The sequence below is a fragment of the Phalaenopsis equestris genome, unplaced genomic scaffold (assembly GCF_001263595.1).
Source record: "Phalaenopsis equestris unplaced genomic scaffold, ASM126359v1 Scaffold000422, whole genome shotgun sequence".
NCBI lineage: Eukaryota > Viridiplantae > Streptophyta > Magnoliopsida > Asparagales > Orchidaceae > Phalaenopsis > Phalaenopsis equestris.
In genome coordinates, this window is record NW_018164863.1 from 628,276 (window position 1) to 687,410 (window position 59,135).

Below are 59,135 nucleotides of genomic sequence, written 5' to 3' on the forward strand. Positions count from 1 at the left end.
TATAAATTTAGGCATGCCATATATAAGAGCACAAGGATTGTGTTCTAATTATGTAAATTTCCTTTTATTATTTGTTTAAATAAATATCAGAAGGCACTTTCTTATTTTAAAAAAGAAATTTAACTTATTTAAAAAAAAAAATCTAAAAATAATATCACCAAATATATTTTATTTCAAATTAAAATAAAAAAAAATAAAAAATAAAAAAATAAATAAATAAACAAAAGTGGATCACAGCTGGAAAATGCTTGTAGGATCAGGTAGAGGAGGCCTATATTCTGTTCTGTTTGTTGAAAGAGATCTCAGCTGCATGCTTTGCCTCTACTTCTAATCTAACATAAAATATAAACAAAATATAGCTTCAATGATTGGGAAGTTCTCTCAAAAGGTGAGAAGGAATTGTAGAATAAGACGAACTTCAACACCTGTGATGCTCTATATTCTTGTAATTCAATCAAATTAACTTGTTATCAATTTGCTTCATGTCTTCCCCATACCCACAACCTACATTTTACTCATAAATTAATTTATTCATTTAAAATCGAAGTCTTTCATTATTATATATCTGTGTGTGTGTGGGCGCGCCCGCAAGCGCACATGCGTACCGTGGCATGCTGGTAGAGCAGTATCTCTGAGAGTCGTAAGTCCCCTCGGCTCACAAGTTCGAATCTCCTACACCAGAAATTTTTATGTGGAAACCTTGAAAGAGAAAAAACTACAAGGCATGACCTAATTAAAATAATTTACAATGAGTTAACGGTTACACCCCACGAGTGAGAAAGGATTACATAGTTCCTTGAAGTGCAATGTTTGCGGGCCAAATGAATCGTTGTGCAGCACTTGGGATAGTTTGCAAGTAAGAGTAGTAGTTAGTGCCTCGGTGTGCCATATTTAAGACGTGTCGCTGCATCGTGCTCAGGACGATGTGCTGCTCTATAGGATGCCTCGTTACTTCACGATGTTGGTGGTTGCTTCGTATAGTGCCGCGCTATTTCACAACGTATGTCTTGAACTCTATAAGGAATTTTGTAGCAACGAGCAAGGGTGGCTGACAGCTTCCAACCTGACATTAGAATTCAGTTCATTCTTTATGAACCATCTCTAGGTTCAACGATTTTTTTGATTCAAATCCTAGGTCCCTCTACATGAAAGGGGTCGGGCTTTATTTATAGTGTGAGAGAAACCTCCATGTAAATAAAGAATATGAATCACTCAATCAAACGGTCTGGAGAGATTTACTTGTTCGTATGACATTTTATGGACGTTTAAAGCCTTAAAATTGTTGGAAATGACTGAGCTTAGGCTCGTTGGGACACCTCATCAAGACACTCAATTTGAGTATAAATTTGTTAGATTTTAAATCTGTTTGACTTTCTAATTGGACACTAAAAACTTCTATAAAGGATTTAATGATTTAATATGAGCTTAATTTGACTCAAATTAGGTCATTTAGATGTTATTTTTTTGCTATTAAATTTGTTTGATTTTAAAATTATACTCAAAGCTGTACAGCAAAATATTTTTTTGCATATTCAATTGATAATAATATTGATATCATAATATTATTATTACATCTAAATTCATCCGTAGAACCATAATCCTCTCTTTTCAATTCTCAATATATTATATTTTACATACACAGAATGATGTGCATGTAAAATGTATTATATCGCGAATGTTATAAAGTTGTTTGATTCAGTGTAAAATAAATACACTAATTTACATTATGCTTATTTGGAAATAAATAAATCAATCAATTTAAAGCACAGCTAGATAGGATAGATAGGAGGCCAACAGCTTGCAGGAGATGACTAACAGTAGGTGTGCAACAGAATGAAGACAATGACCATAATTTGTAGTGTACTTGAAAATGGTTCAAATCTGACAAATTTGAAGTATACCAGTTTTAAACTACTAAATGAATCTCAAATTCACAAAAAATTATATAATGCATCTCATTTTCATCCATCCAAACACCAAAATTTTGTAAACCCATACATTTCATTTACAGTACACCATAAATTCAGCCAATCAAAAAGCCATACCTCCAATGATAGAAAAGTAACTGGTAACAGATGCAGCTGTGCCTCTACTATAGCAAATATAACAGTTATCAATACAATTATATATGATATCAAAATTTCCTTTACAGAAGATCACATTCACAAAATGAATGACGAAAAACACAAATAATTTCTTTTTTATAGTATCGTACGAACTCAGCCAAGGATAAGTGAATGAAAGATGACATAAATAAAGATAAAAAGAGAGAGAATATCTAAAAAGAGAACTAAACCGAGACTTTAACAGCATTACAAAGCAACAACTAACAACAATAAGAGAAAAACCTCGACTACAACATAAAATGGTCAACTTATCAATATCAGGTGATGGTGCAGCTCCATTACCTTTCCTTCGACGACCTCTAATCACGCCAAAGTTTCCGGTCATCCTTTATGCCTCTCTGTATATACAACAACATTCCCATGCCTTAAATCTTCATGAAGATGATAATCTGCTCCTCATGACTGAACCCAATATAGTCCCTCGTTTTTTTAATGCAATGAACTGCATATTTGGTTAACCAAATGCTTACTTTAAAGAAATATTTCCGGTTGAAGGTTCAATAATTATTGATCCAGTTGATAGGTGAGGGTCGCTGAGGCTGTTGATAGTCTGTTGATATATCCCGACCGGAGGGCCGCCGATTTCGGCTGCTCCGGCGACGGCTGGGGATTGCTGGAGCAAGGGATGGAGAGATCCGGTAGGAATGGATTGGGTGGGGTGGTAAATGCCGGTGAATGCAGATGCGGCGTGGCCTGCTTGGGGTGGAGCGAAGGCAAGTGGCTGTCCCTGGGGAGGAACGTTGTAGAAGGAAGCAGGCTGAAAAGTGGAGATATCCCTGGGAGATGGAGACATCCAGACAGCTGAACCTTCGCTCTGCATTATTAAAGAAATAAATGTGAACAAAAGTTTCTTTCAACAAACCAGAAATCTCCAAATAAAAATAATAATAATAAAATAAAGTATAGAGGTCTATTTATTTTACTGGCTGTTTGGTAGCATGATTTGAATCCTACCAAATGGGTAAAAATCATAAAATTCAGATGTATAGAATTCTATGTCCCATTTCTCCCCATTTTACCTTAAATCTTGGACTTACCGAGAATTGTATGCATTTAACTTGAATCAAGAACATATCTTTCCCCGCGGGTTTCCAACAATAACTCATCTCATGAGCTCCTGTCACGATCTCTTCTTCTCTTTCAGACAACAGCAGTTTACTTGAAAGTTTACAGGGCAGGAACAAAAGGTTTGATAAGTTGATTGATTAGATATTAGTTTAAAATATGCATTTTTTTAATTAATAGTAATATATTACTTTGTGGTTTAAATATATAGACCTCAATAATTAATATCAATTAATTAAAACATATTAGTTTAAACAGATTGATACTATTTTTTATTTAATTAGCATTAATCAGCTTAGTAAATTGAAAATTAATTAAAATTAGGAATATTTCAAATCATGTGACTCCAACCCATGAACTTAGAGAAACAATGCAAACCACTCGGCCACCAATCCTTCATTAAATTATGCATGATTTCCTGATAACAGATGCCCTTGCAATAGTGAATGTGTACATTCGGAAACAGGGAGGTTCTAAATTATTTTCAAAAGTGGGCCCACAAAATCTCTAATAGAATGCAAGAAAAAAAAATGTTGTAACATTTGTGAAGTAACTCAAAGAGAAAGTCCGAAAACAGCACATAATAGTAGTTATGGATGTAAAAATTAAAAACTTAAAAAATAAAGATCAAAATAAATTATTGCCTTATAAAAGGGTGAAACTTGAAAAGAGAGAAATTATTCATCTTTCAAAATATGTAGCTAAAATAAGCAAATTAGAATTACAGTTAAGAAGACTAGCTCCATTTAGAGGTTTGCTGTAGAAGTTTTAGGATGGTCAAGAAATAAATCATGATTTATAAAGAAACTTGGAAGTAGAGCATAGAGATACAAAGAAGGTTGTGAAAGTGATTTACAAAATTACTCTTTTAAAAAGTGATAAAAGATAAATACTATTGAACAAATCAAAAGCTACATCTTTTAAAAACTTATATAATAGGCTAAAGCACATGGAAAGGGGAAATATAAAATATAAAATAACATAGATAAGACGTAATAAATCTAAAGACTTCACGAATTAGATACATTAGAGGTAACTAAGAAAAATCTTAGATAAAAATGAATACAATAAGAAAACATGAAAATGTTATTTTGAGAATTGAGAAATTAATAACTAAGATTGAAAAAAAAAAATTATCCTAGAAAAACAATAGTTAATAAAATCATATAGCATATTATTGATTAATTGAAAATAAGGTCAGTTAACTCTAAAGAAAAGAAAAATTGTAGGGCAAGATGACATGGAGCACTGAGATATAGAGAAAAAAGAAAACATTCTGCACTAGTATTTAATAACAAGCAGGTTCAGAATTGTGATAATAATAATAAAATCAAATTTATAAATCATAAAATCAAGCCATGTGAGAGTAATTAAACATAAACTGTGTGGACATTGAAGAATAAATTTGGTCGCATGCTATTTAATATATAGAAGTGATTTTTGTTATGACAATTAATAAAAAAAATAAACAGAGTAAAGAAACGCTTTTACTATAATTTGTATTAATAATGAGAAAGGATACAATTAAGTGATATGAGAACTGATTGTGCATGCAACAAGAAAATGACGTGTCAATGATATATCGAAGTCATTAAAGAAACATGAAATGACATATTGGCTAAAAAAAGGTTTAAAGTGACCAAAATTTCATTTATTATGGCAGCATTAGTGAAGTGCCTAAAAAAAATTCAAATTACAATATGATTTGCCAAAGATTTGTTTTATGTCTGTAACTTTTAATATATGGAGATGCTCGGGATAAAAAGGATCCAATATGTATTAATTAATGCTTTTCACGGAAAATATATTTTATACAATGAGACATTATAACAGCCGAGATCAAGCTATGCAGTGTATTGCCTGCTTTCGCCCAGATTACTCCATGTCAGGTTAAGCCTTACACAATTTCATTATTTTACATGTATGTTCACGACATCACTCATCTTAGTAGTGTCCTACTACACGTACACTTAATTATATAGTTCTGAAGAGAAATTCACTCATTACAGCAAAATATGCTTCACATTTTATTGTCTTAACTCATTGCCAATATATCTCAGAATCATATTTAACTCTTCAATCTGAGATTTGGAACAGACGCAATTCTTTTTCTAAGAAGTCAATCCCAGAATTTTCTAGAAGATGCACTTTGTCTGGCCCTCAATCGTAACTAGGGGTGTAAACGAGCCAAATAAGAGTGAGCTCAGACTCAACTCGTGTTTGACTAGTTAAAAAATATCACTGTTCGTGTTCAGCTCGTTTATATTTCAAACACAAAATGTGCTCGTGTTCAGCTCATTTGCTTAGCGAGCCAAAAGAGTTGTTCACGGAAAAAGAGTTATTTTGATAACTCTAATCATGCATCTGTAGGATGTTAAGAATTGGGGCAAGATTTAAATCTTATTGTTTATATTTAAACATCATTTAAATATAATTCAATATATTTTTATTCTATTTTTTTAATTAATAACTTCACTTGATTATGAATCTTTTGTAGCCTTCTAGTCAATTAAATTTTTTTAGCTAAATCCTACGAACCATTGGATTTAACTTTGCGGGCTTGAGATTTAACTTCGCAGGCTTCCGAATGTCTGTCTATCAGGCATTGCCTCATCTTAACAGTCATAACGGCTTTTTAAATTCTAACAGAAATTGTAAAATAGTCTTGTTGGATTTACAGGATTTAGTAAATCTGTTTCCATACGGGTTACTGGATCGAACTCATTCAGGATTTCCTAATAGCTTAAATCTCTAACAGTGAGCCAAAACACAGACACCTATTTCAGAAAACAAAAAATGGATCTCATCTCTGAAACAAAACAAATTGAAATAAAAACTATACCTTTTCTGATATTTCTAAACTGAGAAGATGAAAGATTGCATTTTTTTACTCTTTGAAACTCCTGCAAATAGGAAACACTCAAAGAACAGATCTTTATTGTTTCAGCAGAATCTTAGGCGTAATAAGCTCAGGGTTCAGCGTTCACTATAACCTAGCGGAATTTGACCGTCCTCTCAGGCGAGACCTAAGTGGTGTCTAGAAAATAGTTGAATTAAAAACGATTTCTACCAAGTTTATGAATTATTTGATGACTGAAATCATGCACAATTTCAGCAATATTTATGCAGATTTGATGAAGGTTTGGACAGATTTTCTTAATGCATTCTTATGACTGTTTAATGGCTGATTTGTGCAGATTTTCTTACAGGTTTATGTGAAGACTTTGTGGCTAGAGACCCGCATGGGGCAACTTATTTGGTGCGATACGGTGCGTTTTGAAAACGCACTCAGGCCTGTTTGGATAAACTGTGTTTTGACAATTCTTCTGCTTTTTCAAACCGCTAAATCAGTGTTTTCACGCCGTTCATGACTAGATGCGGTGTTAGTTTTCTAGTTGCGGTCTAACTTTTTCCAAAGAAAAAAAAAAGTGTAATAGCCATCACAGTTTTTGAACAACAGATTATTTTTCAACAGCTTATCAGTAGTTTTTATTAATAAGTTGCAGCTGTCCCAAACATACGTATTGTGCATGCAGATATCAAATGGACTTTATAACTCATTTGAATGACGAATATATAGAGAATTTTGTGGCTAAATGTACGCGGATTTAAAACAAAATAGGAGAATTTACACATTTATGTTAAAAAATACCACCATTTTAACTTCTCTCTCTCTCTCTCTCTCTCTCTCTCTAGGAAGTACACTATTTCATGCATGATTTAAGTGGTATGTATGCAAAAGAAAATGATTTTTAGGTGCTAGATATGTAAATACATAAGAATCGGACAAGGATACAAATCTTCTTAAAACTGAACCACTCAATTGCTGTGTATTTACATATCTATGGTCTTTGAGCTTAATTATTTACATTTATACCACCCTTTTAATTTTCAAAAAATGCATATAAATGGTGGAATGTATGTACCAAAAAATGAAATTTATTTCTATTCTATTTTTTAATTAATAATTTTAATAGATTATATATATATAATTTAATTATTTTGAGCCAAAACGAGTCGAACACAAATGAATAAATCTTTATTCGTGTTCGGCTTGTTTATATATTGAGCGCAAAAAAATTGTTCGTGTTCGACTCGTCAACTTAGCGAATGAATCAAACACGAGTTTCTTGACAAGCCGAACACGAACTGTTCGTGAACAACGAGCCGTTTTAACAGCCCTAGTCGTAACTATCACTTCTCCATTTTCAGACTAACCTATTTGGATCCATGATGTCACAATCCAACTAACTTCAGTTCGTTAGTCTGAACCAAATATCATACAAAAGGACATCAAGCTCTTATACAAATGTAATGGCACAAATTATTTATTTCAACTAAGCCTGACTATTAAAAAATAGTTATGATTAAAGAGTGATCAAACTAGTAATATCAAATATCATAGTTTATGTATAAATGAGTATAATTTAGGTACTGCATAAATTTTCATATGCCCGAAGCTACCAATTTGTCTGAGTCGCATTGTCAATTTTAAAAAAATCGCTAATTAGATCAAATTTCTGTAATTAATTAACAAATTATTCCAACTTAATTATCAAGAAGATTTATGTGAATATTAAACTAAAATCATAAGCTTTGATTTAAGTATAAAACATGATAAGAAAACAAAAAATAGATGCAATGATCAAATGCTGCTTACCCTATATTATATGGACTATTGAATACTTGTCTTATATGCTTTATAAATATTGCATATTACTTGAAGATTACTTGCTTTTCCAGCTCATGATATTTTTCATAATATGGTGCTTCACTCACCTTATAATGCTAACATGTTACTCTCAATTATCTTATTATCAACATCATGCTTAATTAGCCATGGTTACATAATATGTTTTACGTGTTGGGTAATATTTTCATGCAAGTTAAATTCTATGGTGTTGCTTAATAAAAGTATGAGCATTCCAAGTGTGTTATCAGTTATATGTTTAGTCATGTGTTGCTATGCAAGTGTGGCTACGCAAGCCTTGTTTAAATATAATTAAATCTTATATCTTGTAACTTTCAGCGGAATACTTGTATGATTGCATTGAAAATCAACAATTTAAAATAGCCTTACTTGTTAGTGGAGTAGTTGAGTAAACATATAGGATTTAAATGCTCTAAGTTACTCTAGGGAATACAAATTATCATAAAATGATGTATAAACAATCAAATAAATGCTTGGAAGTGAATGTATGTTCTCATTGTCAGTCTGATGCTGCCAAAATTCTTGATAATGGGGAAACGAAAGAAAAAGATTTAAAATCTTATGATAAATAGAACAAAAAAATTGAGTATAAGACATGCAGTTTTAGTGAATGTGATGCTAACAATTATTATAAAATAGTTCTACAAAATAAAATAATACATAAAGTAATAAACGTAAGTATGTTGAACTATCATACAGATGAATGGATAGGTGCATGGGGTGTGAACATCGATTGAAATAAATGAAAAACCACAACAATATATAAAACATTAAAAAAGCTTATGATTAATAGAACAACCATCGAGTATAAAATGTGCAGATTTAGTGAATGTGATATTTACAATTATCATATGATTGTGTGAGTGTATATATATTCTAAACTTAACATGGAATGACTAAAATAGAGAAATGTCTAATTAATATTCTATGATGTGAGAATATCATATAGAATTAAAATCTATATTATTGAAGACAAACTAGGCGCCTACCAAGCAACCTAGGTGAGGCAAAGAGAAGCCATAGTGCCATAGTGCCTTCCATACCTCTCACTCAAGTGTCATTACTAAATTGTGCATAAGCAAACACCTTGCCTTAAGGCACAAGATAGCAAGGCAAGCGCCTTGTGTTGATTAAAAAAATGAGCAATAACACTTAAGCATTAACAAAATTTTGATGGACTGATATGAAAAAAGCCCCAAGCATTACAAAAAAGGTATTTGCAGTAGGAGAAACTTTGATAAAATGGCTTGTAGCAATTGTTTCAAGTTTTAAAGTTACAAACCTTGAGAATGAAGAGGTTGACTATAAAAAAAATGGATGAAATAAAGGGCTACAAATCTTGTGAGAGAGAGGACATCAGGAATGGTGATAAAAATAAAATATATTATAGTGGTTAAGTGAATATTATATTACACCTAGGATATATCGGTCATAAAATTAGTTATATTAATGATATTTATCTAAGATAAATTATTTTGAAAGAATTTTAATTTGAAAGCAATAGAGCTTGAAATGTTCATAATTATTTTACACTCATCAATGATATTCCTCAATGGTAAAAATATGTTTTTAAGTTATGTAATTATTTATTCTCGAGCTCCTCATGTCATGCAGGCAAACACTCAAGGTGGCACTTGACGCCTCGGGCATGTGGTAGAAATATCAACTTGAGAGAGTTTAATGCTTTTGACAACAATTCTTAAAGCTAGATTTTATAATGTTGCAAGAAAGCCTACTACAGCATATCCATCCAAGTTTTTCAGCTGTACAAGTTATTAATAACCAAAATAAGCATGGTCAAATGATAATGAAAAGATATATGTCTGGCAAAATTTGAAATGATAAATCGATCAATGGTTAAATTAGAAGGAAAATGAGAATAGTATCTATTAAGGATATGTTAATACAAAAAAGTTTGTGATTTGGACAGGCACAACTAAGGGTTGAAAATGCACATAACATGAGTACATAAAACTAGTGTTGGGGGATTAAGAAAGAAAGGAGGGCCATATGCATAGATGTTCAAAAAGGTGCAAAATAGGTTAACATTTCATTAAACACTCAACATAAATAACTCAAAAATAGGATTTATAAGATTAGCCTATAAAGTTGGATTAGGGCTAATAATCTTGATGATTCTAATAATAAAAATAACACAATATGTACAGCGAAAGATGCATAATTCAATAATAGTGCTACACATTAAAAAAAAAGGCTACAAGCAAATATGGACCTGTGAGTAATAAGTTATTATTTAACAAATAAAGAAGAATCAAACGATGCATATAATTCATAAACCACGGGAGTTCTCTAAGATCAGAAAACTCAATGCAATACTAACTTTAAAATTAAGTGCTACGTAAACAAAAACCACTTCAAAACAATGATTGGTGCAACGGAAACAAACTTGAAAAGTTCAATAATCTAGATTCAACAAAAAAGAAAAATCCAGCACATTCTAAAAAAAAGGATAAATTTCTCAAAGATACTAGAGTTCAACAGTAATTATTTTCTTCTAAAAAAACTGTAATTATTTTTTAATTTTGCCGATTTAAAAAAAAAAATTATTAGTCCATGTTAAAACTAAAATTTATTTTTTAGTCCTATCATTTCTTTTCTCTTTTTTCCTTTAACCTAGTTATCTTTGTGAGCATATGATTACTAAAAAATTAGATATGATTATTACAACAAATTTGCCGGATTTCCTTAATCTGATTATTTCGTAAAAACAACTAGTTATTTAAAAATTATATTATGGCTATTACCTGGCAAGCAATGGGAACCTATTCAAGAAAAAAAAAACCAGATACCTTCAAGAAAAACTAGATTCAAAGGAAGAGTGGAAAACAGATAAAGCTCAGCGAGACTAGGTAAAAAAGAAAAATAAAAGTTGATATAAAAAAATGATTATTTGATGAAATTAGAAATGATTATTTGATGAAATTAGAAAAAAAAAAATTGATTAGACTAAACAATAATACATTAAAGTCAAATAACTAAGCAAATTTGCGATCAACAATAAAATCACAAGTTAATTTAACCGTAATAGGACAAATTGCTGAGGTCTTAGACTTTAACTATAATTATTTTTTAGTCCTATCATTTTCAAAAAAATATTTATTGGTCCTTTTAGAAAATAAAATTTAATTTTCAGTCCTATAACATATTCTCTATTTTTTTCAAGCAGGTTTTTATTTTTTATTTTTGCTTAGAATAAAGTTTTAAAAAAAAAAAAAAAAAAAAAAAAAAACTAGATTTCATTATTATCAAATATTTATAGGATTCCTCAATTTGACTGTCACAAAATAACCAATAATAATCATATGTAAGCCATAATCAAATTAAAGAGGAAGGTGAAGGTTGAGAAGTAAATAAAGCTCAAAGCATTTATATGAAGTGTAAAATAAGCTGTAATTGCTAAATAAATAATTATTTAAAAAAATTTGAAAAACTAATTTAATCTAACTAAAAAAATAAATGAAAGCAAAGAGCTAAAAAAATAAATAGTATCGGACCATAAGTTAATTTCTCCAAAAAATGATAAATTGTTCTAAATTCTTCATGTAAAAATATTTAATCTATTAGTTCTATAAATTCAAATAATGCATACTAGTCCTTTTCAAAAAAAGAATTTCACACACACACAAATCATTTGGTTATTTTAAAACTATATTTAGTCAATACCAAACATGAAGTAATAACCAACAATGACTAGATAGTTCAGGTAATAACCAAATTCAAATTCAAAAAGGGGAGTAGATAGTGAAAATTAAATAAGCTGACTCATTCATATGAGGTGCAATATACAGATGTATTTGACATACAACCATAAATTCAATATGGTTGTACTTTACTAGCATATGATTACTGATAAATTAGATATTGTTATTAACAAGAGTTTGTTAGATTTCATCAACCTAACTATTGACTACTATCATCTCTTTTTGAAAAACTATTTCTTGTAATTATCAGACATCCATTTATAACCATATGTAAGAAAGCAAGAACTAGATACTCTCAGGCAATAACAAAAATCCGAGAGGGAAGCAGAGAGTGGAAAGCAAAGGAAGCTTAAAGCAATCATATGAGCTGTAAAATAAAGATGTATTTGACATAACGATAAGTATTTAATAAAAATATAAAAAAACATATATGAAAGTCAAAGAACTAAAAATTGAAAAGTGGTGAACCATAACACCCAAGTTAATTTCCCCAAATAAGATGCACTATATCAAACAGCTAATAGAAGTATCTGATAATAAATGTAAGCTAGAAGAAAACAAAAATAAAATAAGAGATGAATAATGAACCCCAAAATATTATGAGCTTGAAAACTGTTTATTGATAAATAATTGAAACTTTTATTTGGAGCAACAATGGTATAAAATGCATCTCCAATTCATCTTGCAATAAAATTCATCAAAACAAGAAAAGGCTTCATTTAAAAATTAAAAAAAAAAAACAAGCAGTGAAGTCAAAATATGTATCATACAAACCTGCTGCCCTGTCATAAACACGTTGTTGTCCTTGAACTGAGATGAAGCAAGATCCTCATTTCCAGTTGGATTCCCACCATTAACAGCAGAACTATAAACAAGCGGATTAAAACCATAGGATCCCTGACCAGTTAGACCACCATTAGTTGCAGGCTTGTACTGAGAGACAGGATACTTGGCAGGGTTGGTGCCAACAGTTGCCGTTGGAAGGGGAAATATGCCACCAGGCGGAGGCTGCTGGGGGAATGTTGCGGCATTTCCTAAAAAATGGTGAATGGCCGCTGGAGGAGGAACAAAACATGGTGAAAAATACTGACTATAGTGAACGTAGTTAGGTGGATAATGAGATATATGTACACCAGCAGGTTGTCTAAAAATGGGAACAGGCTGTTGAGCAGCAGCAATGGAAGATTGCACCACTCCAGCAGCTTGTGTTACAGGATTCGATCCAGTTGAGGAGAAAACCAATAAGCTTCCACTCTGGGGAGTAAAAATGCAGAGATCAACATTGCAGAAAGAGTATAAAAATGAATTCAAGCAATGAAATAATTACCAAGCTATTTAAAAACCATAAAGCATTATTGACAAAGTATTTCACAAGATGCACTCTAAAAACAACTCAAGAAAGGACCATTTATTTTTATAACTTCCAAATTAGCAATTTCCAAGTCCTGTTACAGGATTCGATCCAATTGAGGAAAAACCCAATAAGCTTCCACTCTGGGGAGTAAAAATACAGAGATCAACATTGCAGAAATAGTATAAAAATGAATTCAAGCGAATGAAATAATTACCAAGCTATTTAAAAACCATAAAACATTATTGACAAAATATTTCACAAGATGCACTCTAAAAACAACTCAAGAAAGGACCATTTATTTTTAGAACTTCCAAATTAGCAATTTCCAAGTCTGACATTTTAGTAGCCTGCATTGCTGGGAAATTAAATTAATGGTGTCATATATATACCGTTTTGATACGAAGTTCAAAAAAAAATATAAATTACACGTTCTAAACATATAAGACTTAATAATGTGAGTCAAGACATTCACAAAAAACATGGTCGTCTTTATGATAATTTTCAAAGTTAAAAGGCAGAGTAACAGCCAAGCAGTAAAAACAAGAAGCAAACCTCTTGTGCAGATTGGCCAGTTTGGGATGATAATACCGCACCAGTCCCACTGTACTTAGTGGCAGCACCAGAGGCAAGAAGAGGGGAGAAACGACCATCACCATCAATGGCAGGCCTATAGATGGACGCATAATAATTTGTAGAAGGATCAAAAGGTTGTGGAACCTGAGCAACAGCATTATCCAAAGTTCAGTCTAGACCAGTACAATAACAGAATTACAGAAAGCATCACTAAACCTCCAAATGCAATATATTGAAGATAACATCTGAGATATTGTATATTAGTTGAATAATTAGATATGTTCAACGGACTGCTAAACATTAATTGATCAAATTTGGAGAATATGCCAAAATACACCAAAATCTGTATTAATCAGAAACAAAAGCAAGTAAAAACCCACCGGATCTCTCCATAACAATATTTTCTAACTTTGCATGATCAGTCGCTAGAAAAACAAACTCATCCATCCACTTTAAACAAATTTAAATCTTCATCAAGATAGAACTTGTTTCTTCACCAAGCTACCTAGTGATCCCCATCAGTTCACATAATTACTCAGCATTTAAATGTTTCATGACATGGTAAAATTTCACAAAGAGAACTCAAAATGACAGCAACGTGCACGAAAAATTTTCAAAATATTATAATTCGGAAAAAAAATAAATAAATTGCTTGCAATAGTAATTGTTAAACAAAGCACAGTTTGCACTATCTTTTTTTTTTTACATAACTGAGCAGACTAAGTAAAGCGAAAGCAATGTCTAACACGTCTTTTCAGGTTTCTTTTATTGTAATACTTAGTCGAGAAAAAAAAAAACTTTGTTAAGAAAAAAAGAAACAAAGAAACAAAAAAAAAAAAACAAAAAAATAATCATATGCAACAAAAGAACATGAAAATATAGAGTAAAATCAAAATTTCCTTGTTAACAGAAGAAAATGTTGCCTGAACATACAAGGATAAGTATAACGACAGAAGATGCTAACATCAATCAATCTGTATGTGAATAGGAGTAATTGAGTACTGTCATTCAATATAAAAATAAAGATTAAGATTAAAAAAAAGGCAATAAAAGGGCTGGAAAGCTATGCATTACAGCAGAAAAAGCCATAAACACAAAGGATGCACAACAAAAAATGATTAACCATGTTTCTACCACTGATAATGACAAACTATAAACAGCATGCTAAACAAAGAATTTTTTTTCTTAACAAGAAATAGATGCTCAAAACAAATGAAAAAGCAAACATGAAAATTAATTAGTACTAGAATATAATCTAAAGGTTCAAGTCTTACAATAAAGCTTGGGAAACGGGCAGTCTCATGTGCCTGCGGATCTGCACTCTCTGATGCTGTAAAATGGCTGCCAAGCATTGCTGGTACCAATCCAAAATTTGAATAAACTGGTGCAGTATGAATAACTGAGTTTTTAAGTCCTTCCAAGGCCAAAGATGGTTCTGATTTAGATTGATCGTTTTCTGCAGCAGGAGACAAGCTAGAAGAAAAGTCAAGTGCCACGGATTCGTTTTCAGGCATGTTGGGTTGTTGATCACCCAGATAATTGTTTTCTTCAGTAACTTTGGCTGAATCTACGGTACTGCATTCAGTATAAAAAATGGTTACACAACATGAAATTTTAATGGGGGTTCAAAATAAAAAAAAAAAACTCAAAATTTAATGCATCATCCAAAAAACAGAGCTGTGTTTCTTCTTTTTTGATGTGCTTGTGCTACTGGTTGGTATGAGGCAACAAACCATGATAGTAATATCCATATGATGCAAGATATCTTGGAAGCTAATATTTGGTTGATGCAAATCTAAATCAACCAAACACGCTCAATTTCAAACCTTAAAAGCTCAAGTTAGACAACTTCCATTACTTATAAGAAAAATAAAAAAATTAAGAAACCTGTGACAATGATAACTTAATAATCACTCACTATAAACAGTTTGTAGATTAGGAATCATAAAAATCATCCAATCAATTGAAAATCATTTTTTCATAGAAATCCCAATTGTCTAAATTGAATAACTATAAAACACATACATATACAATTTAATATTTATATAACTTAAATACTGAAAGAAAATATGATGCTCAAAACAAGCCTGACACAATATCTCTTAGAAATCTTTATGATCTCACTTAGATTAAAAAAAACAAGAATAAATTATATATCCAATCAAGAATTTTATCTAGGAATAATTCATAAAGTTTGTACACAGCCTCAGGGAAAACGCAGAATGCTGAAGATGCAACCATATGCTCATTCCTAATAAAAATTGAACAGGAACGAGGCCATAACTCAATGTGAAAGAGACAAGGCTCGCAAGGTTACGCAATGAAGAGGACCAAAGCCAGTAACCCACTTGAAAACTGAAGGAACCAACACCACCAAATAGAGAAATCAAATACATAGCCTACAGCTTTCAGGTACCAGCAAATAACAATCTAATAACCTTAAACATAGATCTAACAGAACTCCAAACCACCTTCAAGTGCAGAACTACGATTTCAACCACTAAAATTAGATGATAAAACCTATTTATTGAGAAGCATCATATGCATGTCTTATTGAAACGAAAAGATGAAACAACCTTGCCAAAAAAAAAAAAAAAATCCAAACAACCAAAAAGAGAGAATGTGAATTTCTTTAGATCCATGTGTCACACATCTTGCGTTCCCTATGATTGTAGACGCTAAACTTTGCATTAATTTTACCTAAGAAAAATTATAAAATCTTGATTCCAATGAATTATTCAATTGATAGAAGAAACATAATTGTTGTATTTCTTATTAAGTAATTAATAATAAGTTTCCACGCCTAAGTCTGTCACGCCAATGGACAAGATACTTTTAGCATCCACCAATAATAAATAAAATTTCATCATTTAATACATTAGCATCTAACATAGGCTCGAAAATTATGACCGTTTCCCAGGACTCTCTGCCTTTATTTTTATTTATTTGTTTGTTTGTGTGGAAAGAGCTTTGGATGGTCAAATTTTCATAAGGTACATTGGATTTTAGATAAAACAGTAGCCATAGATTTTGCGAGGACTTCCGATGTGGGGTTCGAGGTTTTTCATAGGCTCAAGCCCCTATGGTTCGAGGTTTTCTAATAAAGGGAAAACACTTTCGATTAAGACTAGTTATTAAGAATTTAATATTCAACATACAATAACAATGAACTTGGGATTTTAAATTGTAAAATCTATCACTTGAAGCTTAAAGCGGATGGTGGGAAAATGAAGACAAAACCCAATCAAAATCTCATAGTTTCGTTGTTCCGAGTGTTTATGGACCCTAATATATTTAGTCAAAGGAGATAGTCGACCGAACATTGCTAAAAAATTCCTGTCAGCAACCATGAGTTGCATTACCCATTAGATCTTAGTAGATTTTGGGTGAATGTTTGTCTAAGGGAACAAACTTAAATCGACATTAGCTGACAGAAGGCTTTGTGCTAATCAATTATACCCCTATGATTCACAATTCAAATGGTAGAAAGTCGTTGGAGAACATTTGGGCTGCGGACGTGACCAAATGATAACATTTGGCGAAAACCCACATAGTCAGATCACTCTGGTCATAACCGCTACTTTATGGTGTCATTTCGTGCTGAAGCACGTAGGAAGAGAACTCGGGCCACGTTCTTACTGACATATAATTGCTTTGATTGTGAATATAATGATACACTTAACATAATATTAGCTCTTTGTGAGCTGAAATCAGTCTGCAATTTATCATGCTCGACAAACTGTTGTGGAGTGTAGATGTGATTTGCTTTAAGTCTTAAGTGATTCAATTTTAACTTGAGTATTGTAGTTGATTATTTTGAAAACCTTGATTTAAGAAATTAAGCCCTCCCATTGAAATATTTAATCAATACGATCATCATTGGGAATTAAACATTTTAACCTTTATATTTGAAGGGGCATTAAATTTTGTTATCTTAGAATTTTAGGGTACGAGTCACGTCGACTCTTATCCTTACAATGAGGAGGATCTGACTAGGTAAATTGAATTTATAAATTCTTACTTTAGGATTTTAACGTTTATTTCGAAATTAATAGACTTGTCAACTCCAGTCCTTGCGAGTATGAGAATCAAACTAGTTGATTGGGACTTACAAACATATCTTATAAACAAAGCAGCCCGATAGCCCACGAAGCATTCTTAAACCTAATATTTGAGCATTCAATACATTGGTTGGAGCATATGCGAACCTTAAATTTCATATGTTTGAATAGTTTAAAGGATTTGAAGATTTTGAAACCTCGTGCAACCTTTAAATTATAACTCCAATATTCAATTTTAGAATAAGAGATTTTGAAATCATGTATAGGATTCTTATCTGTATGAATCTCCTAAGGCATATACAATTCAAGGAGTATAAACTACATCTCGAAATATTTTCATGTATTTTCAATCATTGCATTTGACTTTAAAGACATTTGGAAATCTAAGATATTATATGGATATTGTCTTTTTGGAGTACAAGCAATGTTACATCTTCAAGCTTTAAGAGTACCATCTTTTGTTCTCTAGCATGTGTATTGAGAATAAGATGACGATGATGATTAATTTCAAATTTTAAGAAAACTCCATATTTCAATTATTTTACGTCCATAGAAGTCTAAGTTTGAAAATTTCAATTTTGAATTGATTTAGGAGCCTAAATCTGAAAAGCTTGATTTCAAAAAATTTTTAAATCTTATGAGATAAAATTTTAAATTCCAAATTTTAATATCTTTGAGCACTAAGAGTCTATGTTTTAAAAGCCCAAAAATTTAAAATTTTTAAAACCATATGAGCCTAAATATTAAAAGCCTAGATCCCCAATATTTTAAACCTTAAGAGCCCAAATTTTAAAAGCACGAGTTTTTAAATCATTTTAAAATTCAAATGAGTCACATTTTATTTTATTTTACATGTTCAAACTTTCAAATATCTTGAATTAATTACAAGTCCATATCACCAGAAATTTCGACAGGCTCCCGATATCAACCCTTGTTAAGAGGCACGAAAGAATGTCAATCTTCACAGCTATCTCAAAAAATTTGTTGGCCAGTATCGTAAGACAATACGACAAGAAGCAAACAAAATATTTAACTCACAATCTCAAAAGATGCAACGGGACTTCAAAATACCTGCAGAAAAAGGTTAGATTGCAAACAAAGAATTTCCTGAGCAGTACTTTACTTTCCTCGAACAATACTTAATTCCCACGGACAGAAACTTATGTTTCCTAAGACGGCTATTTTAAAATCCCAATTTAAAAAAGAGTTCTCCAAATAATTTTGTAATTTCCCTGAACGGTACTTAATTCCTGCGAACAGGTACTTGTGCTTTCTTCGAATAAGATTTTTGAAAATTACCATATTGCCCTAGTGTGTTATACCTTTCGAGCTCCAATGACGTTGAATGCGGCGGAGACAATGTCGACGAAATAAAATAAAAAATACAATGCAACATAGATATTTCTCTTTTCTTTACAATACACAATATAAAAATAAAATAAAATAAGAAAGAAAAACTAATTAAAGTGGCTCAGAAATGATTTTAAACTAGGCTCGGTTGCACAAAGAGAGAGCTTCGATTTGGACAGACAAGGAAGCGGAGGAGGTAGATTGGGCTAGGGCAAAGAGGGCCGCGTGGCTTCGGCTAGTGAGAATGAAGCGAGCAGAGGATTTTGGTGAAAAGGGCTTTGACTCTATCATGCAGGTTGCTCGAGGGAGGAAACATGAGGATGAGGCATCAAGTATAAATTTCGCGGACGGAGGAGGCGAATTTGGATTGTACGGGCTAAGGCAGAAAGAAATCGAGGGGCTTAAGAGGACCCAGGTGAGAAGGCGTCGAAGAAGAAAACTAGGACAAAGCAGGGTGAAGGAATGACGAAGCACATAGCAACAGAAAGCTCAGGCAGTGGCTACAGGTTGAATCGCAGGTGAGGAAGATGCATTTTTTGTAGAGCAGCTTTCGACAGAGGGGAATCGATGAGTGACTCGACCACACTGCTTTCGAACTGAAGAGGAAGTGAAGTGGAAGAGAGTGATACGTGGTGAGCGGTAAAGAACAAAAGAGAGGTAAGGACAGGATCGAGAATGGGAGTTTTAGGTCTTTCTATGTCATAATCTTGAAGTTGCGACTATATCGCAAAGATTTCGGGAACAAAGAAGGCATAGGGAAGGAGCTAGGACACAAGAAGATAGTGTAGGTGTGAATTAAAAGGATTACGGAGAATAACAAAGACAAAATAAAAAAGGAATAGTGCAAACCTGTGTGTGGTGAAGTGCGGCAAGGCTTCATGGTTTTGGACGAGGAGATACGCACATGATTTCTACAATAGACAAAATGAAAGAGACACGGTGCAAATGAAAAGACCTATCGCTTGGTTCATTTGCTTGTAATCTAGAGGAATGGGCATTTATTGAAGTCCACACTGGCTCTTTGACGAGAGGAGGTAAAATCTTAAGTTAATTAATTTAATTTTAATTAATATAACTAATTCCTATCTTTTTTTTTATTTATCTCCCCCTTTTTTCATTTTTATAGTCAACATGATTCTTCTAATAATAAATCATGACCTTAAATATCACAAGTAAATCAATCATTCATCTCACAAATTTATAATTTACTGATATCTATGGTATCTATAAAACAAATTATTTTAATATCTATTATAGAATACAAAGAGGAGCTGCAAATCATAGCTTGAGGTGGAGAATATGAATCCAAAAAAAAAACCATTCATGCCCAATTTTACATTATTTCAACTTCATTACCTACATCCATATTATTTAAAAAAAACTAGTTTTAAATATCTATCATACAAGAAGCCTTAAATTCATTTGTTGTGCAAGGCGAAAAGGAATCAAGAGATGGAACCTTATGAAATATGCATACAAGAAGCCTTATGAAATATGCATGATTATGTCGTCTCATCTGTAGAACCTCCCAAAGTTTTAGTGTCCAGCATCTCACGCATTCAAAAGAATTTCTTATGATTAATTGTAACCTCTTCAATAGAATTATGGTTGTCATAAGGCATAAAATGATTATGCATAGGTTATATAGGCATCGAAATCATGCATATGTTATACAAATGACTGTGCAAATATATTAGGTATAGAAACAATATAAAGTTCAATAGCATGCATAAGTTCATTCAGTTAAAATTTTATAACTATTTCATGAGAATTAAATAACATGGATCTATTACCAAATGAATTTGCATGTAAATTCAACCATATAAAATATCAAATTCTAACCGGATGCATACTAATGCATCAATTTGAGAGTGATTACAATTGAAAATTTTAACTGAGTTCTCCTCGTTTTCTAAAAATCCTCATAAATTCCTCATCCCTAGAAGACTTAACAGTTTTTAAAATAATACAAAGACATCATCATTAATAAATAATTTAATTATGCGTGCATCAACACATTTATTATATTGAATTCACAACACATTTATTATATTGAATACAAAAATATAACTTAGAAATCATTTTAACATGACAGATAAAATTGTGCTTCCTAAAATATTGTGACAATCCTAACACAAAATTCATACTAACATAATCCTAAGATTTACAATATATTATTATTTCTTTTCCTAGAGTCATTTAGTTCTATGTTGTGATACTATTTGTGCTACATTTCCTCTTAAACATGGCAAATAATAAATATATATATATGGACTCCAAATGGCGATTTCCGTCATCAATGATTCAGTTGCGCTCGAAGGAAAAGGGCTCGCACCTCATCGCCTTTGTTTCGACCTTCACCTACTGCGTTTCGTCGTCCCTCAGCTTCCGTCGTTTCGCGTCTTCAGCTTTGTTTGTTTCGACGCCGAGCTTCTGTCGGCTCGCGGCTTCGCGTCTCCCTGCTTTCCCTCTTCGAGTTTTCTGCTACGTCCGCGGCAGGTGGACTCTCTCCCGGCTTTGATGGGTGTGCTCCCTCCTTCAGTTGAACCTGACAAAGCTTCCTTCGACCATGTTGTGAGTAATCATCTGGTGGAGTCGGCTGTTGTCTTCTCCTCAAGCTATAAGAAATGTCGCGATGGTACATGTGATTGTCCTTTTGTTAAGAAGGGAAGTACGAAATGTGAGAAAACAACACTCTTTTTCTCTGATTTAGAAATTTCAACTTTGATTGAGAAATGCAAGTTCACTCTTATTGAAAAACTTCAGTGGGGGCACCCATCTATGAAAGTTATCAGAAAGAGTTTTGATGATCTCAAACTAATAGGCAAGTGGAAAGCGAAATTCTTTGATGAGAGATGTGTTGATTCAGTTAACCACGACCAAAGACTACGCTCGGATTTTCTCTAAAAAAATATTTTAACGTTGCAGGAAAGTCAATGAAGTTATTCAAGTGGTTTCCTGATTTCGACCCAAACCATTAACCTCCCACTGTCCCACTGTACCAGTATGGTTTAGTTACCTGGTCTAAAGCTGCACTTTTTTAATCATCAGGTTCTTTACTCTATTGGGGCTATACTTGGGGATCCTATGAAGCTAAATCTACCGACCTTCAATCTAATTAGGCATTTTATTTCCAGAATGCTTGTGAAAAAGCATATCACTTTACCTGATATTACAGAAGTCTAGCTGGGCACAACACAAAATGGATATTGACAATAAATTGACATGGAACATAGAATTTTTTATTGTACCAACTGTAAGATGTTTGGGTATACCCTAAACAAATTTCACAGACTTCATCCTAACATGAAATCTAAAGCTTAAGTGCATAAGAATGGGTCTAACCCCACTGCTCTGGACACATCTGCTCCACATGTGGAGGAAATTACCAATTGGTGTCTGATTAAATTGCCCCTGGGACCCCCTGACAATACTATTTCTGTTTTTGCGATTGATGTGTTGTTGGATGGCTCTTCTGGGCAACCTACACCTACACCTACACCTACACCTACACTTTATTGAAAACAATACTGAAGAATCCTTACCTACAAAGGAAAATGTTCGGACCAATAATTAGGAGAGCCTTGCAGCTCCTCATCCTCAGGAAATATTAGGTGCAAAGGCGACAATTCATACTTCACATACACTAGAACCTATTGTGGTTACAATGGTTGACAATCTTTCTACTGCGGTTCTACCACCTCATCCGAACGAGCAAATCGCTACTGCTAGTCAGGCGCAAGGAACTCATCAGCTTATACATGCCCAACAATCTATTGACCAACACACTGATTAGATGTGTCAGTTTTCGGATGAGGAATAACACGTTTACACATCCAGGAGAAAGAAGAAGAATGGAGAACTACTTGACCTCAGAAATCTAATGGATGATACATTGGTTACTTCAAGTAATGACACACAACTCACCAATTTGTTAGCTGGCTCTCTTCCTAGAACTAGAGACAAAGACATGACTAAATTGGGTCGTCCCTAACTTTTAGCCCGTTTTGGCGGTTGTGGTTTTTCGTCTTACATGTATCTTTTCTTTTTTTGTGATTTTTGTGTGTTGTACCGTGTGGGTAAGGTATCTTTTTTGGGCTCACTCATACAACCTATCTGTATCTTTCATTTCAATCTTATATATATATATATATATATATATATAGAAAAAAGCCCAAAGACAAATATATTATACTGAAAAGATACATAAATGTTGTATGAGAGGGCTTAAAAGAAAGCTCAACTCACACAATACAACGCACACAAAACTCAAATAAAACAAAGATACATAAAAGTAAAAACTAAAAAACCACAAAAGGACGCAAAAGTGTTAGGGATGTCCCACTTTAGTCCTCCCTCTGCCTCTAGTTCTTGGAAGTGAGTCGGCTAACAAATTGGAAATGTGAGTACAATTGCCCGTAGTAACTAAAGTATTATCCATCAGATTTCTAAGCTCAAGTAGGTCTCCATTTTTCTTCTTCCTCCTGGATGTGTAGACCTGTCATTCCTCATCCGATTGACTCATAAAATCAGTAGATTCCAACGTTGGTCGGACAGGAGTAGGCTTTTGCACATCACGATCCCCAGGAGTCTGAGTAACATTAACAGCTTGCTCGACCTGATGAGACGGTAGTGAAGCAGTAGAAGTATTGTCACCTGTATTATCGGTGATATATAGGGCATGTGGGCTTAGAAGACTCACCCTCTCCCCCACGAAAAGAGGTTCCAAAGACGGGGGAGCTACAACTGGGGACTGAATAGTTGTTATATTGCCTGCGAGAATAGTGATATCATCCGGGGTACTCTTTTGATGATCAATAGTGTCAATAACTTTGAGCTGATAAGGAGGCCATAAAATAACTGCCTCTGGCGGAGCAGTATGATTTTTTTGTCTGAGTTGGGGTTGTAGATGGTGACATTGAGAACTAGAGTGATCGAACATACGACAGTTTAAGCAATACGAACGAAAAAACTCAATCACTACTTTTTGCCAATATCATTGATGTTGTGTGCCCAACCATATTTCCTCAGAGGCGGGTGAAGTAATGTCTCTTTCTACAAGTACTCTAGCTTCAAATGGACGGGAAAGATTAAAAGTAAAAAATGTCTGTTTTGACTGGCTTACCATAAGCTGAGGGAATAGCGTACAACACTTTTTGAGTAAAATAATGAAATTTCAGAACAGGAAGGCGAATCCAAACCGGAATGATTGGTGGTTCTGTCTGTGGGTCAAAATCCACAGTCCATTTCAGAATCTTCATTGCTCTGTTATTGATATAGATTATCCTTCGAGCAAATAATCGCGTGTAATCTTCTTCACTATTTAGTTGTCTAAGAACGTGTCTTCCATCTAACAGTCCAATTTTTCATTCCCCAACAAGATGCATAAGCTCAAACTCCTTACGAATCAACTCCATTTTGGGATGGTCATACAAAAGTTTCCGTCCAAATTCATTCGACAGGGGAAGCAAGTTGAATACCTACAGCTTCTATAAAAAGGATGACATGTTTTTTATTCTCCCTACCAGGTTTCTTGATGTCCTCCGCCCACTCAATGAAGGAGGGAAAAAACATGATTTAGGTATGTCTGAGGCGTGGACACCCCCAAGTGCAGCAACATACGATCTTTCAAAAGCCATGAAGTTGCAGCTTAGCAGAGTAGAGAGCCGAAACCCGAAACAGGGAGCAGGAGCGGAAGCCCCTGCTATCTCAGAGCAAATAGAAAGGAGCGGAACTCGAAACGAGCAGGAGCGGCGAAGCCCCTGCGATCAGCTCGAGCCCGAGGACGACGCAGGAGCACAGACGCAGTTGACGCAACCGACGCAGCTTGACGGACGCAGAGATGCACGAGCAGCAACGAAGCCGACGACGCACGTCGACAGCGGCGAACCTCGAGAGAGTTAGATCGATGAAGAGAAACCAGGGATCACCATGGAGAAACCCAAGCAGGGATGACTGTATATATATATATATATATGGACTCCAAAAGATTTTATAAGCACAAAACTCCAACAGTTACAAATCATAAAAAAAACGAATTCACGGAAAAAAAATTATAAAATATAAACATTTTCATACTAGAGAACACTTTTACTGAAAAGTGTTCACAAAAACAACCAAGAGAAGAACACCAAAAATACTAATATAAGATAAAATGTAAACATATTTCAATCCATTCTTCTCAAAGCACATATTGTGTTTCTAAGATAGTAGACATTCAATTGGCATCAATATCAAAAGTTCCAAAATTTTGATAGAAGAAAAATGGCTATCATAAATAAATAGAACAAGTTAGCCAGTATTACATGATGGAACAAGAGTGCATGAAGCACTATTTGTTATTATGGAAACACTATATGTAGCATGAATGCTGAATAAATCAATCCCACGTGAGAGAAAAGGCATGCGGAGAAAAAGGAGAACAGAGAAAGGAGAATGAACATAAAAGAGGTAGAAAAATGATGGTGAATCAACCAAATAAAATGAGATGATGCATAACAGCAATATAAAATTGTAATATGAATAATTAGCAAACACGAGCTCCATATGCAAAAACAAAATTATTAATATTCATAATAACAGGCTAACAGGACTTCAAGCTTCCAAAAAACATAAACATTTTACTAGGAAAAAAAAAGGGTCATGAAAAAGTTATTCCAGCAAGTTTGTGTGGGAGTTGAGATCGTGTGTGTGCTGGACACCAAAAACAAAGAGCATATCAAGCAACGTATAGCCATATAATAAAAGAACTTCAAATCACAAACCACCCAATAAAACAACCATGGAAAAACCTTATTGGAAGCAACAGGAACTAATGCATCTTACCTTGATGGAAGTTCCTCGGTAGTCTCCTCAATCTCTCTTAATGACTCTGATGGTTCTGTTGGGATTTCTTCACTATCAGGTTCATTTTTAAACCCCACAGACAAAGTAAAGTTGGAATCAAAACTTCCAAAACTTAAGCCACTTCTTTCAGACTCAGATACTTGCAAATGATCTGGAATAATGACATGTTTGGTGTCACAAATGAGCAAGTTCTCCAACTTCTTCTGTATCTTCGTAGCATTGTCAAGAACAATGGGGTTAACATCTTCCCCTGGGTGAAAGTCAACAACAGGGGTACTGAGAACTCCAGATACTGTAGAAGGGTTCACAGTTGTCGCCTTAGGTTTCCACTCTTTAGCAGGACCAGCTGATGAAAGATATATAATCCAATTAAAATATCAAATAAGTTACTCAAAGAAAACAGCAAAAGCAAAAATATAAAGACCGTAAGAAAGAAAAAACAGCTTTAGAAGATGAATGGCATTTCTGAAAAAAACTTTTCAATACACAGCATTATAGATTGTTTAGACCTGTTAGAGTCCAAATAGCATTAAAGAGTAATAATCCAAAAAGTTTTCAAGTTTTCTACCAAGCTGAATCTAGATAGAAGCCGCTCACAATACAAAGATGCATAAATTTTCCCACAACTTTGGAATATACCTTGAAGTTTTAGCTGATGTAACAGCTTTTGGGTTATAATATTAAATGTTGGGGTCTATCCATAAAGGTTTAGGATTAGTCTATAAAACGGTGCAAACATTTTCAAGCAAATATGAGTGAACACACTGTTAACAAATCAAAGGTCAAATAATCACTTGTTGAATATCATAAGATTATGATTGGGAAAGAGGAAAATATTTGCTAGAGTAATCCTACACTACCAAAATATAATCCCAAAGGTTCTGGGATTTTATTGATTCTAATGCATTGTGATGTAAAATTGAAGTGGATGTTCATTGATCCGATAATAAAGTGTGAAAGTATTTCATGCATGCTGTGTGATGAGTGGGAATTGAAGAAATTAATTTATGTTGATTTCTTTTGAGGGTGAAGCATTACTCTATCAGGCTTTAGCATTGCAGTAAGTTTATCTTTCAGTATGAATAAAAAAATAATATTTATTATTGGATCCAGCATTTCATTGAATATAGAATCCTTAGCAATAACCTTAGAACATGACCATATGGTACTTGACATCTAAAATAATCATAATTTCAATTATGCGCTTCCTACAAACACAACTAATATTCACGTTTTGCTGCTCCTCCCAGCAGCTCAGTTCTCCAGCATCAATAACATGAGAATCATTAAGAATTTTTTTAAATGCCCACTAACCATCAAACTAACTGTGCTGCCCACATGTCGGTAACTTTATCTTCCCTTTTTTTCCTCCAACCTTGTTAGGGTTTCCTCCCTCTTCCTGGGCAGTTCATAGCTCCTAAGCCATCTACATCATCACCTAAGCAAGGAGAGACTACAAGAAACTACATCTATAAGTCTTGCAGTGTAAGACTATGAAGATAAATGGGCGACAAATTAATTCATGCGTGTAAGGGTGGGCAGGTGCGATACATTTAGTGTTATTAAAAGAACTAGGTTCTCCCAAGATTATATAAGTTCCTAATGCGGTTCCTAAAGCGCAAGTTGTTAGGCGCTACAATCAACTATTTTGATTATGAGAAATACTTTTAGAGAGTATACTATGGCAATCATCACATTAAAATATTAAATTACAGTAAAAGTTTTTTTTTCAAATGTTAAATCTGTATATTAAAATGAAAACTTAGTTGAACAGATGTCTGAAACAACATTCCTGTAAGGCCCCAAATAATGCTTAAATTTTAAAGAAATGTGTAAATTAAGTATGTCGTTTCTAAAGCCAAAGCTGCCACAGCACTGTATTTGAAGCACTCCAAGTCTTATGTTGTTTTCACAATCTTGTCCTCTTCATCATCAAGGTATGTTATAGTAGAAAGGAAAGCTCTTGTACCTATATTTGATTTAGCTAGCTTCCTAATCATTGTTTTTTTCATTTTGTAATTGAACTCTTGGAATTTTGTTACACCATCCCATATTAAGGAAGTAAAGCATTACTTTGTTTGGAATGGCTAGAGCTTTTTGTAAAGAAAATTGTAACGGTTTTTTAGAAAAAGCAACTTCTTCAAATGCCATTATGGGTATTTTAAATATTGTTTTCTTTAAAAAAATCAGACCGCAACTTTCCTATAGCTATCACGTTTTAATAAGTTTGGTTCTAAAAAACAACTTCACTATAGAAATTTTTTAAAAACAAAAAGAAAACAGTAGCCAAACAGAGTATGATAGTGATCTGCAAAGCAAAGTAATGAAAAAACTTCCCAAACAAACTCCAAATCTTCATCATCAAAACACCATCTTTAAAATTTGAGATATTATCAATCATCTCTCCAACAGGCCACTCATTACTATCATCAATGCCATGAAAAAAAGATCAAATCAATGGCATGCTGCATCTCATGACGAACCTTAAGGGCTTGATCATACTTCACAAAAACTAGATCATGCAATTCTTCATAACTCAATCAATGCATAGAAAAGACAATCCTCAAACAGTTTATCATAATTTATTAGTGTAATATAAATTCTTTCTCATAATAAAAAAATTGCACTACAAAGGCACATTCGTCATTGCATATCGCCATACAAGAGATGCTCACCAGAGTGGCACCTAAGCAAAAGTGCTAGCCAAGGAAAGGTGTGAGGTGCTAGAGCCTCACCTCACTTCAGCGCCTAGTTGTAATAGCATTTGATTTATGTCCATTAAGTTTTAGACTTGTTTATGTGTGTTTTAAATATGTAATAATGGACGAGCCTTGTCTCTCCTTTTCAAATAATAATTTTTTACGGCAAATGTTTAATTCTTGAGTCTATAAAAGAATAGCAGGTCTTATTTTTGGGAGTTATTACACGATGAATTAATTGGGAATTGAAAGTTCTCATAGTGGCAACTCTTATGATTCTCCCCCAATAGAGTTTCTCTTCGCATTTTCATCTCTCACTATCAAGACATTACTTTCAGTTAATTCTTCAATCTTTCTGTCTCTCAACATCATTGCTTCTCTTATTTCAAAATCTTCAACTTCCCAATAAGTTGCTGCTATCAATTTGATATAGAAGGCAAACCACAATTCATTCACCTCGTTTACATCCCCTTTGACCATATCAACAGTATAGCCATCATGGTTCCATGATCGCCTGCAAGTCTACATCACATCTTGTTCATCATGTCTAATCATCCTCTCCTTTTATTTTAGCTTGCATCTCCATTGCTCACCTATCCTAAAGCTTACCATCATGTGTCACTCTTACCTCTCGTGTCCATCCGTATGACCAATAGTCCATGCTTTGCCTCATGCAACAATTTATAAGCTTCCTTGCTCAACCATCATCATCATAAAACTTGTGCCAAGCTCATACAAACATCACAAAATTGACATTCCGACAGGTATATGCTCCACTTGCAATTGCATCTTTGCTTATTCAGCTCGTTGAACAGCATGCCCTCATTCACTTGATTATGGTTTTGAATTGCTCATTCTTACCCACTGCATTCACCTCACGATTATGTTAATACAGATCATGCATCATGCCCACCCCCTTATCTTTCGCTTGCTCAATTGCACCAGCAACACAACTCTCTTATCACATTGAGCACCTACAAGTCCCTCAGATGCCCGCAACAATTTTTACTGTAGAATTCTAGAAAAGATTTTTACTTCTTGTTCACTCTAATGCATTACATTCTATATATATAAAATAGTGAAAGGAAAAAAAAAGAATCCCTCCAAATAGAAAAGAACAGATATTAGAAAACATAAATAAAAGAAAAGACCATTAGTGGAATAATATCGGAGGAGGAAGCCCAAATCACAAAAGAAACACAAATATTATTATTGAAATTGATATCCTGTTAAAACGGCGACTCACAAAAACTCACAACAGAAAAACGAAAGAAAAACGGAATAAAACCCAAATCTTGCAATGGCAAGGAGGGAAGGTAGCGGCTGGTGTGTGTGGAAGGAGGGGAGGTGCAGCTGCAGGTTTAGGGAGGTTGGGGAAAGTGGGGCTACAGGTTTTGGAAGGACAGCAGTTGGAGTTGGGAGGCTGGGAAAGCGGGCTGCAGTTGTTGAACAGACAGCTGTAGGTGTTAGGAGGCTGGGAAAATGGACTGCAGTTGTTGGAACGGCAGCTGGGATGTTGGGAAGCTGGGAAAGCAGGCTGCAGGTGTTGGAAGCACAGCAGGTAGGTCTAGGGAGAGGCGGGAGTGGGGAGGGGGGAGGTGGGCTGCAGGTTCTTGGAAGGACAGCTGTAGGTTAGGGGGAGGATGGGAAGGCTGCAGGCGTTGAAATCAGGAGAGATCTGGTTGTGGCTGGCCTGGTGCGGGACAGACGATACGACAGCAGGGAGAAGGATAGCAGAAATCTGGCGTCACACTGGAAGCAGTCCGGCAGGTCTCGAATAGGGAACTAGACAAGGGAGCGCGCAGGGGAGAAATCGTCGAGCTTTTAAGAGGGAAATACAGGGTGGAGAAGTGCTGGAAGGTGGACGGCAGAGAGCAGATGTTGGGTTGTCGGCTGGGAGGCAGTAGAGGGCAGCAGAGAGATGCAAAGGAAGGCGGGCAGCGAGCGGGGGACGATGGCAGCAACCAACAAAAGGAAGATACAGGCCACCTCAGAGCAGGATACAATCGGAGCACCGCCTATGGTGAGATATAACCCTCCCAAGGAAAGAAAACTTCATACAAAAAATCTAGAAGGGAAAAACAACCAACAAAATCTAACCCTTCGGGGGTGGGGGAAGAGAATTCCCGCCAAATGAAAAGAGAGAGGCGGCTTATTAAAACCTATCCCTTGCTGAACTAGATTGAACCAGTTCAAACCTTAGTCCCCGCATCATGAAATATAGTTTGAGAGAAGAAAATAAATTCCTCCCTAATATGGATTTGTACTTTCCTACACTTTCCCTCAAGCTAGTTTGTATATATTGTACAAATTAAGCTTGGGCTTCAAATTATTATGACTGTACCTTGGTAATGCTTTGGTAAGAATATCTGCAATCAGAAGTGATGTGAAAACATAATTGAGTTGAACAATTTTATTGTTAACTTTTTCTAAGATGAAGTGTCTGTCAATCTCAATGATTTTTTTTCTATCATGATACACAAGATTTTTGGCTATATTATCACTAAACAACTTAATTGTATCTTTCGTCTCAATATTAACTTCCCTTAATAGCCTTCGAATCTACACTCACATATCCTTAGTGCAAGAGCACAATATTTAAATTATGCATTACTCCGAGAGACAACAACTCGCTTTTTTGCTTCTCCACATGATGAGATTGCCCCAGATGTATGATGGTATCAAATTATTAATTTCCTATCAGTTACCTCTCTTGCCCACCCAGCATACGTGTAAACCTCAATCTCACGATTTTTAGTTCTTTCGAAGAGAAAATCATATCCAGAGATAATCTTCAAGTATCTCAAGATTTTGTTAACGGCTTCCATATGATCCTTGTTTGGATTATTCATGTGTCAGCTTACCACACTAAAGTGTACAATATTAAGTCTTATGCGTGATAGGTAACATAGTTTGCCCACAAGTATTTGATATCTTTTTTTTTTTCAATCGAACTTCATTCTTTACTTTTGTTCAACCTTTTGTTAGAATCCATGAGTTTGTAGGGTTGTAATCGAGCAGAGCCGAGTCGAATATATCATGGCTCGGACTTGGCTTGGTATAATTATAAGTTGATCGTGTTCGGTTTGAGCATGTGTCATGAGTTCATATATTGTTCAAGTTTGACTTGTTTAAATTCTTTAATATTTGAACTTGATTTGTTTATGACAAGTCAACGAGTAAAATTCAAATGAGTATCAATAAATAATTTTACAAATCTGAATAAACCTACAAATTTATCGATTATAAGTTCTATAACATGAAAGATAACTCATGAATCATGATCATATTTTAGCATGATGATACTTTCAAGTTTGCACCCAACTTCCATATTCAAATGTAGATGTTGGTTTTCCTATAGTGATATGCACTTGTCATTTTTCTAACTTTTTTAGACAATTTTAAAGATATCTTTTATATTGAGTCGTTGCATCATTCTTATTCTTAATCATATATAACTTACAATGATTGCAGTGCACTTTCTCAACACCACTTTTGAATCGGGTCGAACTTATGCGAATAGTGGAAAGGGGGGATATATGAGAGACTAGAGTTTCTAAGATCATTGCACGTCGCGATCTCATCGTTGCGTTCGATTCTAACATGCCCTAGAAACTCAGGGTTTCGTATGTCTCAGGCGAAACGTGGAGACGCAAAACTGTGAGATACTAGAGAGAATGTGAGGTTTGCGAGAGTTTAAAGTTAATTTTAAGGAGCATTTCATACATACCACATAAGTTCTATATATTTTCACATCTAACACCTAAACTTTAATAAAATAAATATATAATCAATAATTAATCTAAAATATTATTGATATAATAATATATTACTATTAAATCTATAATTAAATAAATTTTATTCGATTAAATTTTATTTAAATAATATATGACGTATGATACGAGTTATCATCGAACTTAATATCAAGTATTTAATAAATTATTGAACAACAAATGAATTTGTCCGTGAACATAAATGAACAATTTTGATTATGCTCATGTTAGTTATTTTAAGTTCAGAGCTTTTAAAAATTGTTGTTGATTTATTCATTTGAACGAACATGATCGAGTCTTAATCGAGTTGACTTTGAGTTGTTCATAGAGTGCATTGGTTCATTTACAACCTTAAGCACTAGACTTATACTCAAGCATGCCAATTTTAATTAAAAAAATTAAAAAGTACTTCCTTTTTTATATGAAAATTTCCTCCTTAAATCGAGCAACCTCCATTCCCAAAAAATATTGCGGAGTCCCGATGTCTTTAAGCTCAAATTTTGTTACAAGCAACTTTTTAGTTGATAATTTCATTTAAATTATCAACTATCAAAATAATATCATCTACATATACTATGACAATAAAAATTTTGCACTATGATTAGAATTAACAAACAACGTATAATCAGCTTAACATTGACGACATCTGTTTTTAATTAGTATTTTAGCAAACCGTCATATCAAATACGAAGAGATTGCTTTAAGCCACCTAAGACCTACTTGAAAACCAACCTCTATTGACTGTATTTTCAAGCCTAGAGGTATATTCATGTAGATTTCATATAGATCTTCATTTAAGAAGACATTTTTAACTTCAACCTTTTTCCATGAGGTAATTCTGTAAATGTCAATGTGTTATTCTTTTCTAGAGCCTAAATTTCGTCCTTGAATGCCAATTTTCATGTTGGAATCTTTAAAGCTTCTTCGATAGAGTTGGGAACATGCACACTATCAAGATTTGTCACAAAAGCCCTATAAGATTGTAGAAACTTCCTATAAACAACATATTTTTCAATTGGATGACAAGTGCACACTCATAAACCATTCCTGCATGCAATTGCTTGATTATAGTGGTCAACCATGGTGTCAGAAAATCATGAGTTACAAAATTCATACCATTAAGATTATTGAGAGGACTTGGTTCTGGCTCTTGAAAGTTTTAGATCTGCATAGTTCATCTACATGCTTAGTGGTCCTCCTGGTGTAGACATGAAATTGCTGACCTATGTTGAGGTGTGAAGTAGAGACAATTGAGACAATTTCTATGACAAAGTTTGGTTCTTCAAGTGGAGCTGGTTGAGGAACATAATTTGGTTCAATTTAAGGAAAAATGGTACAAGTATCTTGAAAAAAATTTCAAATATGTTATTCACTCGAATTCTCTGCCTGAATTTATATTTGAGAAAATAAGATTGATTTTCAAAGAAGGTGGCATTCATAAAATTGTATATTTTCCTAATGATTAAAGAATAGCATTAGTACATTTTTTTAATGGTAATGGAGGAAGATGTAAGTGAGTAACTTGGGATTAAGTTTAGTGTGGTATTGTTGATGGATGTGAACAAAGGCAGAACAACCAAAAACCCATAAAGGTTAGTTAAAAAAAGAGAGGGTGTGTGGGTAGGATTCCATAAAAACATTATAGGGAATTTGAAATTTTAAAATTCTATTAAGCATCCTATTGATGAGATATGTGATTGTAAGAATGAATTTCCCCCTAAAATATTTAACAAATGATTAAACATTAGTGGCACGAACATCCTATTTTTATTGAGAAGTATTCACACAATAACTTATATGGATAATACCAAGCTTGGAAGATGAGAACTAAGGATGAAATTAAAATATTCCTTAGCTTTATCAATTTTAAGAGTTTAAATTTTACTTTGGAATTGAGTGAGGTCCATGAAATGAAAAAAATTGAAATATAATGGTTGTTTCAAAAAAATGTCCATGTTGTTCTTTTGAGATTCCATGTTGTTCTTTTGTGATCATCTATAGATGACACAAACATCATGCCCCATTTATATTGTTTATTTGTGAGGGTCTCCGGGGTCTCCGGAAATTACTATAAATTTAAATTAAAAAAAAAAAAGGATATGAAGGCTTACATTGCAAATTAGAGTATACATGTCTGATATGTTTTACAAGTTCGCAAGTTTCACATTGATAAAGATTAGAATTTTTTAGTGATAAATAAATACGAAAACATCTTATCATGTATGTAAAATTTGGATGATCAAGACTAAAATGACTCAACATGACTTGATTTTTAACTGAAATTGCATTGACAGAATTTAAACTAGACTCAGAAATATAACTTGACGGATGACATTGCATACCGATGAAGTTATTTTCCTTGAGCTAGTATACACCGTCATGCATCTCAGTATTGTCAGTCATCTTCCTTGAATCCATAACCTGAAAAAACACAATAATTAGAACAAAATTTAGTCACATATTTAAGACCAAAACCAATTTTATTGATTGAGAGTAGGTTGCAGTTTAATTTTGAAACATAAAGACAAAATAGAGATGAAGATGATTTGTCAATTCGACTGATTTAGTTGTTGCTATTGGTGAGAATGAACTATCATCTATTCAAATTGCAGTGTCTGGTCCATTGATTGTAATTTTTAAAGACAATGATGTCTCCCATAACATGATCTGAGATTTTGGAGTCAGCTATCTAAGGTTTTAATTTATTACTTTGGACACCAAAAACATGGGATAAGATAATTTGGTATGCAAAAAAGCTGATAGGTTGCTAGGTAGAGGATTGTGATGCTCGTCCAGAATTGAAACTGTTACTGGATATTTTCTACAACACCTCAATTTACTCTCAGGTGAACTGATTGAATTCTGAATTTTTATTGATTGTGACAGCAACATTTGCTCGGTTCTTCCTATCATATCTTATATTAAATGGCTTCCAATATGCATATTTACCATGCAATTTCCAACATATTTTCTTTACATGATCAAGTTTCTTACAATGATCGGACCACGATCACCCTTTCTTGGTCTTGTTATTTTGAGAGAAACTTTAAATGTACAAGACCGATCATTCAACAGATGGTGCGGTGTGATTATTTGTCATCATCAACTTCTTTCTACTCTCCTTCCTTTGAACATCTGCAAAAGCATTTTGAGTGGTAGAGATGGGTTTAATTCTCATAATTCTCCCCTTGACTTCATCTAGGTCTTCGTTGACGGCAATGAGAAATTTGATGGTTCTTTTCTATTAAGTAATTCTTCTATACAAAAGCAAAGTCATCATGGCATTTTCAGGAATGAACCTCACATATATCTAGTTGCAGCCAAATGTGATTGTTGAAATTGAGTAACACTCAATTCTTCTTGTGGTAGATTATGTAGATTGATCTCAACCTGAAATAACTTTGAAGAGTTTTCAATGCTAGAACAAGTTTTGTATGCAACCTCTCATATGTCTTTAGTGGTCCTATAGAGCAGGAAGTTTTCTCCAACCTTAGAAGTAATGGAATATATTAATCATGACAAAACCATATGGTTGTCGGTTTTCCAGACCCCTTATTTGGAATCAGCCATTTATGAGGCTGAAATTCTCTTGTGAGATGCCCATCTTTCACTCTGTTATAGATTTATATGAAAACGAACAACAACCATTGAAGAACATTATGGTCATACAGTTTATGGTTCATGATTATGTGAGAGTTCACAGTACGATAGGGATTAAAGATGTAGGCTTGGATTAGGAGGTAACTTTCGAGAAAGAGAGTTGTAAGTTCATGGCGTGTTTGACCATAATAAGAATGCGAAGCCCAAATTGCAAAAACTTGCTGCTGTGACAAAAGCAAGAGTACCCTTAGTTTGATTCCTTGGTTGGAGGGGCAAACAAGAACTAAAGAGGACCTTAGTTTGACTGCTCAACTGGACGAGTGAACAAGAACTAGACGTGGTCGGGACGTTTGTAAGCTGGCGACTAGTCGAATTGATCGCATAGTTGAATCGATTACATTGTTGAATCTATCGCAGGGCTGAATCGATCGCTGCTTCAGTGAACCATAACGAATTGAAGAGAGAAAAATTCTAAGATTTGCTTGAACTGTTTGAGCGGGTGTTCTAGTCGGGCAGAAAAGATGAATAGAAATGAGTGTTATGTCCAAGCATAAGAGTCGGACGATGAGCATGAGACGAAGCAATGATCTCGAAGAGGAGAAGCAGCAGTTACTGATGCATATGAGAGGGCTTGTGCGTCGAACAACGGTGTCAGAGATTCTATGGATCTATCGTCGTTGACGGAGTTGAGGAATTGGTTCGAAGCTTTATTGTATGGAGCCGTCGTTGAAGATGAGGAGGATGCCTTAGCACTTTCAACCTCGACAATTTCAAAGGAGAAGAGACAAAGTTGATACCATGTAGAATTCTAGAAAGAAATTTATTTCTGATTCACTCTACTATATTACACTTTATTGCATATATATATATATATATATTGATTATAATAATAATAATAATAATAATAATAATAATAATAATAATAATAATAATAATAATAATAATAATAATAATAATAATAATAATAATAATAATAATAATAATAATAATAATAATAATAATAATAATAATAATAATAATAATAATAAGAATGAAAGAAAATAAAATAGAAATCCCTCCAAAAAGGGAAGAACAAATAAATAAGAAATATAAATAAAGAAAAAGTCATCAGTGGAACATATTCTGAGAAAAAGAAATAAATTCCTTCATAATACATATTTGCACTTTCCTACTCTTACACTTATCCTACACCATTCTAGCTAGCTTTATCGTTGTGCAACATCCAAACAGCTTAATTGGTAACACAATTAATCATCTAAATCCAACCAGACCCAAATAAATCCAACCAGACCCAAATAAAATGAAATGAAAAAAAAAAAAATCTATTAGCCAACAATTAAGTCAATTTATTAGAGTGCAATAAGAGCTTCAGCTGTCAAAGATCTTTCCAAAACTCAACATTTTCTCGTGTCTGAATAAGAGAATCATCTGTTGATGTTAGTCCATTCCCTTTGTCTTGATGTATTCCTAATTTGCCTTTATTATTCCGAATAAGTTTTGATCTCTTTAGTACGATTAAAGTCTAAAAACCTCCGCTTCTCCCTCCAATAACATTTACAAATCTCTGAAGTATAGTTCTTTGCAACCCAAAGAACTGATGCACGTGGCATGCTAGTTGATAAATGTTTGTTTAGTATTAGATATACTATAAACATGTTTTATACATGAAATAAAGGATACCGTATTTCCTACCTGCTAATCATAATATGTTCTAAGAAAGTACTTGAGCCATAAATCTACAAAATGAGTCTCCTATATAAGGAGCTATACTACAATGAATGAAAATTTTAAAAATCTGGTGGCTTCTATACCAAGGAATGTCTCCTCTCTGACTTCTATACCGATGAATGTCTCCTCCCTATGACTTCTATTGATCTCTGTCTATATTCCTTACCTACCAACTCATGAGCTGTGTTCATTTTTACAACTTTTTTACCCATTTTTCACTCTAATTCATAGATTCTCCACCTAAACTAATTTCTTTAATTCTCTATGCCTCATCTTTAACAAGGTACTATCAGAGAATTAGCTGAGTGACGTATGACAAATTAAGATTTAAAGTTTATTGCATAAATCAAGTACGAGAATTGAGATGCAAAAAGTTATGGGACAATCACAATCTGCAACCTGCAAATTCTTATCCTCAAACAATACTTTTTTGCCCTCGATGAAACGTGAGAGTATAATAGAAATCCAATACCCTTCTGAATAATAAGTAGACATTCAAATTCAAAAAGCCATGCTACTTCAAAATTTATGCACTTGTTGAAAACCAATCGCACTTCCAAACAATGAAAAATACAAAAAAAATAAATTAAAAGTAAATAATTCACCAAAAAAGTAAGCCTCTAGATAGCCCAGGAAACAGCATTTCATATACTCTTCAAGTCTCTCCCCGGATAAAGGAATTGAATCTTGAAAGTAGAAAAAATAACACATCTAACAACAAAGTAATTCAACTTGTGACCATACATCAAACACCTATTTATAAAAACACAAATTCACTTTAATCAAGATTAAAGAAAAATTGTAAGCAAAAACCACCCTCTTAACAAAAATGCGGGAGAAATAAAAAAAAACATAGAAGACTTAGTCATAACTTCATTTAATCCGAGAGGATAAGCTGCCAAAAAGCCGATTAAAGAAGGATGTTGCACACAATTTCAATAATAAGATTTAATCGTAAGCATACATGAGGAGATTTTGATGTTAAAAAATAAGTGATCTATCATGTGACAGGGACTGAGTTACCTTCCGATTGAACATGAAAAAAAAAAAAAATCAAACAAAAAAAACAGACATCTAGAATTTTCCAAAGAGAAACATACCCTTGATAAGAGCAACAGCGTGCTGTGACCGGTTGCTATAATTGGAAGAGGGCCTGCTGCCAGAGGCACTTGTGATGGAAGAAGACGGAGATGCAGTTTGAGAAGTGTTATGAACTTTCCCCCCCTCGATTTCGTAAAAGTTCTCATGAACTTTCCCATTAGCAAAAGTATGGCTCTTTTCAGATTGAACTATCTTTTGTAAGAATGGCAATTCAGAACCACCAATATCATTAGAAACAATCATGTCAGTCCCTACTTTATGCTTAATCACACCCACACTACTGGGAGCAAGTCCATCATTAGATGAAAGTATGACCAGGTCTGATGGTGAAGCATAAACACCTGAAGCAGGAACTGCTGAGGTGGATGATGAGCTCTGACCACTGCTTGGTAAGGAAACTTTTCCATCAGTTGAAGAAGACCCAACCTTACTGATAATCACAACTGAAAGTCCTTCCATTGAAGAACCAATATTGAAGCTATGCTTGTCAGATGGTAGATGCTCGGATTTGATAGGTCCATTGGGCATGCTAGACATGGAACTGAAGAGCACAATCATACAAAAAGAATAGAGAAAATTAGTAATGATTTACATCAATAAAAAAGACGTTTGTTTTCAGTTTTACTTGAAGGAAAATTTAAGGAATATATGAAGATAGTAAATGTGATGAAAAACAAAGTAACCAAACACACTCAGACTGTACATTGAATCAGTAGCAATAAGACTCCCCAAGTTGTATGCTAAAGTACTGAGAAGTTGATAATCATCAACTCAGTAGAACAAATATATCAAAACTAACAAAATACAAGACTCAATATGCTCGAAAAATAAAAAAACAATATCCATTTAGGCAAGCCAAGTACAATGTAAAACAATATTATTGATGCAAGAATTTAAATGATTTGGCACAATAGGCAAGAAATTATAGTAAGATTTAATTTAAAACATCACTAAAGATTAATTGTAAATTTATCACTTAAAACTAACAAGAAAAAGAGATTATGATAATTTCTTCTCACAAGTGGAAGGAAAACTATTGTTTCGTCGTCATATCCCAACTACTTGGGAACAGCATCATAAATCCACTCTTTGCCATCCGATTTTTATTAGAGTTACATGAGTTAAAACTATCCATCATAAATCATTTTGAATAACTTTTTTCATGCAACTTTAAGTACCCTTTATCCTTATTCCCTTCCACTAACTTGGACTAATCTGATAGCATTTCTACCCTTCACCGTGCATGTCTGAACCACTTAAAATTGTTTTTAATCAACGTATTTTCAAAAAGACGTCACCCCCACATTTTCTCTAAGTTGTATGCTAAAGCAATGAGAAGTTAATTATCAGCTCAGTAGAGCAAATATATCAAAAGGCAAAAAACGACTCTATGCTAGAAAAACAAAATACAATATCCATTTAGGCAAGCCATGTACAATGTAAGACAATAACATGGATGCAAGCAACTATATGATTTGGCACGATAGGCAAGAAATTATAATAGGATTTAATTTACAACATCACTAAAGATTAGTTGTAAATTTATCACTAAAAACTAACAAGAAAAAGAAGGAATGATAATTTGTTCTCACACAAGAGGAAGGAAAACTATTGTTTCGTCATCATATTATCATCATTACCATTATCATTATCCCAACTACTTGGGATCAGCATCATAAATCCACACTTTGCCATCCGATTTTTATGAGAGTAGCATGAGTTAAAACTAATCACCAAAAATCATTTTGAATAACTTTCATTCATGCAACTTAAGTTGCCCTGTGTCCTTACCCCCTTACACTAATTTTATGGACTCAACTGATAGCATTTTCAACACTTCACTGTGCATGTCTGAACCACTTAAATTTGCTTTTTAACCAATGTATTTTCAAATAGACGTCACACCCAAATTTTCTCTAAAATAATCATTCCTTGATATATCCTCCCTAGTTTTGTCAAACTTTCATGTTAGTATTTTCAAATAATGTGGCAAAATGGTAGATATTAAAAACTTTTTTACAGTCCAATAATTTGATCCATATAATATTATTGGTCTAATCGTTGTTTAATAAAATTACCTTTAAAACTCCATGATATTCTCTTCACACAAAACTTCCAAAACACTTCTTCATGTTAATAATACCAGATTTATCTCTATATCTCCAATCTTGTCTATAATAGATCAATGATACTTAAACCTATCACATCTAGCTATAATATTCTCTACTAATAATATTAAATGATAATTTCTACCATCATACTCATCAAATTATAAGACAATTAAGGAGAGCAATTTCTTCACGAGTGCTGAAGTTTTCAGGAGAGACCTTTATTTTTAGATCTTCCTGAGGTAAATTTGGGAACATGTCTCAGTTAAAAAAGAGCAAATTATAAACCATCACTTGTTTGTAAAACCAGATAATGTCAGCACATTAATTATGGCAATTACTAAGATAATAACCAAGACTGAAAACTAAACAATAAAAGCTTTCAAACCATAGAAAAAAATTCTTCGGTAAAATCTGAACAGCGAATTCATCAACTTCGAAAGATGCTACTTATACTGCTGCTTTGTGCTGGCAGCTTATCCTGGATGGAAGTCAATTTGAAGCAAAAATAAATCAATAGCAAAATATTAGAACGAGCTTTAATCTCATAGGAAATGAAATATGCTCAAGACATACTATCAAGCATTAGAAAGAAGCCAAAGAAGTATAGTTTTGTGCTGGAAGCTAAGAATTCCTAAACAAGAGGCTCATGAAAAAATAACAACAACAACAACAACAACAACAACAATAAAGCCTTAATCCCACTACGTGGGTCGGCTACATGAATCCTTTTTCTCCATTGCGTCCTATTTAGTGTCATATTTTCATTTAGTTCTAGTAAATTAAGATCATTTTTAATACAATAAGCCCAAGTCTTCCTAGGTCTACCTCTGCCTTTCTTAACACAAGTCGAATTTAAAACATCTACTCTCCTAATCGGATCATCTAATGGTCGACGTTTAATATGACCAAACCATCTAAGGCGACTTTCTCTAATTTTGTCTGTCACAGGAGCTACACCAACCCTATCACGAATATATTCATTCCGCATTTTGTCTCTAAGTGTAAAGCCACTCATCCACCTAATCATTCTCATCTCGGCAACACTTAACTTATTATTATGCTTCTCTTTTAAAGGCCAACATTCAGCCCCATAGAGCATTGCAGGTCTCACCACCATCTTATAAAATTTTCCTTTCAGTCTTAGCGGTACTTTTCTATCACACAAAAGGCCCGAAGCATTCCTCCACTTCAACCAACCAACTTGAATTCTACTATTAACACCCCCATCTATATCACCATCGCTTTGAACAACGGACCCAAGAATCTAAATCGTTCACACCTTTTAATAATTTGATCAAACCAACTTATTAAACCAAATAACAATGAAAAAATAAATATTATTACCAACTTCCAATAGAAAATTACAACAAACAAACATAAATCTGAAATTGCAACAAACAACAACACAAATTCACCCTAGGATTAGATCCAGAGGTGGTAGTGGTCAGCAAAGTGAATTGGTAGGGACAGCAGGCTGCTGAAAGAGCAGAAAAACAGCAAGCTTGTTGTTTTCTAGATGATGGCAGCGAAGGAAAGGGGGTGGCAAAGGTAGGGATGGCTGGAACAGCAGGAACCCACAAAAAGAAGAGAGTTTGTGTAGTGGCAGCAAAGTTGGATGACTAGATAGTAGCAAGAAACAACAGTTGTTATTTGGACGGCAGCAGCAAGATAGGAGGGATTGAATAGTAGGAAATCAGCAAGGGGATGTGGTTTTGGGTGGTGGCAGCAATGGAGGGAAGCAAAGGAGGGAATCGGGAAGGATGGGGAAAGGTAGAGAAAGGATAAATCACTATTTCAAGAGCGAGATATAGCGGGAGCACTACTCAGACCCTTCAAAACAGCCTTAGAAGGTTAAACCAAAGAAGTCGGCAGCTGTCTCAAACAAACACACGCAAAAACTAACTTTAATACATTATGAAAGCAAATTTATAATAATAGAATAACTAGGGGTGGGCCGAAGGGACTGGACGTCACTCCACACTAAGGAAAAGTCTAGATGAACCACTCCAGACAAGCAGGCCCTCCGCCCGCTTTCAAACACGGAAAGCATTCCGCCTGCTTTCAAACGCCCCGCGTCAACACACTGCTGCCCTAATTTCCCCTTCATTTTTGCTCGTTCATGTTCCGCTGGCCCCTTCTTCTCTACTTACCGCATGAGTCCACGCTTCGTCTCCTCCTAATAAATTTAGCATTACAAAAAGGATAAAATGTAAAATCTGGCGATAGCTTAAGCCATAATAGTTAAATCATTGTCTGCATCAAAATTTTGATGTCCTTAATTTTCATAAAATTTACTATCATGCACCCTATAAAATCTAAATTGATTATTCCTACCATAATGATTGTTGTGCTCATGAACATGTCAACATTAAAATAAATGGTTTCATAATATTATGATTAGATTCAACTTATGCGTCATGTGCATGAAATTAATTATTTTCCAAGCTCCAATTCACTACCTAGCATAATTGATATCACTCAATTTTGTTTATTTACAAGTTGAGCCATTTGATTTTACAAAGTAGTCAAAATCTCATCCTTTCAACGAACTGTAATTGGCCATACCCATTTCAAATTGCCGCAATAATAAAAATTTAAAGTCTACCCGATATAACGTAAGAAATCAAAAGATCTAGGTTTTTAAATGCAATTCAATGATTTTATGAACGAACATCGAGAAATTAATGTTGACTTCACAATTTAAAGACAACCCATTAAAGTATAATTTGTTTTCTTTTGATGCAAATCAGAATTTACATCGACGATCTCTTCTTCTCATAAGAAAATAATCAATTTGTGTTTTATTAGATCCACTCTTATAAGTAATAAGATGTTCATCCCTTTTCTTGAATAAAGTATTAGTAATAACAAAATCAAACGCTAAAGCAAAATCTAAAATAGTTTTACCTTCTTCATTAGTTACTCCAAAACCGTAGCCACCATGAATATTTCTGAAATCTTCTACCACTCTACCGACATGTCCATTTAAATCTCCTCCAATAAAAATTCTTTCTTCAAGAGGTATCGTTTGTATTAAGTCTTCTAAGTCATTCCAAAATTTATCTTTAGACTCTGTATCTAAACCTACTTGAGGAGCATAAACACTTATAATATTAAAAATCTTAGTATCAATGATAATCTTAAGGGCTATAATTTTATCACCAACTCTATTAATTTTAACAACATTATTTTTTAAACTCTTATCTATAATTACACCTACACCATTTCTAGTGCGACTCTTACCAGAATACCAAAGTTTAAAACCTAAATTATCAATCTCCTTAGCCTTTTCTCCAACCCACTTAGTTTCTTGAATACATAAGATATTAATTTTCCTATGAATCATAATATCAACTAATTCCATTAATTTACCATTGAGAGTGCCTATATTCCAAGATCCTATCCTAATATTAGTTTCATGAAAAAATAAATCAACGAAAAATTGAGCTTAGTATTTTTCCATAATCTTAAATTAAAAATAATTAAGAAACTCAATTTTTAGAATAACATGCACATGAAATGGCATGACTCAATTGAAGGTTAGTATGTGTGGTTCTTAAACAATGGAGTCTGATTCAAAAGTTCAGCCCTGTTTTGTCACACAAAAACTTGACAATTTTCTTGAACAAATCCACTGAATTGACTTCAGCTATAGATTAATATGAAATACACTTAAAAAATTGATACAACATGGATAAATGTTATGTATTGTTCCAAAAGTATAACGTCGAACAAACTAGAACCAATGTAACATATCAACTTCTAAGGGTCATCGAACATGGTTAGATTATATTTCAAGTGTATTATTTGTTAAATGGCATGTTTCCTTGTAAACATTAACAATTTGATTATAAATTGTCGGGGCAAGGATAAAATAAATGGAAACAATTGGACCCAAAAAGCTACCACTCTAAGAAGATTTGGTCTAAAAAGCCCATTTATATTCATATATTTATTTTTCTCATTGCCTATTAATGGTCTTCTTGTACAATGTCTTTGTATTTTAAGAATTTCCTAGGACTTTGAAAGAATCAACAATCATGATTTTTTCCTTTAATGCTATTTACTAAAGAACGGCGTATTACTTATACATATGATCCCTTTATATGTAACGTGATATAATGACCCACTTTAGAATGTCAATCAATTGTGCCTGATCAATTCTTCTCTGCGTCCCCGAGTGATGAGGAACAGAGAAGAATTAATACAAATTAAAGAAACAAATAGATAAGAATTTTCTGCAAACTGAAACAAAAATATACCTTGATATAGGGGCAGCCGATTTATTTTCTTCGGTAGTAACCTTATTTTCGGTCCCCAGAGGCATAAGAGACAAAGAAGATACGGAATCTTTTCCCCCACCTCCGCTGATTCCATTTTCCTTCCCCAAGCCAATGTTCCTTCTACTATCTAAATCTGCCAAGAGATAACAACAGCATAGAGCCTGAGATATTATATTGTAAGGCAAGAAAACAAGTTTTTGCCTCAATAAATAGCTAAGCAGCATCTAGCAATGACCTAGTGAGTTTCTCATTGCTAATGAAAAATAACATAGAACAATATAGCACAGATAATGTCCTTTTACCATTCAATCTATATTCTCTACCACCAAAAATCAATTAACAATTTAAGAAAAAAAGAAAAGTTTTTACATACATACTATTCAATTCCTACGTATCTAACACCCAAGCTTCAATTTTTCATACATAACCCCTTAACTATGCATGAAAAGGTGCATGTCACTTTTTAAAAGTTAAAATCGTGGTATTTTTGAGGTGATATGAATGATTTGGGAGGTATAAATGTAAAAGGTAAAGTTAGACGTTAGATATGTAAATACATATGAATTAGGTGGTAAGCATTTAAATGCCCTTATCAGAAGTTTTTGTTACAGAGCATGGCTGACATCAGAAAGCGGAGCTGGCCAAAAACAGTGTACTCACAGTACACAAAAAAAAAAAAGAAAAAACAATCCTTGGTTGATGATTATTAACGAAATGGACAACATGGCACAAGAAGTGATTGTCAATATCTTTCAAAAGTAAACAAAAGGAATTTATAATCAAAACATTACTGAAAAACCTATCGACATCAAACCAAAGGAGTACCATGAGATGTATAACGAGGAGCATAGTTTCCTCGTGTGTCCCTACCCCCCCGCCCCTGTGATGCTGGCCTCCACCTTGTCTCAGAAGCTTCTCTATTGCTCTGTAGATAAATAGATGACAAGCATCAGTGGCCTACTCTACGGAAGAAAAACACCAGCAAAAATAATTCAAAAATTAAAACTAAACTAAGACAAAGATGGTACATGAACCTTAGTTTATAATTCCATTTTGTCAAAGATGTTACCATTTAAAGAGAAAATGGTTCAAAAACTGACTAACTGCTGTCATCAATGTTGAATAGAAAAGAATCCAATCTTCCTATTCCATGAATAGTATAAATAAAAAAAACATTGTAGGCAGCCAAGAATCATTAGGTATGATTTTAGAAGGCATACCATTTTTCTGAGTACTTCACATCCCTGTCACAAGAAAATTATATTTTTAATTGTTTTGGTTCCATAGAATGTTAAATGGTTTTCTGATCAATCTTTAATAATTAATCTCTTGGTTCAAAATTTGCAACTTAAAGCTTAGTTATACCTTTCCAATTAATGGTTACAACTAGGGGTAAGTGACATGCATGTTTTGCTTAACTCGAATAAAGATATCAAGTATATGAATCACAAAACACTAGGCATACTTGTTGATTGGGATCACCACTTTGATTATGGTAATAGTCCGAGTTAATTTTTATATCTTATCCTTTGAAAAAATAGAACTGAATTGACTGCTCAGATACTCATATAATGCAATTGCATGTTTCTTTGCTCGTATTTAACTACAACATTAAACATTTTTTATTGGTAGCTGTAACTTAGGGTGCGTTTAAGGCGGCGATGCAGCGGCTTAGTGTCGCACTACAGTTTTTCCTATTTGAAAAACCTGTTTTTTTGTCTGTATACTAAAAAAAAATAAAGCTAAAAGCTACATTTTCCTACAATACATGACTACCAGCTAGAAAGTTGCGGTCTGACTCAAAAAAATATATATTATAATAATCACCGTAGCTTTTTGAACAACGGTTTCTTTTTTAGTAGCTTCATAACTGCTAACAGACCCTGAACCAAATTGTCCAGCTAGAAAGTTGCGGTCTGACTCAAAAAAATATATATTATAATAATCACCGTAGCTTTTTGAACAACGGTTTCTTTTTTAGTAGCTTCATAACTGCTAACAGACCCTGAACCAAATTGTCCAGCTAGAAAGTTGCGGCCGCCCTCCCCCCCCCCCCGCAACAACAAAAAAAGAAAGAAAAAACCTAACTATATTGTACGATTAACTGAAAAAAATATACCAACATTTCCTTGAATTGGGGAATGGGGTATGGCTTGAAAGTATTATCTAAAATCTTTCAAATAATGCAAGGAATAAGAGCTCTTACAGGTGACTGGCTCAAAATCTCGTATCTTTAAACATTCAAGTTTTCAGTAACTCTCACGTAGAAAGCATATAGATAAAATCTAAAATAAAGAAAATCTAAAGAGAAAAATGGAGTTAGCCTTTTAAGTTTTATACGTCAACAAAAAAAATGGCACAAATCTCAACGTATTTTGGATGAGATAACTTTAAGAGTCAAATTTAAGATCATCCAAGCTCCAATTTCAACAAATTTATAGTCGAATTGAACATCTTAATACAGTAAATTCAACAATGTAAAACTGGTCTAATTTGAGTCCAAATAACTATAAATTAAGCATGTAAAGTATGGTTGAAATTTTTGGAAAATTAATTGAAGAATCAAGCATTTTATTGAGTATGTCAACAAGAGAACTTCAACAACACTCAATCTTGAGATCATTAATACACTTAAATGCTAAAAGACTAGTATACAATCAAAACAATAAGTATGACGTATCAATGGAGTTTTGAAATTTTTATTGAATTTATTAAAATGGGGATCAATTCTCTACCCGCATGTGACCTAAGCTTAGAGTTTAAAGAGATCATGGAGATAAAAAGAATTCTAAAGCTTTGCTCAACTATCGTCATCCAAACACCATCATCCACCCATTATTGTTCGATCTTTATTACTTGGTCATCGTTGCCAGACCACCATTGTCAGACCCCCACCATTCAAACATCATTATTTGATAATCACACATCACCAATTAACATTGTTAGAACATCGCCTTTTGAATGTCATCAATTGACCACTGCCATGTAGCCATCTTCACTCTACACTATTTCAATCTATGAAGTACAAACATGGACACGAGGACAAAGACACGACAAGATACAGCGACACGATATAATTGTAAAAAATTGTTCATGATACGACATGTACAAGTTTTTTTATATTTAATAAATTATTAATATAAATATATATTTTTAATATTTTCTACTAAAGACGTCACAAAATAACAAATGCAATCATTAAGGAAACTTTATAATTATAAATGTTGTTTTTAGCAATATCAAAACATTCAAAATATCAAAAAACCACCAAAGCATTTAATACCAATATCATCCATAATAAAATGAAGCAAAATATAGCAAAATATAAAAACAAAATCATTAATAATTGGAGTTAATGCATTCAACTACATAAAAGAATATATCACATAGATGAACATGTTAGAAAAGAATATCTATGAAGAATCTCATGAACACATCTTAGGTTGTCAATTTAGCACATTTAGCACACCCATAAGCATTTTTCGTGATTTGTTCCTAAATGAAATGTTAATTTATTTATATAATTTTATATTTTTATATAACTTATAAGATAATGGGGCATTTACATACATAGCACACAATTCTTCTATATTTACACATCTCACACACAAATCTTCATATTTCTTTGCATAATACTCAATTCTTTCTAATCACATCAAAATTAACACTAATTATCATTGTTCAAAAATCAAATCCACATTTTCATACATAAATAAAGTGATATACTGGTAAATATCAAAATTTGGGTGTCAGATATATAAATATATAAGAATTTCATGCATATAAATTTCTCAATCTTCAACTAAAAACTCCACAAAAATTGAAAAAAAAAATAGCAGTGACAATTAATAGGAGGCGAAGGTCTAAACAATCAATTTCTAAACTTGCACACTGAGACTAGGACTTTGGATCGCGTCGAAGATCACATTGAAGCTCTGGATCGTGCTCTAGATCGTACTATGGTTCGCGTCAAAGCTCTGGATCGTTGTTATTTATTGGTTGTATTGCAGTAATACTTCAACAATATTTTGGTAATATTCAACGCAAACTAAAGAAAGAATAAAGAAAAATTCTCAAAATATTTGAAATCCCACGGAGCTTATTCCAATGTTATTTAATTATTGGTCGTTATTTTGTCAATACCTCACCTCGAAAATAGTTTAATCAAACCGCAATATTTAGACAATATTTGTGTTCAAATGAATGAAAACAGCTTAATAATATAAATACATCCTCGGAACAACCCAAATACGACCGCGGAGAGGTGAATATAACAAAGGAATATTTCAATCAAACCAAGATATATCCATCCGCCAGCGCTGTTATATATTGGTTGTATTGCGGCAATACTTCAGAAATATTTTGGTATTATTCAACGCAAACTAAAGAAAAATTCTCAAAATATTTGAAATCCCACGGACCTTATTTCAATGTTATTTAATTATTGGCAGATGTTATATATTACTCGTGTTAGAAATATATACTCGGAACAATCCAGATACGACCGCGGAGTGGTAAATATAACAAAGAAATATTCCAATCAAACTAAGATATATTCTTCCGTCAGCGCTGCTATATATTTTGGTTGTACTGTGGTAATACTTCTGGAATATTTTGGTAATACTCAACGCAAACTTAAACAAATATTTTATTCATAAAATCGTTTAAAGCAAATTATCAAACAATATTAACACTGCAAAAAATACATTAATTCCACAATTACAAATTTCAATTACTTGATATTTCACACATCATCATCTAGGTCCATCAATAAGCCGTGTATGTGTCTCTGGGCAGTGATGCAGGCAATTCCTGCTGATTTTGAGCAATCACATGTGAATATAAGTACATATGTCAATTCAAAATTAGTTCACAAATCATAAAACGTTTTGAATTTTAAGTTATGTACCTGACTATACTGATCCGACATTGAAAATAGGCTTGGGTTTGATGGGTGAAATGTTTCTTGACTTGAATCAACTTCTTTATCCTTTCCTGTAAAACAATGTGTCATGTTAGTGAGTTGTAACACAACATACAACTAAAATAATAGAAGAATATAATCTAATTAATATTATAGTGATTTTTCAATCTTACTTTTTGATCGGTTATTCTTCTCCCAAAAGCCTTTTAACCTAGCATTAGAAACTCATTTTGACCGGATCTTCGTTGTGTCCTTCAAATTGTGTGGTTTATTCGTTGTCTTTTTCTTCTTTGACATTAGCATTTCCTGATGGTCTCTCTCATTCAATATGACTTCAGATTCGAGTGTGAGTTTTTTTAATCTTTCCAGCACATTTTTTTCAGCAAGTTCATTACCTTGTGTTAATATGTTGAATATGAATATGTTGATCCGGTATGCAAATTTATGAACGTGTGTTCGATATATGAGTCCACTCGAACAAGTTGCAGAAGTTTGCAAATCTTTCAAATGTTTATAACCATAGTTGTTATGTATATCCCTCTTTGCATGAACCAACCACCGTAATTAAATAAATTTATCAGAAATTTTTGTTATATTCTCATGGTTAAGCACCCTTAGAGTGTGAGCACATAATATACCCATCATTTTAAATTTTTTACAACTGCATATAATTTCAGAATTACATTTATCGACCTTAACAAATCTACGGTCTGACTGTGTGCTCATTATCTAAGTTTCTCATTATCTAAGTTTCTAACATAAAATTCTGAATCTCCGGTGTTTGAGCACTTCACAGCAAGTCCACACAAACCATGTAACAACTCTGCTTCAAATATTGAATATAACTTTCTCGTATAAACTAAAACACCTTGCCTCAACACAGGACTACTTTTTACAGCGGGAAAAATTGCAGACTGTTCAGATTTAAAATCTTCATCCTTCCCATTTCTTCTCCAAGCTTTCATGACATTTTCAAGACCCAAGAAACTCTCAGTGAAGGGGCTTGTTGGTTTGGAGGCATTATGACAAATGTTATTCGTCGACTCACTTCTTTGTGTTGAAAAAATCTCCATCCCAAATATTTCCTTATTGAAAGCTGTTGACCACTTATGCCTGATATTGTACAAACTACTCAACCAAGCATTCTTATATAGATTTCCTATCTCAATCATTGTATGTCAAGTTTCTTCAAACTCCTCGGAGTTACACCTAGCCATGCATTTATAAAAAAACTCATTGACTTTCTTGGTGTTTACACCACAATGTAGTTTTGAAGACAATCTCTTGTAAATATGTCATTGGCATAATCTATGTCTTGTGTGCAGATGACACACTTCAATGGCTCTGGTCATTGCTTGATCCTGATCAGTGAATATTGTCATCAGGTACTTGTTGTCCATAATCCGGATAAATGATTTGAATAGCCACTTGAATGATTCAACTGTTTCATCTGACAAAAAGCCAACTCCAAATAGAACGTTCTGTCAGTAGTGGTTCACACCGACAATAAGAGCACAACATAAATTGCATTTATTTAATCTATAACTTGTGTCAAAAATTATGACATTCCCAAAGCAATTGTAATCAAGTCTGGATATCCCATCACTCCAAAAGAAATTCAATAAACTACCAGACTCATCAATTTGGACATCTCATGCAAACATCGTATCATCTGCTTGCCTCTCAGTGAACAATCTAAGTAGAGAATTAGCGTCCCTATTTTCAATCTTACCCTTTTTTTCTCTCTTTGTATGAAATTATAAGCATCCCTCTACATACAATTAAGATTTTCAACACCCCCAAATTCTGTAGCCAGAAAACTAAAGGCATCGTTTGTTCTGATCCCTGATTTTGTCATCGATCTGAGCACTTGTGCACTGACATCACTCATTTTTCTGCTGTAACGCAATAGATGTTTGTCATCGTCTGCCGCCAAAATATGGTTATGACTTTCTATAAATTTCTTAACCGACCAGTTACCTTCTACATCGACGACATATCAGATCATGGTTGGACAACCAGTCCTTGTGTCCGCTTTTCTGTACTTCACCCCCACATTGTTATTCAATTATTTCTTGAAACCAGCCTTACCACAAATGAAATCCTTTGTCTTAATCATTTTTGAATTAGGCCAAAAATCAATGTGGTCCTTTCGCACAGTGAATCCAATATGGTGTGCATATGCACAATAATTTTCGTAGGCTTCCTTCTCATTATGAACCACCGCGCGAAGCAAACTATCCGCATTTGGATCAATGCACATAGTCAAAGGCTCGGGGAGCTGCAACTTTCAAACATTCCACCATTAAATTAACAAAAGAACACTTCAACTTCAACGAAACCAATTAATAAATACAATCATGCTGGTACGAAACGATAAATCAATAACAACACAATACATAATTCAATCATAATACCACATAAATAATATCACAATAACACAAAAGTATACTTCAAAGCCAAAAATGTAAAAATACTAGCATAATAAAACCATGATAACACCAAAATAACACTACTTACACCGAATATAAAACTCCAGTAAAATCATTAATTAGATACAACAATAAATAACACCATGATACATAATACAACCATAATACTACAGCAATAATACCATAATAACACAAAGATTCTTGAAAGCTTAAAATGCAGAAATACTACCATAATACAACCATAATAAAACCAGAATAAACCTATGATAAAACCTAAATAAGACCCAACTACCATAAGCAAAAAAAAAAGACAATAAAAACCACAATAATATCGGAAGAATAATACCATTAGTACAACTTAAACACAATGATAATACTTACAAAGTAATTTAGCAATCAAATAATATAGTAATCACACCATTCGAGCCTTGCAATACTATCATTTGGAAGTCATTAATAGCACCACCCTGAACAAAGAATTATATTATCTGCGGAATGCTTCCGGCCGCAGCTAATGATCCAAGCTGATTGACATCATTCTCGCAATCGTTTTGAGATTCCATCAACATTTCTTGGTCGACAGAGAATTCATTTAACAGACCCTGCCCTAGCTCTTGAATACGAACAGAGACGAAAAAATAAAAAAAATCTACATCCATAAACCGGAAAAAAGCACCAATATTCTTTTTTTTCTATTTGACGAGATAAAAAACGTCTGGCGAGATCGAAAATGTTGAAATTCTGTATATGGCGGGATTTGATAGATCCAAATATACGTTTTTTCGATTATTGGGCGGGGTTCGGGCTGGGTCACGCCTTCTTTGCATATTTATCTTCGCTGAGGGCCCACCGTTACACGCGTACCCTTTTCATTCGCTACCGCATGTAGAGCACATGCGGTCGTCGGACAGAATAATTTCCCCTTGCAAAGAGGCCTTTCTATGTGGCATAAAATCCATTTGTGCACCTATAAATTCTTTGATTAGAATCAATAAATTTTTTAAGCTTATAGTTTATAAAGCATCTGATTGATTACGAGATACTTGAACCAAGACTTTAGCTTCCTAAGTAATAGGATGACCAAACTTATCATGTAGCACCATTATTATTATTGTAATTACTATTAGTATCACTATTATTATTATTATTATTATTATTATTGTTGTTGTTGTGGTGGTGGTGGTATTATTATAATTATAATAGAGAGAGAAATCAACATGTTTGATTGAGCAAAATAAAATCATATGTTGTAAAGCAATAGAAAAAAGCTAAATAGTTTTTTAATCATAGCAAAGTAGTATATTTAACATTTTATCAGTAAACTCATATTTCCAGAAAGAAAAAAATGTTTCTTATGGACCATTACGTTTGGCTTCTCATTACACAGCATTCCAATAAAGCTCATAACTCTTACAAGAATATAGTTAACAACCGTTGGAAAGCAGAAGACAGTGCATCATTTTCAGTGGTGCAAACATATAATATTTTTTCGTTAGCTCGCTAAAAAAAGTAGCAGAATGCTGATGCACCATAAATTCACAAAACTTCTTGTAGTTATTTGAAAACCAAGCTAAATGATTCCTTCAGTACAAAAAGAAAATAAAATTGACCTGAATAAAAAAATAAGAAAAAAAAATGAAGAATGAGAAAACGTTTTTATTAGTGCAGTGAATAAAATGTTAAATTTCAAAGAAAGAACATGAACATCAGAAAAAAGGCTAATCAGCCCCAAAACTATAGGTATTGAAAGGAAATAAAGAATAGTGCACAAAATTGTAGTTCGTAAATCAGTACTCTTCAAACCTTTACTTTGCTATCAAGCTTACAGAACTTAATTAGCAAATGAAGGACCAGAAACAATGAGTGATGAGCGAGATTTACCTCTTTTCGCTTTTCACGCTTTCTCTTGACCTCATGAAAGGTATCTACAAAATCAAATTTATTTTCATCATCTACCCTCTAAAAAGTACTGTAAGATTAATAGAAACATAAAACAAACATAATGTTTCACAAATATTCCAAGTAATTTTCCCAAATGGAAAATGCTCCAGTATACATAAACTTTGAATTTCAAAAAATTAATAAAATTAGCATTCTAGAATGAAAACATTTGCAAGAACACAAACAGCTTGGAGAGGAAAGAATCAAAATGGTCTAAATGAATCATGATGCCCCAAGTTCAAACAAAGGAAGCAGACATATCCGATGAGAGATTTTGGTTTTTTTTTTTTTTTTTTACTATCAGATAAGAGATAAATATTTAAAAGTCTATATTGAGATTACCGTGAAACAAATCTCATTACAGATGGAACAAAGCAAGCTCCGAGAGAACTGTGCATCATGAAGCAAGCAAAACCATTCAAATAACAGTATTCAAATTCCCAGGTATGACCATAAACAAACAAATTTTTTTAGGAAAGAAAATCAGATTCAATGAGAGACAGAAAATATGAGGTACTGCAATTATACAGACATGAACTAACAGATACGTCCAGCCAATCCTGCTCATGTTACCGATATGAGAAAAACCATAACTTCACAGTGAACGCAGCATTGAAACAAACAGATACATCCTAAGAGAATCGACAACAAAGCTAGCTTACTGTAACGATTATATAAAAAGGAAGCAGCAGAAGAAATCCCTACGAAAGGGCCTAGCACAACACTAAAGAACAGGAGTCATCCTTCAGTTAGTAAGAATTGTGTGCGTAAAGTATCGACAATACATAAGTCCTTAAGAAAACTAAAAAGGGTAAGAAAACAATATAGCAGCAATAAAGTAAACAGAAATACCCAAATCCAAATTTGACAAGGAAAAACAGCACGGAAAGTAGAACAAACACTGAAAAACGAACAAATATCTCAAAACCAATCCAAAAAAGACGAATTTAAAACGAACAAATATCTCAAAACCAATCCAAAAAAGATGAATTTGATTTTCTAATCACAGTATCCATCCAAGAAAACCATCTAGCCATCATTACATCGAATCCCGGAATCGTGGTTACCATCCGACAGGTCAACAAGTACAAAAGTGACAGAAACAGATGAAAATTAGCAAAAAGAAAAATTAAAAAAAATAGCTCAAATACCTTGGAAGAGGAGCTTATGAACGGTCTCGTTGGGATCCATGGAGCATTCCTTAAGCATTGCGTATATCTCCTCGTCGCTGTGATTCCCCGCGATCTCCTTAATGTTCTGGATCGTCTTCTTCATGCTGTTGGGAATGGAAACCCTAGAAGCGCCGCTCATCTTGAGGCAGCCAACGAGACGGCCGAGGGGGGTAGGGTGCTGGAAGATTTACAGGCCAAAAATATGGGAGATTTCGTGGGTTTGAATTTTTTATGAGAGAGAATGACAAAGGGGGCGGATGTGGACGACAAGCAGCATAACCTTGAAAAAGTATATACTTCAGCGCTAAGGGCAAGGGTCTGATCCTAAAAATAATTAAACTTTAATTAGGAATTATAAATAAAAAAAAATATTGGGATATTGCCAAATCGAAAGCCTTTTTAACAGTCATATAGAATCTGATCTTATTTAGTTAGATGACTCCTAATTTGATGGTTTTTAGGTCAATCGGCGCCTGAGAGGGAAAAATTTTCAGTCTTTCACTATGAGTATGAAGCTCTACGTGCGGACTCTAATAATATACTGTCATATGTGTTATATCGAGCTCACTTTAAAAAATATTAAACTAGAATAACAGAGGTTATTGGAATGAAACAGTGAAGAATATTAGAGTGGAACTGAGGAGATTATTGGAGTGAAACTAGGAGATTATTGGGGGTATATTGGGATATTAACTCCAATAACGTAGTCATAACCCTCCGCAGTTTCACTCCAATAACCCTCGCAATAACCACTAACAATCTTCGCGGTTTCACTTTAATAACCACTGCAACACCCTAACCCTAATAACATTCGTGTTTCCACTTCAATAACCCCCTGCATTAACTTTTGCACTAACCCCCAATAAACTTCTCAGTTTTACTTCAATAACCTCCGCGGTATAGCACATGTAGCGGCATATTATTAGAAGTCCGCACGTAGAGCTGTGTCCGGACTCTGGATGTAAATTTTTTCTCTAATTAACTAACATCCATATCCTCCTATTGTTCGGCCTTGAAGAGGCTGGTTGGTCTTTGATAGGTCGGCCTCTTGATCGACATCTGGTTGATCGACATCGCTCAATCTCCATTGTTTCAGGCATCCCCACTTTATTTTTGTGAGATCCGTCTTTCGACACGTGTCTTATTCCGAATTGTTAAATTTATGGAAGATTCCATCTATATTATTTTGTTGTACAATCATAAATCCTAAAAGTTCAATTAAGATGTTTCGTATTTTCGTAAAAATTATTATAAGATTATTATGAGAAAACATTTTCAAAAAATATTTTGAGTGCTATAAATTTTCTTGATTTCAAAGAAATCAGATTTCAGCATCCTTAATTATTATATTATTATATATTCCCAATATTATACTTCGTAGAAGATCATCTAACCGTTAAAACTCAACTTTTTTTTCAGGACGGTCAGATTTCTTTTTCCTTGCTATTGTATGGTCAACTTCGTTAGCAATGAGTCATCCTTGTTCAGCCTTCCTCCCATAATTTTTTATAGGGTGAACTATCAATATTCAACTCTCAGGTTCTGGAAAGTTATGCTGAACATTAAATAAGAATAATGAAAAGTTCAATAGTTCAAACAGTAGTTAATTTAGAGTAGAATCATGATTATGTTAAGATAATTGAATTATTTAAATATTAACTAAATAGCATCATTAATAAAAATCAATATTGCTACTTATGATATATTGAAAATGAGCATGACATACTTTATATAAATTTCAATTTAAATTATTATATATTTAAGTTTCTATCCCTTTTTTTCTAATAGTCATAATTAAAACCAAATAAACTTTTGAAATCTTCTATTTATTTTGTTTCAAAAATATGACACTCCAAAAATAAATTTAAGAAAAAGTTTTGAGATTACAAGGCCACTATCACACTGAGAAATAAGCTAGTTTTTTCACTGGAGGAACATGACTCGATACGAGACAAAGGATTATTAGATTTAATGAGTTTGAAGTGCGGTAAAATAAAAAATCAGAAAGGGTAAATAACTGGAGGGTCTAGTATTTTTAAGAAAATTTTAAATAAAATTAGATTTTTAATTATTTTTTTAAAATTCTTTTTAAATTTCTAATTAAAATAAATATAACAATTTGATTATGAAATTAATTGAGTGGTTCATTCAAATAAGAATGAGATCAATAGTTCAATTGTTTGATCGTCGGTTCATTTTGTTTTTTTTTTTATTCTTGGTCAAAATGATTTAATAATGAATCAATCAAACTCATAAGTTAGATATAAATTTGTAAACTCATGTTCTACACTATTCATTGTTTTCCTAAATCAATAAGTACCACTAGTTAATAGCTTGTCCGCCCACCTTCCAAACCATCACAAAAGTACACTATCCATGCAAACACCACCACCACCATCACTCATTTTCTGGGCATTATTACTATATATGGGTCATATGTCATATCACAATAGAAGTTATGATGTATCAATTATGTAATTCATATTATTTATTCTTTTATCAAGACCCCTCAAGTTAATTGAAAACTTGATGAAAGATGTCAAACTATTGGCCCTCAGATTTAACTACAACTATCATGCTCACACCTTCAAGTGGCTATATTGGCAAAGATCATCTGAATTGGTAGAGAACAACACAACAATGTTATGAGTTATGTAGCTGACATAGAAGATTAGACTCATATTATAGTTGACAATTTATCTTATCAAATATGTTTTTATTATTTAATCACATTTGTGATTTCCTTCGTTCCACCACTAAATATCGTGTAGGAGGATCCTAATGCACATTATTAGTGATTTTCATAATGCACATGATGTTAATCTTTGCCAATGCCCTTTCCCCTTTGATCCTCTATCAATAAGATAACAATCGCTTAGAAGGCATAGCTTATCATCATCATCCTCTCATTAATTATGCAATTGATGGAAATCCATCATGATCTAAATTCTAGAAAATCGCCGTCCTATTAAGTTTAAAATGCCTACACTTAATTAATGTAAGTGGTTGAGCAACTCTATGGAGCACCTAATGAATCTTCCTAATGTGATGCTCCTGACACTAGCCATTGAAAATCTTTAATGTTGAGTGTTTGCCATAAAAATGTTGTGCATAATGGTTTATCAAATTGGAGCTAGGAAGCAACAAATAATCAAACAAGTTTTGCTGACATTTTATCATTTGATTTGTCAATTTAAAGTAGTGCCCCTAAAGTCAACATAATCTCCCTATAATGTATAAAAGGGGAACCAAAAGCAACAAGCTATACACAATAAAGAACTAATACCCACTCTCAATAATGGAAAACTATCACGGCCCCACCCAATGCAACTCGTTGCACTAAGTTGTCACTTAATCTCAAGATCACAATAATTGGTTAATCACTAAAAAATTAATCTATAAGTTTTTCTTTTAAAACTCGTAAATATGGAGCAATTTTTATATTATCAAATATGTAATAATTTAAGCATAATTATATTTTCATTCTTATCATTGGACTAAATGACAAAAAATAATACATACAATAAGCATGATACATTCTCTTCATCAACAATATATATATA

The 59,135-nt window shown here is 33.3% G+C and overlaps 1 protein-coding gene across 1 annotated transcript; it reads right to left on the reverse strand.

The window, feature by feature from the left end:
* Positions 1-2,592: 2,592 nt before the first annotated feature.
* LOC110027283 (GBF-interacting protein 1-like) lies at positions 2,593-55,860 on the reverse strand. Its single transcript, XM_020728637.1, has 10 exons — positions 55,552-55,860; positions 54,341-54,384; positions 45,929-46,028; positions 45,083-45,236; positions 38,709-39,250; positions 25,788-26,154; positions 14,826-15,126; positions 13,531-13,695; positions 12,399-12,878; positions 2,593-2,940 (listed from the first exon to the last, which is right to left on the reverse strand). Exons 1-10 carry the CDS (start codon positions 55,709-55,711, stop codon positions 2,593-2,595), a joined length of 2,661 nt encoding a protein of 886 aa, XP_020584296.1. The 5' UTR covers positions 55,712-55,860.
* Positions 55,861-59,135: the final 3,275 nt, after the last annotated feature.

Excerpts from the sequence above, each read along its gene's own strand:
- LOC110027283 (XM_020728637.1), bottom strand. The coding sequence starts at position 55,711 with ATGAGCGGCGCTTCTAGGGTTTCCATTCCCAACAGCATGAAGAAGACG. Across the intron at positions 46,029-54,340 it reads AGCGTGAAAAGCGAAAAGAG|AGCAATAGAGAAGCTTCTGA; the intron begins GTAAATCTCGCT and ends ATTTATCTACAG. Across the intron at positions 45,237-45,928 it reads TCCTCGTTATACATCTCATG|ATTTAGATAGTAGAAGGAAC; the intron begins GTACTCCTTTGG and ends ATCTCTTGGCAG.